This window comes from Sorghum bicolor, chromosome 2, assembly GCF_000003195.3.
Source record: "Sorghum bicolor cultivar BTx623 chromosome 2, Sorghum_bicolor_NCBIv3, whole genome shotgun sequence".
Taxonomy (NCBI): Eukaryota; Viridiplantae; Streptophyta; class Magnoliopsida; order Poales; family Poaceae; genus Sorghum; species Sorghum bicolor.
In genome coordinates this window covers 76,146,230-76,209,452 of record NC_012871.2, presented here as the reverse complement: position 1 = coordinate 76,209,452, position 63,223 = coordinate 76,146,230, and the positions used below count along the sequence as shown (strand labels likewise).

The 63,223-nt window shown below is 43.5% G+C and overlaps 7 protein-coding genes, 1 long non-coding RNA gene and 1 pseudogene across 9 annotated transcripts; 4 read left to right on the top strand and 5 right to left on the bottom strand.

Annotated features, from left to right (window-relative positions):
* Window positions 11,235-13,583, top strand: LOC8078542 (pentatricopeptide repeat-containing protein At3g18020). Its single transcript, XM_002463333.1, has one exon. The coding sequence runs from the start codon at window positions 11,235-11,237 to the stop codon at window positions 13,581-13,583; it is 2,349 nt and encodes a 782-aa protein (XP_002463378.1).
* On the bottom strand, window positions 18,057-19,632 carry LOC8078541 (60S ribosomal protein L22-2). The gene is made up of 2 exons (XM_002461152.2): window positions 19,298-19,632; window positions 18,057-18,456 (listed from the first exon to the last, which is right to left on the bottom strand). Exons 1-2 carry the CDS (start codon window positions 19,543-19,545, stop codon window positions 18,312-18,314), a joined length of 393 nt encoding a protein of 130 aa, XP_002461197.1. The 5' UTR covers window positions 19,546-19,632; the 3' UTR covers window positions 18,057-18,311.
* LOC8078540 lies at window positions 20,278-23,547 on the bottom strand. Its single transcript, XM_002461151.2, has 3 exons — window positions 23,197-23,547; window positions 22,987-23,077; window positions 20,278-20,648 (listed from the first exon to the last, which is right to left on the bottom strand). The coding sequence occupies exons 1-3, from the start codon at window positions 23,264-23,266 to the stop codon at window positions 20,492-20,494; spliced, it is 318 nt and encodes a 105-aa protein (XP_002461196.1). The 5' UTR covers window positions 23,267-23,547; the 3' UTR covers window positions 20,278-20,491.
* Window positions 24,647-25,544, top strand: LOC110433153. Its single transcript, XR_002450550.1, has 2 exons — window positions 24,647-25,130; window positions 25,243-25,544. It is a non-coding gene; the product is annotated as an uncharacterized LOC110433153 (long non-coding RNA).
* LOC110432200 lies at window positions 27,995-29,426 on the bottom strand. Its single transcript, XM_021452171.1, has 3 exons — window positions 29,051-29,426; window positions 28,314-28,475; window positions 27,995-28,232 (listed from the first exon to the last, which is right to left on the bottom strand). Exons 1-3 carry the CDS (start codon window positions 29,331-29,333, stop codon window positions 28,141-28,143), a joined length of 537 nt encoding a protein of 178 aa, XP_021307846.1. The 5' UTR covers window positions 29,334-29,426; the 3' UTR covers window positions 27,995-28,140.
* Window positions 29,773-33,451, bottom strand: LOC8074436 (F-box/kelch-repeat protein SKIP6). Of its 2 annotated transcripts, XM_021452170.1 has the most exons (3): window positions 32,080-33,451; window positions 31,207-31,761; window positions 29,773-30,168 (listed from the first exon to the last, which is right to left on the bottom strand). In XM_021452170.1, exon 1 carries the CDS (start codon window positions 33,280-33,282, stop codon window positions 32,146-32,148), a length of 1,137 nt encoding a protein of 378 aa, XP_021307845.1. In that variant the 5' UTR covers window positions 33,283-33,451; the 3' UTR covers window positions 29,773-30,168; window positions 31,207-31,761; window positions 32,080-32,145. The 2 variants fall into 2 exon arrangements, with proteins under 2 accessions (XP_021307845.1, XP_002461195.1); XM_002461150.2 differs by lacking the exon at window positions 29,773-30,168 and having other exon boundaries at window positions 30,992-31,761.
* Window positions 39,824-40,411, top strand: LOC8078539. Its single transcript, XM_002463332.2, has one exon. The coding sequence runs from the start codon at window positions 39,918-39,920 to the stop codon at window positions 40,260-40,262; it is 345 nt and encodes a 114-aa protein (XP_002463377.1). The 5' UTR covers window positions 39,824-39,917; the 3' UTR covers window positions 40,263-40,411.
* LOC8074435 lies at window positions 42,351-45,921 on the bottom strand (annotated as a pseudogene).
* Window positions 46,035-47,875, top strand: LOC8078537 (protein FAR1-RELATED SEQUENCE 5). Its single transcript, XM_021454927.1, has 2 exons — window positions 46,035-46,323; window positions 46,622-47,875. The coding sequence occupies exon 2, from the start codon at window positions 46,697-46,699 to the stop codon at window positions 47,660-47,662; it is 966 nt and encodes a 321-aa protein (XP_021310602.1). The 5' UTR covers window positions 46,035-46,323; window positions 46,622-46,696; the 3' UTR covers window positions 47,663-47,875.

The window sequence follows — 63,223 nt, the reverse complement described above, 5'->3', positions numbered from 1 at the left end:
TTTTAATCCTAGTTAGTCCATAATTAGATAATATTTGTCACAAACAAACGAAAGTGCTACAGTACCGAAAAGTTTTCACTTTTCGAAACTAAACAAGGCCTTACATAGTAGTACGTACGCAGAGGCCATCCGTGTTACGGAGTATTTGCGTGTCGGATCAGGTATGTACGTATGTAGGCCTTGTTTAGTTCCGAAAAGATTTCAGATTTCGGTACTGTAGCACTTTCGTTTGTTTGTAACAAATATTATCCAATTATAAACTAACTAGGATCAAAAGATTCGTCTCGTGATTTACATGTAAACTGTATAATTAGTTTTTATTTTCGTCTATATTTAATGCTTTATACATGTGCTGCAAGATTTGATGTGACGGTGAATTTTGAAAACATTTTGGTTTTTAGGGTGAACTGAACAACAACTCTGTGTTATGGAGTTTCGAAAGAGAAATAGGGTGTACTTACGTCGCCTTCCCTTCATTCTACTAATCGATCACATAGAGTTTATCAACGGAATCTATTAATCATTTTTTTTCTCTCAACAATATTTTTTGTCATATTTTATTAGCCAGCTTGCTTGGCATAAGTGGCCCGACAGATGTTGCAGGGAAGCAACCAACCAAACCCACCAAATTAGTTCTTCATTACAGGCTATGCCGCCGACGACAGTGTCGATCGTCCATCACTTCACGAGTCCATACCCATGGCCTCTGATCTACTCCTCCCAATAATCTGATGATTTCCGTCCCAGCCGGCCCTTCACACACACACACACATGTACACCACCCTGCACCTCGCAGCATCACCTCATCGATCTCTCACTGCACGGCCCGTCATATCGTCTCCTCTCTCTCAATCTCTCTCTCTTCCTCTCTCTTCCTGTGTTGGTGCATAATAAAAGGAGGGGCTCCAACCTTCTTCCTCCTCGCTCGCTCCTCCATCCGTCCACTACGTACTAACACGCCGCCGTTCCGATCGAGTTAGCTAGTTCCCGACGACGGCCGGCCGGGCTAGGATGAGATCGATGCACATGCATGGGAGCTCGATCGAGAGAGATATCAGTGAGAAGGACCACGCTGGAGAAGCAGGGCACGTGCATGCTCCTAACTTCTCGCGCGCTCCTCTCCGCCGAGATCCATCGTTCATCTATATCTCCATGGATATGGAGCTATATATGGACTGGATCGCGGAGAGAAAGCTAGCTAGTATACTGCACGCACGTGTTCTCCTTCTCCATCACGGTCTTTCTCACTTCGCGGCATGCATGGCCCATGGAAGACTCCATCCTTGCAAGCACCGTTCGTCGTCGATCGGTGACCCCTGGCCACCATTCGACATCCAAATTCATTAAGGTAATATGTCGTTCGTGATCACACCGGCGACCACTGGTTATTATTATTCATATGCTCATGTAATGCATATGTTCTTCTGACCCCAATGAAGAGACGCACTATGCAGTCTGCACCGTGCAATTGTGCATGAATATATAATGCTCTTATTGTCAAATTGCCAATTCCATCTCCTTGATGATGAACCTTGATGGCCGACCGGCTTATTATGTTTGTGTATACATGCTGTTTAGTTGTTGCCAAGAATTCCTGCCATTTGTCTCCTCCTCGTGTTTGTTGCTTCCTCCCTCCCTGAATTAGCAAACTACTACTAGTTAATTCAGAAGGTTACTATTATATACGCACAGTGAGGCCGCCTAAGTTTGCTAGCTCCAGCTGAGTGCTTATATTATTGTTTGACACAACAACTATTATATATAATATATATATAATGCAGCTACAAAATCAGATGTGTCCCTTTCCCCTTTTCCGTTTCCACACTTTGTTTATTGCACGGGCATGACGCATGCAGTTGGTACAAAAAAAAAATCTGAAACCCAGCAGCAGGGGCCCTATTAATTGCTGCCGATTGTTGAAATCCTTGTCCTTGCTGATTCTGTCAAACGACTCATCAGGTTAGTTTCGTTAACTGTGGCTCAACCTTCAAGTCGTAAATGGTTTAGTAAGTTGGTAACCGGTAAGAACAATGTTGCTATCACAGCCAAAGAAACCAACTTCTCCTTCTATCCTAATCCTAACTTAAAAATGCGAGCGCGTATTAGGCCTTGTTTAGTTCCCAAAAAATTTTGTAAAATTTTTCAGACTCTCCGTCACATTAAATCTTTAAACGCATGCATGAAGTATTAAATATAAACAAAAATAAAAACTAATTGCATGAAGTATTAAATTTATGAAACAAATTTTTTGAGTCTAGTTAGTATATGATTGGATAATATTTATCAAATACAAACGAAAGTAGTATTATTTCTATTTTGCAAAATTTTTTGAACTAAACAAGGCTATGATGACGCACACAAAGTGCACGCGCCGCCGAAAATGAGGAGTACACTGTACACATCGTCAGCTATAGGTAAAAAAGAGGGGTGCCTGTTTTTTTCTTAAATAATAGTATAGGCCTTGTTTAGTTCTCAGAAAATTTTGTAAAATTTTTCATATTCCCCGTCATATCAAATCTTTAGATGTATGCATTAAGTATTAAATATAGACGAAAATAAAAACTAATTGCACAGTTTGGCCGGAATTGACGAGACGAATCTTTTGAGTCTAGTTAGTACATGTTTGGATAATATTTGTCAAATACAAATAAAAGTGGTACTATTCTTATTTTACAAAAAAAATTTGAACTAAACAAGGCATAGTTCAAATGCAAACTAACCTACACATAAACATATGCGCACACATCCTATCATTATAAAATACCCCTAAAAAGCTGAGCCAACAGATTGCAATGGTGATAAAGTTAACCACATGTCCACATACGTCTCTGTTATTGACAAAGCACGCCATTTATTACAAGAATAAAAATTTGTCTAAGAAAATATGAGCATCAATGCCAAGCCAAATCACCAAGCTTCTATTCACCAACTAGACGATTGTTAACGGCAAGGTGGATGGACGCGTCAGCTACAAGCATTTAGTGACGGTCATTATCCACCGGATTTCTGTGATTTCTTGTGTCAATTACTTCGGATTTCCAATTATTTGCGTACCACGTAAATCCATTGTCATATTACCAGCTACCAAATATTCACGTAGGTTCATTCCGACCCTCTATTTTTTTTTATTATCCATTTCTTATTGTTATCAGTAATTTTTTTTCCGGACCGCAGCTGGGTTGCAATCAAATAAAGTGTGTATGTGGCACAAGCTAACAAACACGTCCACGAAGCCAATTAGCGGTCGACGTTTTACTCTTGTGGGTAACTAATTGCTTTAATTTGTCGTTGATTTTATTCCTACTGGCAGAAATAAATTTGGTCTTATGTAACAACAAAGCTTAGAGTTCATGTCCTACTCTTCTGACCACTTAGAGCGCCTAAGGCCGCTAAGGCGTATTGTAAATATTTTTTTACAAATCTTTTGCGTGATCGGAAAAAGAAATAAATTTGATCTTTGCCTCTTTGGTTCAAGTGATGCATGTTCATAAATGGTCTTCGAGGACATAGGGTCTTTGACTCGATTACCACCCAAGTCTAGGGAGAAATTGGAAACCTGCTAGACCAGCCAAGTGACGCCCAAAGTAATCTTTTTTGAGAAATATTGTAATACATATAGATATGCCCATTCGCAAGTTTGTTTTGAGTATCTAGTGATGGCCCATCAATTAAGGCCCCACTTGATCTATTGTGAATATAATAATCAGTTAAAATAATCTATCCGTGATCCAAAAATTCTAGATTATAGGGTGGATTGTTATAACCAAAACCTCAAATTACAATAATCCTATAATCCAGGTGATACTTGCTTTTTGGTGATCCATTATAGGAATTTCTTCTCATTTTAAAATAATCTAGAGATCCAAACACTGTAATTATTAAAATACATAATCTAGATTATAATAATTTGGTTGTAATCAAACAGGCTCTGCTATTCAATATTCAACCCATTATTTCTACTAGTTGGCAATGACGATGATCCTTTTGCCAAGGATTGTTGGATCTTGCTGGGCATATATCTCCAGAACAATTTGAACATCCCTGATGCAGTACTGTAAATAAGATTGCAAGGTGATCAAAGATTCTTTATGATTGCAACAATACTAATGTGCTGGGCAATAATTTGGACAGTGAGGAATGACTTCAGCTTCAATAATATTCAACCTCAAGTACAAAGAGCAAAAGAAATTTTTAGGAAGGAAGTCAATTTGCTGACCTTGAGAGCCAAAGCAAAAGACTCTTTAATTATGGATCCAAAATCTGTTGTAATTTTGAGAGTTAGTTTTATTTTCTTCCTCTCTTTTTTTGTTTCTTAAGCCTCTGGCTGCCAACCTGTTCTGAAACCTGTTCTGTTTCCTTTCAATAAATTTCTGTAGGGGCTACGGCCCCTCCAGTTTTATCAAAAAAAAATGACAATGATCCATGGGGCTTTTGGGACGAGGCTTGGGGCGTTGTTGTGTGCAGGAACTCGAGTGATGACCTCTATTTGTTTTAGTATTTGGTCTGGATAAAATGGATGCAAAACTGATACGTGCACCAGCAGCTAGAGAAAGCTTCTATATTTTTGTAGAAAATGGATTTGTTTCCATTCGCTGGAAGAAATGCTTCTATACATACGCATAAGGGAGGAGCTTGAAGAGGCCCCTGCGTCGCCCCGCACTGCTGCACAGGCGGCTCAGCGACGGCCAACCCTAGCCGTTTGCCCCCTCTCATTCCCCTCGCCACTACCGGAGGGGGTCTATCGGGAATCCCGTGCGGCTCCCTAGAATGGCGGTGGCGAGCCTTTCCTCTCCTAGGCGTGCTGCGAGCCCTCTGTGTGGGGATGGCTCTCGACAGTCAGAATGGCGCCGTGACGATGACAAGCTGGCGAGCCAGATATGGCTCTCCTGGGCCTTGAATCTGTCTATGGTGCCACCGAATCTGCTCATTGCAGCGCCCCTGTCCTGGTTCAACGATAACTCAGGTGGCTGCTCCATGTCTTCCCTAGCTCCGGTTGGTTCAGGTGTTCGGGGTTGGATCTGGATCCTATGGTTCCACCTTCGGCGAGACGACGATGACATCAACAACGATATGCCTCCTCTTTCGTCTCCAACGTCTCCCGACAGTCGGTGGCCAGATCCGGCTGTCCCAACATGGACCTGCTGCACCTGCCTTCGAATTTGCCCCCTCTACGTCTCCCCACATCGACTGGGCGCCGGTGGCCATGGCTGGTCTAGCACACAGTCCTAGCCTAGGGTCGGCGACCATGGCTAGCTGGGCGTGCGATCTTGGCATGCAACCAGGGAGGGCTAGGGCTAGGCACGTGGCTGGCGAGACCAGGGTTGGCCATGGTGGTCGGGACGTCCATGACCGTGCAGTCGATGAGGGCATGCAATTTGTCCATGAGCGAGCCGGCAGATGAACAACATGCCCACTTTCTTCTTCACTCTCATTTTGCAGGGTCCAGCTGTGGCACAGTGTGCGTATTTTGGCCACGGGTTTGTCAGTGGCGAGGCTTCATGCCCGCGACCATCTTGCTGGTGTGTGTCTTCCATTGTTGCGGGCGAGTCCAATAATGGCTCTGCACGGCGTGTCGGCAGGTGGCACATGCTGGCCGATGGGTGCCTCCCGCTGTCACGGGAGAGTCCAGGAACGGTTTCATGTGGTATGGCGGCGGCCGACAACCCTCCTCTGTCTTAGCGTGATTGCTTGCCGGTGCGCGCCTCTCACTATCGTGGACGAGTCTAGTTTCGGCTCCGTGCAGTGTGCAGGCAACTGGCAAGCCCCTCTTGTCTAGTTGTGGACGACAGCCGGTGCGTGCCTCCCATTATCGCGCGGTGAGTTCAGGTTTGGCTTCGTACGGTGTGGAGGCGAACGGTTCCTGCCTCCCTCTACGCCCAAGTGTGGATGCTTGCCGGTGTGCGTCTCACTACCATTTTGGGCTAGTCAATGGGAGCACCAGCAAAGGTTCTGGGTGGAAGCCTAGCTCATATTAGTTTGGGTCAGTGACGAGATCTCCTTCTTGAAGGTGTCACTGCTGAAGAACCTCAGCTCTTACTACAGTCTCCTAGTTCGACCCACTCAGTACCTCGACACATGCATGGCTAGGGCGAAAGCCCTGCCAAGCCCCTGCAGATCTCCTCTTCATGCTTGGCTGACGATGATTATGTTGCGAATTCATTCACCTGCTCGAGGGACGCTTCATTGAAGAGCTCATGTGTCTTGATGTTGTTGTTATTGCTGCTGCTACCGCTACTCTCTCTTGTCCCATGTACCTTTGTTACTACGAAAAAAGCAACCTACATATAGTTCTTAATTACCACCTCATTTTGCCATTGCTAACATACAAAAACAAAATCAACATTTGCATATATGATGTGTGCCACCATGCAGACCTCGCATACATTTATGTAGGATATTATGCGTAATATTTGATTTACAGGTCAAATACATAGCTCAAAATAACTGACTGAAGTCATATAAAATATTAAATGGAGGTGCCATGTAAAGAGGAGAGACTTGAATAGGGATGAAAACACAACTAAAGTTTGTCACGATTGTCTAACTATCCACGAATATTGTGTTAACTAAATTATCTATGAGTTTTATTTAAAATTAGGGATAAGTGAGAGAGGGAACAAAGATAAACAATTTTGGGTATCCATGGGACCTAACATATCTATGCAATTTTCGCCTTGTACGTTTGGCGGCTGGCCTTCACATATTAATAAGGAGGAGAGAGAACTACACATGCGCAGGCAACGCAACTAGTACTACTAGTTCCCTACATTCGACAGGTTTACCGCCATAAAAAGAACCAAACAAACTAATCACATCCTAGGGGTGGTACAACGAGGGGGCATGGTTGTTATTGATAGTTTAATAGAGAGAAAGAAGAATATATATAATATATTATCATTTGTATTCATGTTTGCAAAAGAATTTATAACCATGTTCATCTTATATACAATACTTATATGCTTAATCTGTTTTCTAACAACCAGCAACACAATATTATATAAAATAGTATTCATGATTGATCCTAATATATTAAATAAGTTATAGACCGACAAATAGACAATTCATTGTATGACCTGTCTATTTAGCTGTCTGCGTTTAGAATTTAAGAACTTGCAGACAACTCCCTTGTTTATGGGTTGTATATACCCTTAGCTCCCAAAGACAGTGGATTTGCATCTTCAATTCTAACTCACCAAACAAACCTCTGCCTAAAACTTGCATGCAAGAAGCTCAATTTGATTTCCAAGACAACTTTCCTAACCACCGGCTTGCACTCCCCAACACTAACAAACTGGAGGTGGCAACTCATTGACCACCAGGGCACCAGCTCTTATATGTACACACACCTAATTAAGCATTGTTTATAATTATACTTACTCTGTCTTGAAATATAATATATATAAGAATTCAAAATTTTACAAAGGATTCTAGATGAACTAACTCTCTAACTCGGTAAGGTATCATTCACATACATATCTACAATTAGTATTTATCACTAATCTAAATATGATAATCAGAGAGGATTACGTGCATGTTCCTGAAATATATATAAGAATTCAAAATTTTACAAAGGATTCTAGATGAACTAAGGGCACTCACAATGCAGACTCTATCATAGAGTCTAAAGTTATTTATTACCTCGAACAATGTGGACTTAGAGTCTAAATAAGACTTGGAGTCTTATTTTTTCTACCTCTTTCTTCAATAAATAAGCTGCCACATCAGCAAAATACTATAAATAATATGTAATTAATTGTCTTGGACTTTGTGATAGAGTCTTTCATTGTGAGTGCCCTAACTCGGTTTAAAAAGGTATCATTCTCATACATATCTATTATTAATATTTATCACTAATCTAAATATGATAACCAGAGAGGATTACGTGCATGTTCCTGAAATATATATAACCTATACCCTACAAACATTCTCTCTTAGTTGGGTCACCTAATTATTTTTCTCTTAGGCTACGTGGAAATTTTTGGATTTTACTACTGTAGTATTTTCGTTTGTATTTGATAATTATTGTCCAACCATGTACTAAGTAGGCTCAAAAAATTCTTCTCGCAAATTATGTATAAACTATGCAATTAGTTATTTTTTAATCTATATTTAATACTTCATGTATGCGTTCAAAGATTTAATGTGATATGGAATTTCATTTTTTTTTTGAAAACTAGTTAATTTTTTTTTTGCAAAATAGACATTGTAGCACTTTCGTTTATATTTGACAAATATTGTCTAATCATGGACTAACAAGACTCAAAAGTTTCGTCTCATAAATTACAGATAAACTATACAATTAATTATTTCTTTAATCTATAATTAATGCTCCATGTATGTGCCACAAGATTTGATGTGACGGAGAATCTAAAAAATTTTGCAAAATTTTCTGAGGACTAAACAAAGCCTTAGTAAAACACATTACAGTTCTATGAACACACTCTCATGGAGAAAACATGTACCGCAGGCCACGGCTCTGTGAACGTTCTCTCAACAGCATGTACAGTATATTTTGGTGAAACTTGGGGTCTGGTTTAATTGTCGAAAATTGTTGATGTTGGCTGTTGTAGTATTTTTATTTGTATTTAATAATTATTGTTAAATCATAGACTAAACAAACTCAAAAGATTCGTCTCATATATTATAGACGAAAATATATAATTAATTTTTTTATTTATATTTAATACTTCGTACAAATGCCGACGGTAAGATTCGATATCTTTGAAAACTTTGGCTTTGTTTAGTTCCGAAAAAATCCAGATTTCGCTACTGTAGTACTTTCGTTTTTATTTGACAAATATTGTCCAATCATAAATTAACTAGGATCAAAAGATTCGTCTCGCGATTTACAGACAAACTGTGTAATTAGTTTTTGTTGTCGTCTACATTTAATGCTTTATGCATATACCGCAAGATTTGATGTGATGAGGAATCTTGAAAACTTTTTGGATTTCGGGTGAACTAAACAATGCTTTTGTAAAATTTTTAAATTTTTAAGAGCATTGCGCCTGGTGGTAGTTGAGCTATCTTCTCCTTGCTCAAAAATCGATGCAACACGACGACTACTGACATACTAGCAACAAATGATGATAGACCATGCAGCACGCAACGTTTCCGCTGTGGCAACGTACGTCGTCGTCGCAAACTCGCAAAGCATGCATGGAAAGGAACAACGAACAAGAGAAGCATGGCCGATTCGTCGTCCTCTCGCTCCGCTGTCGGAGCAGACCATCGCACAGTCCAATTCAGGCCTTGTTTAGTTCACCCTGAAAACCAAAAAGTTTTCAAGATTCCCCGTCACATCGAATCTTGTGGCACATGCATGAAACATTAAATATAGACGAAAATAAAAACTAATTACACAGTTTAGCTGTAAATCACGAGACGAATCTTTTGATCCTAGTTAGTCCATAATTGGATAATATTTGTCACAAACAAACGAAAATGCTACAGTATCGAAAACTTTTCACTTTTCGCAACTAAACAAGGCCTCATTCAGTTTCCCAAGCAACGTGGAGGCCGAGGCCCTAGCGGAGCATGGAGGTGGAGGCCGTCGTCTACTCGTCCTCGTCCATAGCCTGCCACTGCCACCATGAAGAAAAGCATTCATGCAGTGCAAAACGCACACGCAAAGGCAGAGGCACGTCAGTCAGGCACTGCATGCGTGCACCGATCGCCATGCGTGTTTTCCGGGGGACGATGGAGGGAAGAAACCGGCCGGGATTCGCGGGGGCACCATGCATGATCTGACAGGGTTTACTACTGCTCTCCATTTCCATGCAAACGATCTCTGGCAGCGTCGAGTCTGTCGGTCTACTCCATGCCAGTCCGGCGTCGGATTCTGTGAAAGCTGAAAGCGAGCGCCGAGCTGATCGAGCTGACACACACGCAGCAGGCTCCTGAATGACATGTACAGTAGCTTGCCGCTGTACAACGGTGGTCACTGCTAGCGGGGCAGACGCAAGCGCCACTGTCACTCGGCGTCACCTTTGTTTAGTTCGCAAAATTTTTTGTTTTTTTGGTACTGTAGCATTTCGTTTTTATTTGACAAACATTATCCAATCACGGAGTGACTAGGCTCAAAAGATTCATCTCACAAATTACAGGTAAACTGTGCAGTTAGTTTTTATTTTCGTCTATATTTAATGCTCCATGCATGCGACTAAAGATTTGATGTGATGAGGAATTTTGAAAATTTTTGCGAACTAAACAAGGCCTTAAGTGTGTCAGCCTATCAGTCTTTTCCTGGTTCTTTTTTTTGTTTGAGGAAAGTCTGTTCCTGGTTCCTGGTTCTAGGGCAGTTAACGGATTGGATCAGTGCGGATATTGCTTTGTCCATATCCTAATTCATTTTTCTTTGTTAAATTCGATGGAGAACGAATAATATACAGATGCGGATATGGATATATTTTTTTTGGTAGTCGGAAATGGTATGAATATGGAGAGAAAACCGGATCGGAGACAGATTTTAATAGTCGAGTAACTTGTGCATATAAGAGAATTTGATTTAGTAGAGAATAAGAATAATAATCTTGCATTGCATTCTATGTTGTGACACTCACACTAATAATTTACACTTTACATGATATCTTTACTAAAACCAATAAGTTATTGGCCAATAAATAATAGCATCTATCAAAAATTCTTAATTTAAAATTAGAGCATCAAACAAACCACATCACAAAATAAAAGTTCTCAACTAACAAACTTTTTAAAATCCTGAATTCTTTAGTCTAGGAAGTGAAACTTTAAGATATCCTATTTTGACTATCATATAATCTACATAGAATTTATGGATAATCTATGTCTATCAGATTTTACCAATTCCATATCCTACGCCGTATTGGTAGACAATCGCATTTAGATTAATTCCAATCCATATCCTCTTCGGATTCAGACCATACCACATTCACCCCTATGCGTAGTGGTCGCTCAACCTGGGCCTGCGCAGTGGTCGCTCAACCTGGGCCTTGATCTCCGCCCAGCCCAGCAGCCCCTGTGGTTCTCAGCACTCCAGGCCGCTCCAATCCATCGGGCCCTGCCTTGTCCCTTTCGGCCCAATGCTGAGGCACCATAGTTGGGCCTCCAGTTCTTTCGGCCTCTCAACTGGGACTGCTCACTCATGGTGATGGCCCGCCAACCAACCCACCCACTGCCCACTGCTCGCCGCTTCCTCCCTCGTCGACGGACTCCACTGATCGGAGACCGAGGTCGGCCCTGGCCCGGCGTCAGCGATGACCGCCGTGAGCCCTCCGCTGCCGTCCCCGCACCTGCACCACCAGGGCCCGGACCCGGACCACCTGCTCCGCCTGGTGGACGCGCTCTGCGCGTCCGGCCGTTCCGCGGAGGCGCACCGCCGCGCGTCGCTGCTCCTCCTCTCCCCGGCGTGCCGCCTCGACGCGCATGCCGCCGACGCGATCCTGCGCCGCCTCCTGCGCGCCGACACGCCGCTCCTCACGCTCCGCCTCCTCCAGTTGCTCCCCACCACCGCGCCCTCGCTCCCCAACCGCAACCGCCTGCTCGCGCACCTCTGCCGCGCGGGGCACGTCCTCCTCGCGCACCGCCTCCTCCTCCGCATGGGCGCGGCTCCCGACGCCGTGTCCTACGCCGCGCTCCTCGACGGGTACGCACGCGTGCCCGACCCTCGCGCCGCGCGGAGGCTGCTCGACGAAATGCCCGCCCGCGGGGTCGTGCCTACCTCCCTCGCGCGCTCGTTCCTCGCCAAGGCGCTCCTCCGCGCCCGCGACGTCGACGCCGCGATGAGGCTCGTTGACACCGCCCTCTGGCCGCCTAACGGCGTGGCGGGCGGCGATCGGCTGGGGGGCGGCGGGGAGGAGGATCAGGAGGTCACCAACGCCGCGTTCGCCAACCTCGTGCAGTGCCTCTGCGCCGAGGGGTTCTTCCACGTCGTGTTCAGAGTCGCCGAGGAGATGCCGCAGCGGCGGTGCGGCGTGGGCGACGACTTCGCTTACTCGCAGATGATCGACTCGTTGTGCCGGGCTGGGCAGCACCACGGCGCGTCCAGGATCGTCTACATCATGAGGAAGAGAGGGATGCGCCCGAGCGACGTCTCCTACAACTGCATTGTTCACGGGCTGTGCACCAGTCCCAAGCCCGGTGCCTGCCTAAGAGCGCACCAGCTGGTGATGGAAGGCACGAGTTTCGGGTACCGCCTGAGGGAGGTGACGTACAAGGTGCTCGTGGACGAGCTGTGCCGGGAGAATGAGCTCGCCAAGGCCAAGGATGTCCTGGAACTGATGCTGCAGCCCACCGTTCAGTGTGGCCAGGACAGTAGTGGAGATGCGGGTGAGGAGACCAGGACAAGGCTATACAATGTGTTTCTTGGGGCACTGGGTGAGGAGACCAGGACAAGGATATATAATGTGTTTCTTGGGGCACTGCGTGTTGTGGACAACCCGAGCGAGCAGCTTGGCGTGCTTGTGTCCATGCTGCAGGCTGGATGCAAGCCGGATGTGATCACCATGAACACTGTCATCCATGGCTTCTGCAAGTCCGGGAGGACCCAGGAGGCAAGGAGGATCATGGACGACATGCTCAGCGGGAAGTTTTGTGCTCCTGATGTTGTCACCTTCACCACACTCATATCTGGATACCTGGGTGCAGGTGATCATGCAGAGGCCCTTGATGTGCTGCACAATTTGATGCCTAGGCGTCGGTGCTCCCCAACTGTTGTTACTTACAATTGTGTCCTCAAGGGATTGTTTGGTATTGGGCAAGTCGATACAGCAATGCAGGTACTTGAGGAAATGAGTGCCAATAAGATAGTTGCTGATTCTGTGACTTATACTGTGGTGATCAAAGGGCTCTGCGATGCGGGGCTGCTCGAGAAGGCAAAGGAATTCTGGGACAATGTCGTCTGGCCATCAGGGATACATGATGATTATGTCTACAGTGCAATCTTCAAAGGTCTCTGCAAACAGAAGAAACTGGAACAGGCGTGTGATTTCTTGTACGAGTTGGTGGATTGTGGGGTTGCTCCCAGTGTAGTGTGCTACAACATACTCATAGACGCTGCCTGCAAGCAGGGATCGAATAAGTTAGCATATCAGTTAGTTAAGGAGATGAAAAGAAATGGACTAGCACCGGATGCTGTTACGTGGAGGATTCTTAGCAAACTGCATCACTATGACAAGGAAGAACAAGAGGGGAATCAGCATCAAACGTTTGATGTGGATCGAATTTCTACAGAAGACAGAGTGGAGCCTCCCGTCTTGACTGAAGATATGGTGCCTTTGCTGCCATCATCTGAAAATTTTCATGAAGTTAATGAGGATAATAACGCTGCTGAGACTGAGGAAGAGATTGACTATTTAACGGATATTGCTAGTAAATCTGAAGCCGTGGAGGTTGAATGCTCAACAAAAATGACAGTGGAGGAAGCACTAGATAATACTAACGCAACCAAAGAACAGGGCAATTGTCTGATGGATAATCCAACAAGGGGGACAACAATTGACAAGGGTGATATAACTTGGGGAGATGGCCTTAAGAACTCAGATAACCAACATTCAGTAAGAGAGCCACTCTCTACAGTGGCAAAAAAGGTTTTTGGGCTATTGTAGACAGGTGTTCCTTCTATCCTTCCTGAAATATATCAGCTAACTGAAACTCTTTCTGCTCATGAAATATTTTCGCCATCTGGAGTTAACATTTCCAGAAACAGGGTTCCTTAAATACTGCCCAGTTTCTCTTTCTGGTCGTCAGATTTAATGTTATGTCTATTGTATATATCTTGTATTGAACTATTGATGCAAGGTTTCTGATGATCTAATAAGTACAAAAAGCAATAGCATAGCAACACATTTTTCCAGGCCATGTTATGTTCCATTTGCTTCAGAGGGGAAGGCCACTTTGTTTTTGAATAAGCTGTAGTTTGCGAGGCAGGAGTTTACATAAGCATTCACAATGAAAACAACAAAATATGTTCCATTCATGTCATATTTCCATCGATTTTCAATACATTTATGTTTGAGTAAAGTTCACCCAGGGTCTTTAAACTTTTCTAGGATTCTCGCCTACCTAGCTCCACAAACTCTCAATTGACGGTCTAGGTTCTTAAACTTTTTTTGAGTGATTCACTCCAGTTGAGAATCCAGGTCCATAATTGGACCTAGAGTGAACCAATTTAAACTTTAAGGACCTAAATCCTCACTCTGAGAGTTTGTGGACATAGATGAGAATCAGAGAAAGGAACCTGGGTGCATTTTACTCTCTATCTTTATAACTTAACGTCTTAGCTGGAAGTTTTGGGAACAGCCTGCGTGCTGTGGTTGCCTCTTTGGGCATGTAATTTTGCTTGTGAAGTGGTTTGCTTTTGCGTTTTGGCACAGTAGTTCTGTCAATGGACAACAGTTTAACACAGTTGCACATATTGACGTTACCTTTTTCCCGGTTGGCCGAACCCTCTGTGTTGTACAATTGGGCACCTTTTAGCTTGGTCGCTTTTCTGTTTTTGTTTGTTGAACTATTGTAATTTCGTTACTCATGAGTAATGAAATTTGGAAAAAAAAACATTCTCCTCTATTTTTTTTATTGAACTTTATTCTCTATATACAGTTAGATGATCCATCGTTGGTCATTTTCATCAATTTGTTTCGAGGATCGCGTAATTTTTACCTAGTTTATAGTGTCCCATTTTGCCGAATCAAGAACTTTGAACAGTACTTTAATGTGGTTGTTAAGAGCCTAGAACATTGGAACACCCAAATAGTTTGGATGACATGTTTTCTCCAGGTTGCTCCAAGTGTCGTCTGCAACCTATATAGCTTGGAGTACTAGGCACTGTCTGCAAGCAAGGATAGAAGAAGCTGCGCTACCAGTTGATGTGAAGAGAACACTAAGGCCTTGTTAGATCTAAAAACTTTTTAGATTTTGACACTGTAGCACTTTCGTTTTTATTTGACAAACATTATTCAATCATGGAGATTCGTCTCGTGATTTACAGATAAACTGTGCAATTAGTTATCTTTTTTTATCTATATTTAATGTTCCATGCATGTGCCTCAAGATTCGATGTGATGGGGAATCTTGTAAAGTTTTGGGTTTTTGGGTGTATCTAAACAAGATTTTGACACTATAGCATTTTCGTTTTTATTTGACAAACATTGTCTAATTATGAAGTAACTAGGATTAAAAGATTCGTCTCGTAATTTACAGGTAAACTGTGCAATTAGTTATTCTTTTTATCTATATTTAATACTTCATGCATGTACCACAAGATTTGATGTGACAGAGAATCTTTAAAGTTTTAGGTTTTTGGGTGTATCTAAACCTTGGCCTTGTTTAGTTCCCAAAAAAATTTGCAAAATTTTTTAGATTCTCCGTCACATCGAATCTTTAGACACATGCATGAAGTATTAAATATAGACAAAAATAAAAACTAATTGCACAGTTTGGTCGAAATTGACGAGACGAATCTTTTGAGCCTAGTTAGTCTATGATTGGACAATATTTGTCAAATACAAATAAAAAAGCTACAGTGTCGATTTTGCAAAATATTTTGGAACTAAACAAGGCCAAGGCCTAAGCCCATGTTGATGTGACTGGGAGGATTCTTGGCACACAGAGGGTTCGGCCAAGAAGGGAGCAATCATTTCCGCAATTTTTATCTGGCTCGTGCTTCAAAAAAATCAATGTGGCTCAATCAAAGCTATACAGATGATAGAGGAGCCTCTCTCAAGCAAGCAATTGGACGAAGTTAGTGAGAAAAATAACAAAGCTGAGATTATAAGGGAGATTGGCTACTCAACAAAAATGACTACCGAGGAACCACCCTCTGAGCCAGACAAAGAACAGGATTACAGGACGATTATCTGGTATGCTCAACAGGTGAAACAACAACCAAAAATGGTGCTACATCTTGGGAGGATGTCCATCCAGATAAGCAACCTCTTATGGTAGTGGAACCACTGTCTAGAATGTTAGGTCGTCGTATCTCTACTCATTTATAAGTTCATATCTTTAATAAGAAATAAATATTTGGTTGATGTAGAATAGAACCCTCAAGTATTTGGTTGAGGTTGGTAAAGTCTGACAATTACTATAGCATTTTCGTCTTATTTAAAAATTATTGTCCAATCATAGACTAATTAGGCGTAAAAGATTCGTCTCGCAAATTACTCTCTAGTTGTGTTTTTAGGTTCATAGATAGTCTATATTTAGTACTTTATGCATGTGTCCAAACATTCGATATGACGGGCGGTAAAGTTTAGGAGTAAACCAAACACCCTCTTAGGGTTAGCCTCTGCAGACTTCAGGTGACTCCTTTTATTTTGTTTTCCTAAGAGTTACGAGTATTACTTGGATGGAGATCTTGTTTTTTCACCTTGAAGAGCCGTGTAAAAGATTTTGCAGGCCATCAAATTCTCTAGGCCATCAAACTACTATGGATTTGATTGGTACCTGGTGATGATGCTTAGGCCTTGGACCCTTGGTAGTCAAAATATGAGACTACGGATTATAGATAGGCTTACTGCATCCAGCTTAAAACACAATACAGAGGGTTGTTGCACCAAGGTGCACCTATGACTATTGGATTCATTTACACTACAATGGCAAGCATGTAAAATAAAATTCTGCGCATCGGAAGCGAAGGCAGAAGGACCAAGCTCTCTGTGCCACCAATAGTATCATGGTATGTAAAGCATTAATTCTGTGTTAATTCTCATAATTCGCTTCACAGGTACACGGCAAATGCTTCACAGATATAACTTACTCCCTCTATATCCATAAAGAAAAGTCGTTTAGGACAACGACACGGTCTCCAAAGCCTAACTTTGACTTTTTGTTTTTATAAAAATATTTATCAAAAAGTGGTATATGTATACTTTTATGAAAGTATTTTTCAAAACAAATCTATTCATAGGGTTTTTACATTTTCAAATTCAACATCTTAAAAGTTATTTATGGTTTATATTTTCAATGTTTGACTTAAACTTTGTTCAAAACGACTTACTTTATGGGTATGGAGATAGTACTTTTAACGTATGCATCCTAGAGGCTAGAGCATCTGTGTTGCATCAAGTTTTGTATGTACTTGGATGCTATTAATTTTGAAGTGGTATTAACAATAACATTATAATATCTATCAATCACGCAACAGCAGTAATTTACATGACTATATTCATATTCACACAACTGACTTTTGAGCGCAAATCGCATACCTTCTAATATGTACGATAAAATTACTAGTACAATTTACAATAGCATGTACTTTGTGTCTTCAGGTTATACAGAATCAATTTGATAAAACCGTCCGTGGATCAACCACCTTGTTGAGATATGCTTAAGTAGAGTTGCTCCATTCAGAATCTTATAGATGTGTTTGCTTCGTTTTTACACAACAATCCTTAGATCTCTAGAGCAAAGGAGCCTTCAAAGCAAGAACCACAGTCCACACGTATAGTCTTAGCCATCATGATATCCATATTTTAGAAATTGTATAAAAGAATTTCATCCCTATGAAACTCTCTCTACTCTCATAAAACTCTTAAGGTCAGTCTCAATGCATAGTTTCATGACCTGTCTCAATGCATAGTTTCATGGCACAGTTATCAAGACTATAACCGAGTCATATGAGTTTCATGGGGATAAAACTCCTCTCTTATCTGATAAAACTCCTTTATTTAATGACTCTGCCAAGTCAGCAATTTTGCTTATATGGCACTCTATTTAATATACATGACACTCTCATGAAACATGCATCGAGACTAGCCTTATCATCATCTCTCTTCATTAATACAGTGTCACATCCTGCATATTTAATGTACATAAAACTTCTCTATTGAAACCCCATTAAGATTAGCCTGCTTGCTCAGCATGGACACACGAAGCAAAGGATCCCAGGAGAAAAGCGGGGGGATCATGGGTGAATCAGACTAGTCTAATCATAACTATAATCCATGGCTTTGACACCATGTTACTAACCTTAGGAGTCTCTAAAGACAATCACTCCGCAGGTGGAGAGGCTATATGGGCCTACAGATATAAGGGCCTTTAGAATTCATGTACTGTCAAAAGTTTCAAACCAGCAGCAATGAAAATAACCTTTGGCACCAACCAGAGTATAAAAATATTAAGAAATGCAAGAAATCCTGCACATTACATTTCGCTGTTCACACATAACTTGTACAGAGACTAGGGCACTCTGATGTTGAGGCAGCCAAATGTAAGGATTCTTCAAATTAACCATCCAAAATTCACCACCGCATAACATAAGGACAGTTGCAGAACTACGGGTACAAGTATCAAAATTCAATGAGTTCAAAACTAAGATATAAGTGTGATGCACTCTAATCTTCCTCCTCGCCCTCATTCTCGGCGATGTTGAAGTACCGGAGCTCATAGACACTGTGGTCCTTGTTGGCTGCAATCACGCGTAGCCAATCCCGTACGTTGTGCTTCTTCAAGTACTTCTTGGTCAAGTACTTCAGGTACCTGGTGACAACAGATAATGATACAATCAGATTAAACTGAGCAAATTAAGTATGAGAATAAAGAGCAATTAACTTTTTATTGTTCCATCATGTGTATGCTTCAGTCAAAGGGTGTAACAGAAAAAGATACAAGTTCATACATTTGCTAACCATAATGTCTCGATCATTCTAGCTAAATAATGGTGTCAATTGTCATATAATGGTATCAAACATCTGCTAATCCCTCAGTCCCAAAAGAGTGCAACTGTCACTTCACAAGAAGTGAATCAATTTCAAGTTTGACCAAATCTATAAAAATACATTAACATCTATGAAACCAAATAAGTATTGACAGATGGATTATGGAATGTATTTTCATACAAAACCTATTTGGAGACATAAAAATTGATGTCATTTTTATAAACTTCGCCCAACTTGAAATTGATTGACTTCTTAGGAAGTGAGAATTGCACTCTTTTTTAGAATGAGGGAGTAACCCAAAAAATTTGAATAGCAGTTTTCAATCAACAAGTGTATAAAAGAACCACAAATATATGCTGAACTTAGCAAAAGAACAACCATTTCCATTTGCAATCACACAGGATTAAGATATGCTGCTACACCAAACCTTTGGGCGTCCGCATTGATTGACAGAACTATATGTACAGAAGCTTACTGCTAATTAGTAATATGCGAAATTACTACTCACCACGAAAATCAATGAATTGGAAAATAGGCCAACCCAAGTTTCTACAACCTAGCAATATCATGAACCTACACAGATCTACACAAGTATATTGACGACCTTTAGGGGTAGACAGTAACAATACGCAAGCACAGTGAAGCAGTTCAGGGTGGTATACCTCTTGGAGAAGGGCCCGTCAGAGGTGACGGTGACCTTGGTCTTCTCGCGGGAGATGGTGACGGAGTCGCCGAGGCTGCCGGCCTTGCCTCCGGCGACCTTGATGCGCTCCTGGAGGAACTTCTCGAGCGAGGCGATCTCCATGATCTTGTCCTCCACGGGCTTGGTGCAGTCGATCGTGAAGGCGACCGACCCCTTCTTCTTGCCCGCGGCCGCGCCGCCCTTCGCCGCCACCACGCCGCGCGCCATCGCCCGTTCCCTCCTTCCCTCGGCTCGGTGCTCGAGTGGGTCGTGGGGTGTGGCGGCTAGGGTTTTCCGGGACGAGAGGGAGCGAGGATGCGGCTGGCAAGATATATATAGGGTACGTGGGCTGCCATTCGAGCGCCCGCCAGTTGGCGGGCCGGTTTGTTGGAGCGGAGTGATTTGGTTGGGCTAGTTTTGGGCCGTTGCGTTCTGATGACGATTCGCTCGGGCCCAGTAGAGAATGGATCACTCGTAGTTTTGGAGCGGAGTATTTGGTTGGGCTTTCTAGTTGCGTTCTTTTGTGCTCGGTTGAAATGGCCCACTCGAATAACATTCTTCTTTCGGGATTTCTGCTATGTTTGGTTTTATGAAAGTTGTTTACTCTTGACGGTCAAAAGAATCATACTAAACAATAGCTAAACGGAGAGCATCTGTTGAACTCAGCTGTTAGTTAAGGCCTTGTTTACTTCCTGATTTTTTTTTCAAAATACTACCGTATCACTTTAGTTTGTATTTAACATTTATTATACAATCATGAACTAATTAGACTCAAAAAATCCGTCTCACAAATTACATACGAACTATATAATTAGTTATTTTTTAATCTATATTTAATACTCAATGCATGTGCCGCAAGATTCATTGTGACAAAAAATCTTGAATATTTTACAATTTTTTTGGGGAAGTAAAGAAGGCCTAAATCGGCGTGACGGCTCATGATGCATACCTAGCAGCCGATAAAAAAAAAACCATTTATTTCATTTCAAGACATTCAGGAAAACATATGCATGGTACCATCTTCATACACGGTAATTCAGGTTTCAGCAGCTTACATTACATAGAAAATCAGGCGAAGCTCCGCCTAAGTTGCCACAGAATGCCATAGGCAAAATTATTTGATCAGAGAATAACACCCACTGACCCACTCCACAGATGGTACTTCGTAAGGCTGCTACTCTTTTTGTGGGCTGCTACTGCTATCAGCATCAGATGATAGGAACTGCTTTGCGTATTGGTGGACTTTGGATCCTGACCCTTGTTGGTGATCGTAGTACTCCACCAGCCCAGACCCAGCCAAGGCAGCCAGTGTGAGAGCCTGAGCATGCAGCCTGTCAAAGAAATTGAGGTTTAGGTTGCCTTATATTCATTCAATCGCCTAGAAATTCTTTAGCTTTCAGTAAATGCATACATCAATTTCATTCGTCAGAATAAATTCAAGCCCAAAGTAGGGGATTCTCGTTTCAACTTTCTGTACATGAACTATTATACTGTGCACAAATGAGCAAAGACGGCCATGATTAGTGCATATAAGAGTGGACATCTATGGTAAATGCTACTAGTTTTTATTTAAAAATTTGCTAGCATAAGAGCAGTGCACATCACCAGTTGACGGCAATAATATGTCAAGCTGGTCTAGATCAGTTACATTAGTGGGTGGGGAAATATCCAAAAGATTAAAAAATTGATACTTCCTAATGCAATTAAGGTAATTTATTTAAATGCAACTGAAATAGTAAGCAATTTATCGGTTCAGTGAATAACCAGTGGGGAAATATCCAAAAGGTTAACATATCCATGGCATTATTCATGGAAACCCCTAAAAATAGCCACTAGAATAGGTTCAGTGAATATGTATCCAAAATCTAACTAGCCTGTACCACCCTCCACCGGCCTTGTTCTGCATTCTCCACTGATTATCTATGCCTAATGCTGATACCAGTTAATCCTCAATGATGGAAAAGAGCAAAGCTTTCTGTGCAACACAATCTGCTATCATTAACTGTTGATTTCTGAGAAGCTACAGTTTCTTGAAGCAGAGAGGCACAAAGTTTATTCAACACATGTTGTACCACCTGCTTGGTTGATTCAACCGAGAAAACACATATGAATTCTATACCATCACATCCACAATCCTACAATGTTAAGTACATGTTTAGAGAGGCATCATTCTGGCAAAGTTTAGAATGGCATACACAGGGGAAGAAGTATTCATGAACCGTCAAATATCAGAAATGCAAAGAGCAATTATTCCCCCAGAGTTTGCTCCAAGAAATACTAAGACTACACATACTCCTATTTGTTTTGGAAAGTTCCTACATTCTGAAGTAATAGCAGATAAATTGGACATGGATAGCAGCACAATCAGGAAAGTTGTTTCGACACCCTGCTGGCCTTCTGATCTACTAGTTCCTTGCCAATGCCCTCAAATGCATACCAGATAAAAGCAGGACAGTGTAATTCTCTACCTCTTTTATCGAAGTCAAAAATCATACAACTACCAACTTAATGGATATGCTTGGTATGTAGTAGTTTGCATATGAACCAACTTAGGGCATTTGGTAGGAATCTAGATTCTCAGACGAATATTTTGAATCTATCAGGAAACGTTTCAAATGGTGAATAAGAATCAATTCGTAGAATCATTTGGTTAGTACGCTGGATTTGGTTCAGAAAAAAAAGTTTTTAATAAAAAATCATATAAATGCAAATATGCTTCAAAACTAACAGCTGCAGCAGCCACTGCACATTGTTTCACTGCGTGGCTTGCATCTGGAGCCACCGCAGCAGCTGCCGCTTTAGCTCAAGCGAACGGTGCAGAACTTTGTGTGGATAAAGAACAACTTAAATACAATCCATTTCGGCTTGTTGCACTTAAAATGGATAAACTAAAAAAAATACGATTGCTAGTGCGCAGGAGAAGCAAGAAGCAGAATCGGGCAAAAACACTCCCCGATCGTTTCACGTGCATAGGCAAAAAAAAAGTGAGAATCATTTCAGCTGTTTCTGGAGATTCTGGCGTTTCTGGATAGAATCGAAACGTTTGGATCAGCCAAACGGTCCGTTAATTGACGCAAGATGCGTGGCCTAATGTGATTTAAACACCGCATTCACTTGCTGGGATGCTTGGTAGGGCATCTGAGTACAAATCAAAGGTGGTTGGAATATACCAAATGTGTAGCACATGTAGTATCACAGTAACGACTAACGAGACAGTTTTATGAGATGCAAACAAACCAAGTAGTAGAGCAAGTATGATATAGTAGGGCTAGGGCAAGAGGAACCACCGCATCATTATTAGGGTGACCTTTGTCCTTTTGGATCAAGGAGGCGAGGTGTTCAGCTACAGATATCGAACCAATCGATGTTTTTCGCAGCTACATTTTACCTGGCCCAAACCTAAACAATAATCGGAATATCGAATGTTCTTTTCATTAAGGAAATTAGGCCATCCACCAACATATATAACATGAGAACATGTTTGAACCAATCCAAATCGATGTTAGCCTGAATATATGTCAATCTGGCTACAAACTAATCAGCAGACGGCTGTGTAATTCAGGCAGGCTCCAGTACGCTCCCCCATCCCCAGCGAACTAACGAACAGCTTGCAGTACTGTAGCAGACAGAGAAGGCAAGTGCAGGTGGTGAGGAGAAGAGCAAAGGTACCTGGCGTGGATGAGCTTGACGCTGGTCTTCATGCCCGGCCTGGACCAGTTGTAGGCGATGGAGCCGACGATCCCGCTGAGCCACAGCGTCCCTGCAAGCGCAAGCGAACCAACAGAGCCATCAAATCCACCGCGAGAACGTGCACGTCGGCGTAGAAGAGAGGGAAGTGGGGGAAGGAGAAGAGGATGTGGAAGGACGACGTAGTAGTACCGACGGCCCGGAGCTTGTGCTCCACGACCCACTCCCTCGCCGACTGCAGAGCGCTCTTCTCCTCCGCCATGTCGCCGGCCGACCGGAAAAAGCTTCCCTCCTGAGTGAGTCCTCCTGAACCTCCCAAATCTAGCCCCGAGCCTTTGCTTCTCCACGCGTGTCTTTGTCTTCCTCCGCGACGGGGGAAGGAAGAGGAGGAGTAGGGGGGAAAGGAAATAGCGAGCGGTCTGGGTGGGCGGATGAGAGCCGTACTACGCTGGGTCACGCCGCGGCGGCGAGCTCGTCGTGGTCGTGAAAGCGGACACGCCCACGCGGCACGCAGCAGCCGCGGTCGGTGTGGTGGGGGCGCGGGCCCGGAGGCTAATTGGCGGGCGTGGCCTGGATCCGGAAAACGAAGGAAACAGCGTGCGGCTTCGGTTTGAGTTTCCTGTGTGCCACTGCCAAGTGCCACCACCACCACCACAGCGGTGGAACAGCTACGACCACATAGTTGCGGCGCGCAGAAGATCAAAGGCCGTAACGCAATCTCCACCAGGCGGCTTGGCTACTCACTCACATGCAGGAAAAAAAAAAAAAAAGGACGCGGCACGCGAAAAACTGTGGTCCAAACTGCGGCGGCAGCGAAGCAGCGCTGGCGGTTTTGCGCTGGTGGGTGGGCACCGGGTAGATCCGTACCTCCAGCTCCGGAGAGCTTTTCTCTACAGTACTTGTAGTACATTTTCATAGGGTAAGTTTATTTTTGGATTCGTTTTGCAAACACATATCTCAATACGAAACTGCTTTGCGATGTGTGTTTGCACACTTCTCAAAGCGAATCCAATGGACGGGAGAGTGAGGACATACGTAACATTGTCGTTTTATAGGTGAGAAGGAGCACAAGAACATAATGATCTATTTTTTTTTTTCTTGACAAAACATAATGATCTGTTTGGTTTATTACCTCAATTTGCCGAGCCGCAGCTACGGTCACGCTACAAGTCTGGCACTAGATTTGCTCGTCACAAGTTAGGCACGAAAAGCACATGCAAAGCATTAACGAGAGGCCTAGGTAGTTGCGGCATGCCAAAAGCGTGGACGTGAATGAAGCAGGAGCCTAAGCGACTCAATGCATCGAACTTTAGGCTTGATGAGTTTTGGATACAAGCCAAACACGCCTTAGAGACAAAAACTGCTACTTTCGCACGGGGGACAATGTGACCAGGAGCGAATGGTTCTCCAATAATGTAACATATACCCAAAATATGTCTTACATAGTGTTTTTACGTACTAAAAATAGCTCAACAGATGACCCAATCACATGACCTAACATGATCTATTTTGCCTACCTGTCGAGATGAAACCTAAAAATGTCTCCTCTCTAGATGAGGACGCAAATGTTTTCATGGCTCGTGTGAGCACGACGACGGCGCGCTCCTTCGCTTCCGCCACCTCCGCCTCCACCCACCCTTCCCCCTTCTCCACCTCTGATTAGAGCGGCGCGGCCGCAGTTGCTTGGAGTCGTGATGGAGACAAGGAAGCGCGCGAGGTGCGCGGCGGCGCTTGGCCTGGAGGCGCGACGGTGGCGTGGCACTCGGCCAGGAGGTGTGCGGGGGCGGCACGGCCTGGAGGCGTGCGGTGGCGCTCGGCTTGGAGCGTGTTTCTTTCTTTTTTTGACAAATGCTTGGACCTTGCTTTGGTTTGGGTCTCGGTCCTCTGTTGGAGAAGTTTTGGGGTTTGGTCTATTTACTGTACGTGACCTTTATTGTGTAATGGGTCTCTAGTGTGGGTTTCAATTGTTGGAGTCAGTCTAAGGATAAAAAGTGACTTCTTGTCTTATGTTTGAGCCTAGGTTTTGGATTGGTGTCTCCATACTTCCTCTAATAATTTGACGATGCCTCGAATAACTGTCCAATGCCAACTTCCTTTGCGACGAAGAACTCACATACACACAAGAGGTATGGTGGCAATACAACACTTATCATAATTTTCTCTTGTGTGACCGTATGAAATGGTGAATATCAGCAAGGGGTTTCATATGTTCTTTTTGCCCTAATTGCCTGGAGATAGAAATGATAGGGTTTTTAGGGAGGTGACCTCTACAGGCAACAACTCATGTCGTTGATTCGAGCCGGAGAGGAATTCTGAATTGAGACTAGGGCTCGTGGGATGGATAACCTGTTCGTCGCACTTAAGCTAAGGGGTATTTGGTTAAGGTTGTTAAAGTTTGATAGGTAATGTAACATTTTTGTTTTATTTGGCAAATAGTGTCCAATCATAGACTAATTAGGCTCAAAAGATTTGTCTCGTAAATTATTCTCTAACTGTATTTTTAGATTCGTAAATAGTATATATTTAGTATTCCATTCATATATTCAAACAAACCCTGAGTGTGTCTAGCTCTTGCTAGGTCGTCAATTTTTATGTAATACTAGGTGGTACGTCTCGTGTTGCTGCAGGCGCATAATTGTATTGTATGTATTAGGATAATTAATGGACTCGATCACATAATATCAAGGTAGGGATGGGCTTGGGTGGAGAGTGAGTAGAGAATGGATTAATTCTAGAAAAGATATACCAAATGGATGAATAGTTGCACAATTTTAAATGCTCAGTAAAGGTTACAACAGAAAGGAACTGTGCTAAAAAGGTGAAGTTGATACCAAAAAATGGCTATGTGTCCATGTCATGGACAAAAGAGTAGAAACAAAAAAAAACATGTGTACATACATAAAAATTGAAGTGATATGGTTATTATCGAAAACAACTCATGCAATTATGCATCTGCATGCGTGATATGCTTGAGTGGAGAAAATGGCCATGCATGCCACTACCTACTAATCACTAGTATAATGCCCGTGCTAACGCTACGGCTTAATCTTGAAGATGTTTTTAAAAACAACCAATATTCTTTCATAGTTTAACTTTTACACATAATTGTATCTGAGCATGTATACATTTCGGGAACACTTCTGCATATAATAAGGCATAATAAAGTTATTTCTGGTATGAACCATGTAAGTTACATTTTGCCTAACTCCTTAATCATGTATTGGAGATCTTTAGGGAGGCTGTTGAAACATTCGTTTGCTCGGCTTGTTAAAATGTCGGCCAAGAATTCAATCCTTAGTGAACTTGATAGTTGTGCATGGTAGATAATTATAGTTTATTAATTCCCTATCATGTAGTGTATGGAATATAGGTAGAGAATATATGTATGCTTACTGTGTTGATTGGTGACAATGTTTTGCCGTCCCACAACTTCATGAAATGGTATACAAGAAAGCCTCGTAAATTTCTAGAGAAGAACATTTGTTTATTTATTATACATAAATCAAATAACTATTTTTGTGATAACAAAGACGAAACATAATATAAGCGATTATCAATAATTAAGATTACCAATAATTAAATTCCGGAACCTTTGTTACACATCTAGGGTATTCTCGCTTCTAGTAATAAATATTGTCATTCCACTTATAATTTATCTTTCCCATGGTGAGTTTGAACCTTTTAGCAATAATATTGCAGAACGTAGGTATATATGTCATGCTTTGATCATAACCCCTGGAACATACAACATCGAGAAGTGGATCCATAATCGTGGATCTCGTCCAAACTGAGTTATTTCTTGATGAATTTGCAAATTTGAGGTCCATAAAGTGGTAATTTTGTTTCGTCAAGATACAGTAACTATTTGATGAATTATACAATGTAAGAGTCATAAATATGAACTTAAGGTCCATTAAGTGGTACATTTTTTGTTCAACATGATGGCTTGGTTCCACACAGCCATCCAAATAGACATATTAAAGCAAACATGGTCCATCTCTATATTCTCATCTAAAATATTTCTAATTTTTGTAGAAGTTAAAGAAATTGGGTACGTTCGTGTACTTTGGACCCACACTTTGCTAAAAACAAGAACAGGAAACAAATTCATTCTAGAACGGGCAATGAAAATATATATACTATAATAAAACAATTTACATTAGAATGACTTACTCTAAAGATTCAACATTCGAGATCAATTGGATGTTTAGGTAAATCGCCGACAATAGGTCTTTTCTGTTGCTCCACTTTATTGTACATGTGCACTCTATTGAACCCGACATTAAAATATCCAGATCATCTAACATTGTGGCATCATCATCCATTTTTTGGGGAGTCTCATTTTGTTGCCCATTATCTAGTAATCCTCTTGCTTCATTTAACGGGGAGTTATATAAAATCACAGGTAGCTTGAACCTAAAGTTACTTATATCTTCATGGAAATATAAGCAAATCTTGTTATACTAACGAGTTAAAAAATTTTCTTTAGAAATAATTTACTATGGAATTACCTAGGTGACATGGTCAGATAAAACAGTTCCCAGTTCCGGTCCAGTACTCTATATAGTTAATTATCCATAAACCACAACTAACACCGTGCAGATTCCGAAAAATAAAATATGAGTGATACATATACTTTTGGTCTTTAGGCAATGGCATATACACGAGATGGGAGGATGTTTTACCCATCCGTTTGCATTTGGTTGGTGATCTTATGTGTTATTTCCTAAGATGTCACTTCGAAGCCATTTACCTATTTATTTTGGTCCAGTTCTGTACGATGCATGTTTTATTAGTCTTTCCATTCCTTTTAATTGGTATGACCGAAACAACAAGGTTAAGAAAGAGAAATTGAAAAACTATAAAAAAGTATGTATATATGAGTAGAAATATATGCAGGGTCTCGTTTGTGCGGTAAGTCATACATAGATAGAGATTAAAATCTATATTTTTGTTTGAAATAAATAAAAATAAAGTTACGTATCTGATATTTACCACTTTGCTGGATATTTTCATTGCCCAATAAAAATGGCGAGTTCTGGTCCATCTCGATCGGAGTGATTAGTATCTTTTGGTCATCCGTACAAAAGTTGGATTGACTATATAAAAGGCTGCTGATTAATATACTAAAAAGTTTTAGTTATGTGTCTGATAATTACCATTTGGCCAGGTATTTTCATTGCCCAATAAAAATGGCGAGTTCTGGTCCATCTCGGAGTGATTAGTGCCTGTTTATTTTTGGTCAGCCATACAAAAGTTGGATTGACTATATAAAAGGGTGACTATACTAAAAAGTTTTTGAATTATACCGAGGTCAGCGCTACTGCTTTGGGACATTGCCTTCTTCCTTTCTCGATACTGTTGGTACTCACGTTGTTTCCTCCTGACCTCCTCCATTTGTTCGTAGGACATCTCAGCTAAACGAATCCATTGCTGGTGGTTCCTTTCTTCCCTCATCCGCCGGGCCTCATCTATATATTGCGCAGTTTGAACATGTATACGAAATCAATAAGACACCCAGAAGCGTTATATATTATTTAAACAGTGCGAAATCATACATGCGGTGTTGGTGATATCACTTAGTGCATCACGTGTATGTTTCGGCGTAGACATGGAGTCACTGTATCAAGGAAAGGCTGCTGATAATTTTTTATTTTTAGTGTGCAAGAAGACAATCGTAAGTAGTTGATAATTTTTTATTTTCAGTGTGCAAGAAATCGCGTCTGGTGCCACTCGCCAGTTGCTAATGCTAATTATTGATCCATTGAATGAACTGACAAACTGAAATAAAAACAAATCACTCTAATGAAATAAATAAAAGTATGTATATACACAAGTAACAAGCTTATTTAGAATTTAGAATAAAATAAGAAGATCAACCTAAACCTGCAAGTGCAAAGTAGAACACGTAGATACACTAGTAACGAGTTTATTTAAATTAAAATAAGAAGATGAATCTAATCTGCAACTGCAAGTACATATATACACAAGTAACAAGCAAAGAAGATCAATCTAACCTGCAACTACAAGTACGTATGAATCTAACCTGCAAGGCTACAACTGCGTTGATGCCCCTTCACGGATTGACGACGAAGGATCCGGTCATTGCCTTCTTGGCCTGCGCTGATGTCGCGTGCGACATGAGGACGGAGAGCAGCCGAGTTTTTTCTTTTCTTCGATTTGATTATTCTGATCCGCAAGAAGAAGCCTGCGCTGATGCCGCGTGCGAGGCGAGGACGGAGAGCAGCCGAACTGCGGCGCTGATCCGCAAGAAGGGGAGGGCTTGGGAGGGGGTGGGGGCAAGGTGTGAGGGGTGAGAAGTCTCGCATCAAACTTCGTCTCTCGTCATTTAGATCTGACGTAGTTCTTTTATGAGCTCTTGATTTTGATAGAGAAAAAATTTCTGTGTGTAATTTTAGAGGTACACAATGATTAGACTACTCAGTGGGGGACGTTTTTGTTGGTGGATCTAAATTAATTTGAAGTGGTCAATTATAGTATAGATTGTGCATGCGTTTGGGAGGTGAAGGTGATAAGGTAGGAGAGGTAATAAAGGTCTTTCATGCATTGATAATACTCTCTTCATCAGGTTGGTAAAGGAAGTTATTTGGATAAGATTTGAGTCAAACTTTGAGAATATAAATCATGAATAACTTTTAAGTTGTTGAGTTGAAAATATAAAAACCATATGATTAGCTTTGTCTTAAAAAAATGCTTTCATAAAAATAGACATATCAATTTTCATTATAGAAATAAGGGTCAAAGTTATGCTTTCTAAGACCGTGTTATTGTTCAAAAAGACTTACAAGAGAGAGCCTGTTTTGGTACAGTGAGTTTTTTTTTGGCCACACACTTATTCCTAGAAAAGTTTTATGGGTAAAGCTGTTTTTCTTTCCCTCTCACAAATACACAACATGGTCAATGTTACCTTGTGTTATGGGGTGTGCTAGGAGACTAGGACAACGAGACCTGGGACAGAAAAAAAAACTGTCCTATTGCCTTAAACGAGCTAACAAGGAAAGCAAAATCCTGTATAGCCAACATGTGTTACTGTATTTTTTTTTTAGTATTAATCAATATACTGGATTCCGAGCAATCCCGATGGTCTTCAGGTTCCCAATGGTGGCTAACCTGGCCAGTCTCAGGATTCCGTTCGTCACAAATCTGCAGAAACTGAAACCACATCAGTAACAGGAACCACATTGCTTGTTGCAAGTTGCAACAGATGATAAAGAGGGCAATGAAGGATAAAGAGAAAAAAAAGAGAGAGTGAATAAAATGAATACAAATAACTTGGTACTTTATGCTTCAACTAATTGCATTACTTTTAAGGCAGTTCGCATATTTTATACGTACTCCAGCAGTTTGCCAAAAATTACTTGGCAAATCTTATGATTTGGTAAGTGGCTAAAACATATGGCAAGTAAAAAAAGATTGTATCACTTGCGCCTGCTGGCCTAGCTTTTGCGAGATATCAAACCGGATGGCAAGTTGAGATCAACGCACATATATGTGCGGGTGGAGGTAGGAAATGACAAGTTGTCAAATTTTAGCAAGTCATTTGCCAAACTGTTGGAGGGGTGGTTTCTTTAGTTTTGCTAAAAAATAAAGGATAGCAAGTGGGTTTGGGGAGATGCTCCACTGGCAAGAAATGCTCAATCACTTATCCTTTTTTCAGTTTTTATACAATAAGGTGAGCTTATTTACTCAGTGTCAAAGAAAGGAATATGTTCCTGACAAAGATAAATGCCAAAACAGTGCCTTACACTTTAAAACGGACGGAGTATAATAAGCATATAAATGTATATATGGTAAACCAAAACAGAACATGCTCCTTTCCTACTGTTTTGTGTCTGATGAAGCTAATCCTGAACTATAGGCCTAGCTGTGGAAGGAACTGTGACTGCTCAATGCTTTGGTTTAGCAAATAGCATCATTTATCTGCTTACCAAAATAAATGGAATGAAAACCCACACACACTGGCAAATGACCAAACAATAACAGAAATATGATCCAGAAAGTCTTCAGTTTTTTGCAAATTCCTAGTATGACTGACATCAACCTGATCAGTATTAGTGGACATCAGATGCATAGTTTTCCCTTTGCCTTCAGAGACAGGCAACTAGGCACAGAAATTCAACAACAAAATAAAATTACATATGTATGCTGTGTAAAAAAGAGAACTGGATGAGGTAAGCATACGTCAATTAGTACGGTCCACATTGAGGACTTTTCCAGTTCTGTTGTGATTCCATCTGACAGTCCTGCATTAAAAGGGCCTTGTCCCTCTTAAGTGTCCCAACTCTCAACCTCTTCTTCAAGGCCTCCATATTTTCCTATCTCAGTATTCTCAGGCCTTGTTTAGTTCCAAAATATTTTGCAAAATCGACACTGTAGCTCTTTCGTTTGTATTTGACAAATATTGTCCAATCATGGCCTAACTACGTTCAAAAGATTCGTCTCGTCAATTTCGACCAAACTGTGGAATTAGTTTTTATTTTTATCTATATTTAATACTTCATGCATGTGTCTAAAGATTCGATGTGACGGGGAATCTGAAAAATTTTGCAAAATTTTTTGGAAACTAAACAAGGCCTCAGTGCCAGGTGCAGTTTTGCCAGAGGCCGGCTGCAGATCACTATGTGCATCCTGAGAGGATTTCTTCTTTCTCTTGATGATCTTCAGAAGATGTTTTTAGCCCTTAACAGAACCTTCATTGGCCCATTCCATTCTATCTGGATCAACTTTATGAAATCCCTGAATTTGTAAAAGAAAAGAACACTAGTGAATTCACAAAACAACAGAAGTTAAGATTCAACATTACTTGCAGCATAAAACAAGCGGACAGAATAATAATATAAACAATGCTGATCTAGAGCAGAGGAAGACAAATCGTTCATGAATGACTGATCCAGCCATTCAAGAACCCAAACTGAATAATGGTACTAGATTAGTTCTAAACAATAAATATGATCAGTCCAATATATAGATTTAACACAGCAACTTATCCTTTAGCAACCTGGTCACCTGGTGAGCCTATAATCTGATCCATATAAAAACATGAATAGTTCATACCTCTAGTAGAAGCATTAATCACAGGTGACACCACCACGGCAATATCCCTGCAACTGCACTACTGCATCACAACTCCAATGCAATGCAATGTGTGATCGTTGAACCTCTTGGCACATCTGGGAACAGAACAGTGTCCCTAGAGACCAGCTTTCCTCTTAGCCGTCCCTCATCAACCCTTGTAATCTGAATGCTAGCCCATTCGATCACCACCATGCTCCTCACTTCCCCCTTACCTTTTCCTTTCCCTTTCCACTTTCCTTCCCAAACCAAGTAGAGCAATCCTCCAACATTGGCAAGGGTGGCGCCGCACAAGAACTTCGGTAGCTCCCTCTCCAACCCCTCCACCGTGCTCCACGAATCAGTGTCCGGATCATAGCCCTTGACCTGCCCCAGGTAATCGTAAGAGTAGAGGATTCCTTCAACCACCGCAGCTCGGCCCTTCCATCCCATGTCAAGCACCGGCGACACCGGCGCCCACGCCTCCGCAGGTGGCGCCGCAGGATCGTATGCCAACCCACCACGGTCCGCCACCGCAAGGACCTTCCCGGCGAGTGACGCGCAGCCGTGCATCCACTTCTCGCGGAGGTGGGCCGGGCTGGCGACAGGTCTCCACTTCGCGTTCGGGGTGGAGAGGTCGAGAGCCTCCGCCCAGAAGGGGGACGAGGGGACGCAGCCGCCGGCGACGAACAGCGCCCCGGAGTGCGCGACGGCCGCGGCGAACTCCCGCGTAGAGGACAGGCGCGGGCCGACGGACCAGGATCTGGCCCGGGGATCCAGTATCTGCACGGACGCAGCGGGGACTGCGGACACGGATCCACCGACGAGGAAGAGCCGGGTGCCGTCGGTGGCGGCGGACGCGGAGGACGAGACGGGGACTGGAGGGGAGGGGAGCGGGAGAGGGGGCCACCCGGGGTGCGGGAGCAGGAGGAAGAAGAGAGGGGACGCGGAGGAGGGTGGGCGGAGGGAGAGGAGGACGTGGGGTTCGGAGCGGCGGAGTGCGCGGCGCGCGGCGAGGAGGGGCTCCGGGTGGCGGCACAGGAGGGCGTGGAACGCGCGGGAGACGAGGGCCAGGGATGGGTGCGCAGCGCGCGGGAGGAGCGCGATGCAGTGAACGGCCAAGTCGTCTGGAAGCGCCGGGATGAGGCTCCCGCGGACCTGCGCCGTCGGTTGAGGCGGAGAGGTGGGCTCGGCGGAGGCGGACATGGCTAGCCGTCGGTGGTGACTCGCCGGCAGAGGAGGAAAGGCGTGTGGAAGTAGTGCGCTCCTGACCGCCCGAATGGGTGGGCCACTGTGCAAGATGGACCCGAATGTAACGTGGTCTTGTAAAAGGCCTTGCTTAGGCCTTGTTTAGTTCACTCTAAAAACTAAATTTTTTTCAAAATTTCCTGTCACGTTGAATCTTGTGACACATATATGGAGTATTAAATATAGATAAAAACAAAAACTTGCACAGTTTGTCTGTAAATCGCAAGACGAATCTTTTAAGCCTAACTATTCTATGATTGGACAATGTTTGTTAAATAAAAATAAAAATACTACAGTGTCAAAATCCAAAAAAAATTCAGATCTAAACAAGGTCTTAGAATTTTTTTTATTTCGCCACAGCACGCACATTCGTTTCTATCTCCGTCCAAAAAAAATTGACGTTTTTGACTTTTACAAATCGTGTTTGACGGTTTGTCTTATTCAAAAAATTTATGTAAATTATAAAATAAAAAAAATCATTAGTAAAGTATCTCTAATGATAAAATAGGTCTTAACAAAATATATAATATTTATGTAAAAATTTAGAATAAGACGGATGATCAAATAAGATATCTGAAATTCTAAAACGACACTTTTTTTGAACGGAGGGAGTATGTCCAACAAACCGTGTCATGTCGATCCAATGTCGTGTCGTGTCGTGTCATGCCGTAGATCGTCAAGTCGTTATGGACCGTCGTGCCTAGTGGGTCGTGACTCTACGGGCTTCGTGTCTGGCCTTTAGCCCAAGGCACGGCCCGCGGGTCCGTTTCCGTGCCGTGCAAGCCCACGACCCATCAAACTGACAATATCTCATTTCCATCAATATTTTTACCAAATGCTGAAATATTTCATCATTTTCACCAATATAATAATTAACATCACATATATACAAGTTATAACTACACCTACAATTCATTTTCACTGTGTCGGCCGTTGGAACGAGCCATGTCACGTGCCTGGGTGGCGGCCTAGACACGGTCTGGTCCCTCAAGCCAGGTCCGCTCGGGCCCAGTGGCCACCGTGCCGTGCCCGTGCTCGGGTCGGGCCACCGAGCCATGGGCCGGCCCATCGAGCCGCGACTGCATGGCCATGTATAGCAATTAGTGTCTAATCATAGACTAACTAGGCTTAAAAGATTCGCCTCATAATTTATAGACAAATTATGTAATTAGTTATTTTTATCTATATTTAATGTTCTATATATATGCTGCAAGATTCAATGTGATGGGTGTTTAGTTCACCCCAAAATCCAAAAACTTTTTAAGTCCTCGTCACATCGAATCTTGCATCACATGTGGAGTATTAAATATAAATAAAAAAGAACAATTAAGTGTATGGTTTGGTTGTAATTTGCAAGACAAATTTTTTGAATCTATTTATAGTTGAACAATAATTGTGAAATACAAATAAAAATACTACAATACCCAAAAGCTTTTCGCCCCAACAACTAAAACAAGGCCTAAGCCAATTTTGATTTTTGAGCCCGTTTCTCAAATCAAGGCCTACACCAAGAATTACACACCCACCTGTCTGTTACGAGCTTATTCGTTTATCTAAAAAGTTATGATTAAACATATTGTTCGGTAATTTATTATAAGAGAAAAATACTATTAATTAATAACAAAATATGACTTATAAAATAAATAAACGGAGGTATAATCACAAGAAGGTTTCCGAGCATATATCATGAGATGAGACTTATTGTTGTAGGACATATCAGCACTGAATAAATAGCGGAATGCATTAATAAAATTGTGAGCACACGTGCAAAATATAGAACTTATTAAATTTAAATAGGTACAATTCCTCCTTGAATATATTCCACGAGAGTTTGTTGCTCATTAGACAATAATTATAAAATACAGTACAAACAAAAATACGAAGTACCCAAAAAAAATTCACCCAAGAAATATGTTTCATACTGCACGGAGCACCAATTGCAAACGGAATTGACTATTCGTTCCTTCTTATCCGGGGTTAGGATCTTTTTATGGAGGAGATTCTAGGTAAAGAATCGACATTTAGACTCTGTTTTTGCTCGCCCGGTTGGGTTGATATTGATCTTGTTTGTATCGAGGCGAATTGGATTAGATAAGCACTCATGGTTTCTTTTCTTGGTTGTGTCATTGTGTGTATGTCCCGTCGGAGATCCATCGCCAAATGATTTTATCTTCCTATCAAAACACATCGTTAATTTATCGTATGTTGTCGTTTCGATTGATGCCAGTCTGGTATCATCGACGAGAACAACAGCCACTAATATCTCTTTTTTTTCGAGAACATGCAACAACATATGTTTTATTAAACATAAAATCCAGAGAGTTACACAAAGTAATCCACGGATTACTTAACATATACGCACACCAGCACAAGGAACAGCAAAGAAGCCAACCAAAAGGAGGAGGGCAACAGAAAAGACGAGCGTGCTAAAGGTAGCACGACACAAGTCAACCAGAGCGCCGAGCATCGAGAGCTCCCAACCGTCTGTACCTCGCTGCGATCTAGAGAGCAGCCTCCTCCAAGATGAGTTGCGCAAGTTGTAGCGGCTGGCGTCTGGCACAGTCAAAAGTCCGACTATTTCTCTCCTTCCATAGGTTCCAGCCAACCAAGAAGAATAAGGAGTCGAAGCCGCACCTCAGCTTCTTTGGAAGAAGCTTGCGCGATGCTGTCCACCAAACCATAATTCGTCCCTCCTGCATTGTGACAAGCCCAAGAAGGTGATACGTCCTGAGGCAAGTAGACCAAACTTCTCTGCTGAAAACACATCCCAGGATGATGTGATCTAGAGTCACGGCTGATTGGTCACAGATGATGCATGAGTTTTCTTCTTGTAGTCTGTAGTCGTCCAACATTTGCCGTGGAGGGCAAGCCAGAAGAAGAACTTTACGCGAGGAGGCGCCGAAGTCTTCCAGATCAACGCTGCCCCCAGCGGCTTGGAGCAACCAAAAAACATCGCACCATAAACGGATGCCGTTGTGTACTGCTGGCTGGTTTAGGATTACAGGAGAAGGTGGCTGGAACTCCCGGCATCAGATGAACATGTTCAATTGCCCTGCACAGTTGCACAAATTCTGCAACCAATCTCAACGAGTACGGCCCAGTGATATGGCACACCCAAACAAAGCCTTGCAGCGCCTCCGCCACTGTCGTCCCCCAACGATGCTTTGGAATAGTCGTGAACACCGTAGGTGCAAGTTGACACACCCCATAGCCTTGCTAGCTATCAACCCAGAAGAAGGTTGATTCACCACTTGCAACGATCGACGTCGTTGCGGCCTTGAACAAGTCCAGCGCTGTCTTCTCCTCTTGTAAAGCTTAATTTGCAAGTAAGAGAAAGGTACACTCGGGAATAGAAAATCTTCTATGAATAACTAAATGGGTTATCTAAATAATATCTTTATGGATTTTTCATCCTGGAAAAAAATCATGGATTCAATTTGAGTTCCTAAAAGAGCCTAAAGCTTCATTGACTTCCTCATTGGTCTTGCTTAGCGAAATCAACAGTGTAGGAGACAGTTGATTTCTATAATGTGGGCTTGGTTTGTTGACCTGTTACTCATTACTAAGAACTAGGAGGATTCTCCGCGCGTTGCCGCGGGTATGAAGGAGGAATATAATCAATATATAACTCTTTTATTAGCATAATCATTGGAAATTGTATCCATAGTGGATGATGTGTCTCGCTGATGTGGATGTCATAATTCTTGTGCTAGTTAACTTTAATGCAAAGATAGTAGATTGCTGAGGTGGACACCTTGTATGTCAGGAGAAATTGATAGAGGCAAATGATAGTGGACTGCTGAGGTGGACGCTTTGCATTTTAAAAGAAATAGATAGTGGAGTTGATAATGGACTGCTGAGGTGGACACATTGCATGTCAAGAGAAATAGATAGTGGGGTTTTGCTTTATAAGAGTTATAGATAAGAAACATCTCTATGTACAAATAGTCCAAGGCCTTGTTTAGTTTAATTTTTTTTTACAAAATAGACATTGCGGCATTTTTGTTTGTATTTGACAAATATTTTTCAATCATGAATTAACTAGGTTCAAAAGGTTCGTCTCGCAAATTATAGGTACAATCAGTTAATTTTTATCTATTTAATGTTTGTCGCAAAATTTGATGTGACGGGGAATCTTAAAAATTTTGCAATTTTTTTTAAACTAAACAAGGACATGGGGAACTTTAGCCTTGTTCAGTTAGCAATTTTTTTAGATTTTGGGTACTGTAGCACTTTTGTTTGTATTTGATAACTATTGTTCAATCATAGACTAATTAGGCTCAAAATATTTGTCTCGTAAATTACAAGTAAAGTGTGTAATTAGTTTTTGTTTTTGTCTATATTTAATAACTTTATGTATGTGTCGTAAGATTCGATGTGACGGACATGTATGTATTGTAAGATTTGATGTGATGAAAAATTTTGAAATTTTTTTGAACTAAACAAAGCCTCAGAGCACTTGTAGTTGCCCGGACCCGGATGATGGGTTGCGTCTCTTTAACGTGGTAGCCAGTGGGGCTGCTCGGTGCTTATGCCCACCGGGTCTTTTAGCTTGGACATCAGTTGCATGGGAAGCGTCGCATTGGCCGGCCCCCTCTGCATGGTCCCTTGCCGGCCTTTTCTATTCGCGGTTGAAGTGCTCAGTAACGTGCCATTGACATCTGTTCCGTTAAGTTGTGCAAATCGTTTCGATCACTTTGCGGCTAGAGATAATTAACCACACGCTACGTGCAGGCTCAATCTGTAGGTCAATTCTAGAGCTTTTATTTGTACCTTTTTTATGGGCACACACTTTTAAGACTATAACTCCAACACAGTAGCATCCAGCATTATTAGTGTTTCTTTCATAAGGACTTGGCTTTCCTAGGGCATGTTTAGATGCAGCCAAAAACTAAAATATTTTGGAGAAATGTACATTTTTTAGAAGAATTGATCTAAACAGGGGTATGTAAACTATGGGCTACAGAGATTTGGAATTTGGGACCCTTGAGTCTTAAAACTGTCAAAAAAGTGCCTAAGGACCTGAGTTGGACGGGGTATACCCCCAGCAATCATGTGTGTGTATTTCAATTAATGAACCAAATCAAGCATTAAATGAGGGTAAACCTAAGAGAGTGTTGTCTTTTAGGTCTTATTGTTGGAGAAAAGTAAAAATAGATATGGAACTTTTTACCTGTAGCGCTACTCAAAGGACAAATAGGTCTTGTATTTTGGGTGATGATTGTTGGAGATAGTCTAATAGGCAGTAGCTAGCACTTAGGGTCTGTTTGGTTCCTCTTGCTAAATTTTAGCTAGCCAAAATTATTTTAGTTACTTTTAGGTGACTAATGAAACTAAACTATTTTAGTTTATTTTAGTCAATATGTTTAGAACTTTAGCTACTAAAGTGATCAAAGTTTAGCTAGCTAAAATTTAGTAAGGGGAACCAAACAAGACCTTAATTAGTAGGTATCTGGATAGATGCCTCCCTTAAAGAAAAGTACTGTCTTGAGTTGTAACCGCTATCAGTATCACTATGGTCTTCCCCTCAACTGCGACGATGTTGCTTCTAAGGTCAGCAGAAATAAAAAAACAATAATCTTCCCCTACTGGATCTCCTCTTCTCCATCTCCAAGTCCAACCTCCCCCTAGCGTCACCGAGATATGCTTCCATACGATCCACAACCTTCGTCGCCTGCTTTCTTCGTGATACAATAGGCTCCAATCTTGGGTGCTCCCTTCTAGGCTTCTACAACAGTGGCTCCTCTTCTAGCGTTGGCCTAACAACTCCGCCTACCCTGGTACCTTGGTTTGACCTTATTCTTCAACCTCCATTGACGACATAAATAGCATAATTCGGTCACTAGTGTGCTTGCTATTTCCTAGTGTCCACAGTACAGAAAACCCATTTTAGGTATCAGTAGACATATGTTACTTTGAACATTTAATAGCAGTGCACACAATATTACTACCTTCGTCTTAAAAAGAGGTTTCACTGCATGCTTGGTTCCTATTTATTAAACTTTCTTAAGCTTAACTAGATCAGTAGAAAATACTAATAATAGTATCTTCAAATAAGTCTATTATAAAAATATATTTGACGTTGCATCTAATGATAATATATTATACTATTTTGTGCACCATAGATATTAATATTTTGTTATATATAATTAAATTAAAAAAAATAACTTTTCAAAAAGTGAGATTGACACTCTTGGTGAGGTAGCCTGCTTACCGAACTTGTAGTTGGCTAACGAATAGTAGGAAAGAAACCATCGAAATGCTTGTCCCTGGCCTACCTTTCCAAAGTTAACGTACGCATGAAAATCAGAAAAAAGAAAAAAAAAAGCAGCAAAATCTAAACCTCGCACACGAGCACACCACAGCCACGGAGCCTCCTCCTCAAGATAAGCCTTATCCTGCAATGGCGCGACCACAGCTTCCCACGTCGGACTCCCACGCTGACATGGCTCGTCCAACAAGCTCCTCCCTAGCTATCCACCCAACCTACTTTAGCCTTTCTCCGCGCCAACCATCCCCACTCGATCCTACCCGATCTCCCCGCGCCAAAACTCCAGCTAGCTAGCGCGATCGAGACTACCGTACGTGTCGCCATGGCCGCAACAGCGTCTCTGTCCGCCGTCGCGGCGCCGCTGTCCGTGGCCGGGCTCAGGAAGCCGCTCGGCGCGTCGTCGTTCCGGCCCCTGCAGCCGAGGGCGGCGGCGAGGATGACGGCCGTGCGCGCGTCGTCGTCCGTGAAGGAGAAGGCGGCGGCCGGGCTGACCGCGGCGGCCCTGGCGGCGGCGCTGGTGGTGCCGGACGTCGCCGAGGCCGCGCAGTCGCTCACGCCGTCGCTCAAGAACTTCCTGCTCAGCATCGTGTCCGGCGGGGTCGTGCTCGTCGCCATTGTCGGCGCCGTCGTCGCCGTCTCCAACTTCGACCCCGTCAAGAGGGCCTGATCCGATCCATCGTTAGGAGGCACGTCTCCCCTGTGCCCTGTCCTGTCTGTATCCACTGCTGGTGCTGTATCTTCCTTTGTTGTGTTAATTAATTTTGGAGAATGTCCAAACATATATATCTCTATGATACGGAGTTCGAGTTATTCTATCGTTGCCTCTCTTTTTTTACTTGTTTAATTTCTTTCTTTTCCTGAAAAACGCTCTAATTTGATGTCATGCGTATTTTAAAGTTTAAAGTTTGTTGAGACTTTTGTCTCTGCTTATCTATATACTACTAGGAACCAATCTTCAATCTGATTTATACAGATGTTATTAGATGAGGAGCAATTATATTTGTTGCATCATACATGAGCACATGAGTGGGTGACTCTACATGTATTTGAAATTGCAAGTAAATTTCAAACTATGGTATATTATCTTCATTCCAAATTTTAGTTCTATTTTTTTAATACATAGTTTTTAATATTTATTTAGGCATAGCATATATTTAGGTACGTAACAAAAGTTATACTCTTAAGAAACCAAAATGATATATAATCTAGGACGGAAGAAGTATATGGTTAAAACAGTATATAAATTGCATGATGGATATCTTTGGAGCTAGCGTTTGTATCATATACTACTAGCACATAGGAGTGGTCCATTGGACATGGACCCAGTCACAACACGTACGGGGGGAAATCATTAACCCAAGTCAGTCATTTTATATGTTGTCTCATTCAAATAAGTGTTGTTGTTTTGAATCAATTTTTATATAAGCTAAAATTTAGTACTCCCTACATCTTATAGGAGTAAAATGTAGTTACACTTAACTTGAAAGAAAAAAAAATGTATAGTTACACTTAGGAGTCAAGGGTGCCCACACGATTTTTTTTTGTTTGAAAGATCCGGATGAGCCGACTTTTATCTATACCTCTATACCCCTAATACTAAAGAGGCAAAATTTCAGCCTCAAATTTGGTCTGGACCAATTTTCGTCTGGCCTTTGTAGAGACTGGATTCGGTACGATATACCAGATAATAACGCTAGGCAGGATCAGAAACATAGTAGTCCGTCTAATCTCCTGGGAGTCTGAGAGCTCCTGCACAAAATCAAATCCAACACGCACACAAAATAACTTGGTGCCCAATTTCAGATCGAGTCCAAAACGAAATCACAGCTAAAATTTTTGTCTGGCCATAATTTTCGTCTGACATCTCTTCCTCGGCCCTCAGACAAAAATAAGGAAAGAAGAAATCGGCCAAAAAATCCAACTCGAATAAAAAAGAGCTCTAAATCGAACACATACTATGCTAACATACACAAGCCCTACCATAAAAATCCATCACAAAAAACAACATTCTTCAAATCTTGCACAAGGATCCAAAATTCATACCAAAATCGACCATAAATTAAACACATTTAGGCAGTAGATTGAATCGAACTGTATAACCATTCGAAATCGAAAAATGACAGTTCAAAGAAGGGAAGGAAGGAAAAATCCGTAATCATGCCACAACAACATCAGATCGAGAGGGAGGAGGCGCGCTAAAGGATGCGGATGGAGGTGGCGCGCCAACATCAGATCGAGAGAGAGAGGAAGCGCGCTAGAGGATGCGGGTGGAGATGATGCACCGAAGGAAACTCCCCTGTGTTGGGCTCTCGTGCGCCACCGACCGGCCTAATGACGCCACCATCAAACACCGGTAACTCCAAACGGCTCGGCCACAACTCCGGATCTACATGCTCGTGGGCTAGCGAAGGGGGCGCCGAGGTCACCTACTTGCCTGAATCCAAGCGCGTGGCGGAGCGGATGACGGACCAAAGGACATGCGTTTGGATATATATATGCAGCAGAAAGATGTGGAGCAGGAGGTGCCACGTACGTATTCTCTCCCCTTGATTGATCTCCTCTTCGGCTTTATGAAGCTCTTCTCTTGGTTTGGGCCTTATTTAGTTTTAAAATTTCTTAACAAAAATGGATACTGTAACACTTCGTTTGCAATCATATTAACTACACTTAAAAAATTCGTCTCGCAAATTACAGTCAAACTATACAATTAGTTATTTTTTAATCTATATTTAATGCTCTATGCATATGCCGCAAGATTCGATGTGTCAGAAAATCTGAAAAATTTTACAAATTTTTTGGTAACTAAACAAAGACTCAGCTTAGAAGTAATGATTTTTTTTCTATATGGTGTCATTACGTGTGGTGTGTCTAATTTTAGCAACATTCTAATAGTCCATGCCTATAATTCCAAAAAAAAAACACGTTCAATTTTCTCTATTATGGAACCGTCCGTTGCTCAGTGGAAGTTTTCTCTACCTATGCTTTTCTGATTATTGTACCAACATATGTACATTAAGAAAATAAGAAATTAAAATTCTAATATATTTACAACTAAATATTTTATTGGAGAAAATATATCAAAAAATATTTTAAATTTGATATTGGATTAAAAGAACAATATCATATTATTGTCAACATTAACTTATATTGTAGATGTAATACTCATCTTAAAATAAACCGTAGCTTTAAAATTTTGTGCAACATAAATAGATATGTATCATTTTGATCACTGCTTTTTATAAACATTTGATATTTTTTTCTCCCGTTGCAACGCACGGGCATGTTTACTAGTATTAATAAGAAGGAACGTGAGAGACGCAGTACAACTTAAAACCTTATTTGGCAAGGATTACCGGATAAGGTGTGAAGCCTAAGGAATTACTCGCAACTAGAGAGGCAATGGGGGGGGGGGGGGGTTTCTAATGCCTAATACTCTCTTTTATCTAATGTTCAGCTCTAGCTAACATGGCGTGCTGCTAGGGCTGCAGTCACGTGTGGAGGAGGTGTTCCTTTGTACCTCTCCAAGTACAATTTAATAGCCTCATCCCCAGTTGGTTTAACAAGACCTCGCGGAGGTCAAGCATTTCCATGCGGTGTTGTGCCCTTCGTGACACTGCCACTAACATGACCTTCTGGTGACGTCCACCTTTTGCTGGTGTTGTTACATACAGGACAGGCGCGGCAGCAGCTTCCTTGGTGTTGTTATATAAGCATGTGCGTAGTTGGATGAGACTCAAACAGAGGCAGGCTTGTCTCGATGGAGCTGGCTTTGTTTCGATCAACATGGTCTTGGTGGGTTGGAGTCATGGCCGAAAACAGAGGCACGCTTGTTCTCCATATTCGCATCTTACTTCCTATAAGTAACCTTTTTTCTCTAAATTTGATTACCATTGCAGAAAAAATTTCAACATTTTTGTATCTCTAGAGCATCTCAGTACTCAATATTTTTTTCCTAAAAATATGAAGTTTTACAACAAAAATGTATTGGAAGGAATAAAGTCATCTCCAAAAACTTCTAATAATCCACTTCTAAAATATAGAAAAATTTCACATCAAGAATTCTATACTATTTCTAAATTATCCTAACCACTTTTACAAAATTCTCTCTATGTATATTTGCATCTAGAACCTTTCCCTGCTCTTTATTCTTTCCACACCCTTTTCCCTTTAGATTGGCCAACAAATGTGTGGGAAAGAAAAGATACGCACGACTCACAAGCGCATAAAAAAACGTTATGTAGGTAGGGAGTAAAGTGGGTGTTGGATGGTGCTAGACTGCTAGAGTGGTGTTCACCAAATCACTATATGTAAAAACGGGTGAATAACTTGATCAAAAAAAAAAAAAAAACATTCAACATATGCATCTATCAATGACATAAGGCAACAACCACCAACATGACCACTATATATAAGGCTATCGAAGGAGCCTACGAAAAAAATTATTGAATGGCTGATAATTATTAAATGACTGACAGATTATATTATTTTCGGTCGTGAGAGTAACATGACGCATGAATAAAATGGTAAAAAAGGCGAACACACCACATTATTTCCGGCCTCGACATCCAAAACTAGCAAGCCACAAGCTGCAGTAGCTGAGGCATACATGGAGAGACACTGTGACGACGACATTCATGCATGGACCATGGAGACACCTTGACGGCGGCCGCTTAGCTAGCTAGGCCTGCATGCAGCTGGGGGGCTGACCTGGGCACGGCCTTGCACACCAGCGGCGTGGCCATCTCCAGCGACATGTTGAGGCGCTCCGACAGGTCGACGCCGCCGCCGCCGCTGCTGGCGGCGCCCGCAGGGGCCCACTCGAACCGGTGCAGCAGCTGGGCGACCCAGAGGTGGGTGGTGGCGAGGGCGAGCATCTTGTCGGGGCATACGCGGCGGCCGGCACCGAAGGGGGCCAGGCGGAGGTCGCCGCCGAGGACGCTCACGTCCTCCTCCTCCTCCTGGAACCGCTCGGGGCGGAACTCCTCCGGCTCCGCCCAGATGGCGGGGTCGTGCGCGATCGCCCACATGTTCACCATGGCCGTGGTGCCGGCGGGGACCAGGGTGGCCGCCGACGTGCGCGTCGTGGATGGCCAGGCGCGCCCACGACAGCAGCGGGCCCTGGCGGGTGCATGCGCAGCGTCTCCTTCACGACGCTCTGCACGTAGGGGAGGTTCGCCACGTCGGCGTCCGTCACGTTGCGAGTGGCCACGACGGCGTCGAGCTCGGACTGCGCTTTGGCTTGGATGTCCGGGTGCAGCACCATGCATCCTCGACATGATCCACCCATCAGGATCGCCACGGTGTCCGCGCCTCTGAAGATCATCTCCTGATCAACACACAAAAAACAAACCATTTTTTGCATGAACGCAAAGTTTAAGAAGCTAGCATCATGCATGCGAAAGAACATGAATAAAAAAAACTCTATGCCAAACGATTGATCTTACATTCTTACCCAAAGAACAGCGATCATGTCAGAATCAGACAGCTTGTCCTCTCCCTCGAGGTCAACAAGGACGTCGACGAAGTCGGTCATGAACTCATCGTCGTCGACTCCTCCGGTTCGCGCGTCTCGCTCTATGATCCTGAATGATCTTACCGACGAACACCTCAACCTTCTGGACCAACCTGTTGCACCGGCGGCGCACGCCCTGGAGATCGAGGAACTTGATCAATGGCAGGTGCCCAGGAGGTCATAGCCCTCGGTGACCATCTCGTCGAGAAGCGCGCCCTCTGGGCTGGCCAGGTCGTAGCGCTTGCCGAAGACGGTGGCCATGATGTGGTTGAGCAACGCGGCGTGCAGCACGCGCCTCAGGGAGACCTCGCCGTGGCGGCGGCGACGTCGGAGAGCATGGCCTCGCCGATGGAGACGCGGTGGTGCGCGGCGCCAGCGACGCGGCGCGGTCCGAAGTGGTGCGCGGCGGCGAGGCGGCGGAGCCCGCGCCAGCGCCCGCGTCGCCCGACGGGGCGAAGCCCATGGCGCGGTGGAACAGCAGGTGCCGCGCCGCGTCCTTGACGGGGCGGTCGCCGAATGCGGGGCTGGTGAGAGCGCGGTGACCACGCCCGTCGGGCCCGACGGCGGGCGGCGGGAGCGGGAGAGCGCCCACGCGGGACCGCCAGGAGAGAGCCATAGGAGGACGGCGGCTAGGAGGAAGACGGCCAGGAGGGGCGGGAGTGGGGAGGTGGTCGGGAGGAGGAGCGAGTCTTCTTGGCCGGAGGCCATGGTGAGCACCATGGCTGCTGGGTAGTGATGGGTGGTCGTCTGATCGATGGGGTGGGGGAAGTACAGGAGCAGGAGGTATGGAAAATGGTGGAGCCGGATTCAGTAACTTTATCGAGCAAAGTTACAACGTAACGTTCTCTCAATCTCCACCTTTCACCTGCCATCTGACGGCTACAGTAAATTTCCTACCTTTCAGCTCAGGCTAATAAATGAGACGGAACACACGAGACGCGGGAACGACGCCGAACTGACCCACAGCTCCCGCCAACGCGCACAGCGCTGCCCGCGCTTCGGCGAAATCTTCGCTGCTGCACCGCATCGTCTTCCTCGCCGTGCTTCTGTCGCACCGTTCGTCAGGCCTTTGGCCGCGTCGCGTCGCCGCGCGCCGTCCGGTGCCCGGCCGCGCTGCCCTCCGCACCTCCCGGGGCAGGTGGAGGCTGCGCCGGCCGGGAGAACAGGAGACCCGCCCCGGCCATGGAGGAGCTCTCTCGCGTCATGCCATATCTAGGTACGAGATTCACACCCTCTGTAATGGAGATGTCCACGATTGCACTATTTTTTTTATTTTAGTGCCCTAGCATGCATGAATGCTTATTAATCTACCTCAAGTATCTACCAAAATACAAAATAGAATGCAGCCACATGTTTGAATGCCATCTAATTTGATAATCCATGAACCAGAAGGAATTATTTTGCTGAATTTCATGTCAGGAATATTAGCTGCTCTAGCTTGTTTCATATGTACTGTTGTGTCCATTATATTATCTAAAGCTTCAACAGAAATTTTATATGTTCTGGTTTGTCAGTTATTTAGGTTACAGAACTAGTTTATGTGTGGGTCAGAGAACAAATTTGTGCAATTGTGATTACTGTACAAGGCCATGGCAGAATTAAACAAGGAGGATCCTCAAATTGGCTTAAGGTTCAAAAGTGCAGATGAGGCTTGGCAGTTTTGGTTGGCATATGGGGGTCGCACAGGCTTTGATGTGAGAAAAAGATACACAAATGTAAGCACCTTTGATGGTAAGGTGACCTCATGCAGATTTGTCTGTTCCAACGAGGGCCTTAGAAGAAAAGGGCAAACAAATCATACGACCAAATGCTTTAGAGCTGAAACAAGGACTGATTGCAAAGCTCGAATGAGCCTTATATTGGACCGAGTTGCAGGAAATTATGAAGTCACTGATGTTGTGCTTGAACACAATCACCTTCTTCACTTGCCAGAAACTCGGCACTTGATGGCATCACAAAGGAAAATTTCAGAGCTGCAAGCTTTTGAAATAGAGACTGCAGATGATTCTGGAATTAGACCAAAAGCTGCACATGAGTTGGCTAGTCGTCAAGTTGGTGGACCACTTAACCTTAGCTACACTTGCCGTGATCGTAAAAATTATTTACAAAGCAAACGGCAGCGGGATTTGGCTTTTGGACAGGCTGGAAGTATGTTGAAGTATTTTCATGACAAAATTGTTGAAAATCCATCATTCCAATATGCTTTGCAGTTAGATTGTGAGGGGCATATAACCAACATATTCTGGGCTGATGCTAAGATGATTCTTGACTATGCACACTTTGGTGATGTGGTTACGTTTGACACTACTTTTGGCACCAACAAAGAGTATAGGCCTTTTGGTGTTTTTCTTGGCCTGAATCAGTTTAGAGAAACCACTGTTTTTGGTGCTGCACTTCTATTTGATGAAACAGAGGACTCATTTATATGGCTCTTTCAGACTTTCTTAGCTGCACATAATAGAAAGCAACCTAGAACTATCTATACAGATCAAGATGTGGCAATGGGAAAGGCTATATATAAAGTCTTTACTGAAGCATATCATGGCTATATATAAAGTCTTTACTGAAGCATATCTGATCTTAGTCTTTTGTGGCCAAATTGTAGAAGTGAAATGGCCCAACTATAGTCTTTTGTGGTCTCGTTATAGTCTTATGTGACCTACTGTATTACTGAATGTGGCATGTATTTGTGTTTTGAACCTAGAACTCCCAAACTGGAAAATTCTAATTTCTACTGATAATTATAATATAGTTGTCCCTTGTATTTATTTGTTTTGCACTCTTGAGGGTACCGGCTGCTGTGTATTTTGCTTCAATCTGCAAAGTGTTGGAAGCCTTTGCTGGAAACACTAAGGTTCATTGGATCTTGTGAGCTGCTTATAACAAGGGAGGGAGCAGGGACCTGTAGGAATTAGTATTTGGTTTAAAAAACAGAGAGAGGCTGGCCTGTCTGCTTGCAATTTTGGCGGGGAATGGAGGTGAGTTGAAGCGCCTGTGCTTCTGGCTTGGGCTGAAAAGCAAAGTCCTAGCTATACTCGTTGGATGTTATCTGGACGATTGAGATTGAGGCAAAGTTACAACGTAACTTTACTCTATAAAGTCACCCAATCTGAGTCCGAAAATGGTGAGAGGGAGGGAGCCATTAAATAGGGGAGAGTGCACTGACAATGAAATGCATGCCTGCTGATTTGGCAACTGTCACGGCAAATAATCTACTGATTTCCATTCAAATTGCAGTGTGTATTTGGTAAAAAGCTAATAACGGCATTATAGGAGTATCATCGAGAGCCTGACAGCCTGCCCTCTTTAAACAATAATACTAATAACGCATTTATACTTTAAATTAGCGTGATATAAATCCTTGAATTTTCCACCTAGTTCGTTAGTTAGTACTCCAGTAGTATTTTTTTGAAGGGTATTTTTTAGCTACTCCCTCCTTATTGAAATAGAGTACATCGTGACTTCTAAAATTTATATTAAAATATAATATATTTTACATAATAACTTTGTTTTGATTTTACAAGGTTCGTTAAAAAAGAAGTCATGATTTGAAAAGAAACTTTATTATTATAATAATCTATGGGTACATGCGTTATTTGAGTGTTTTCTTAAATTGTATTAAATTTTTTTTAATGCCTATTTTAAGAAACTACAAAGGGTATGGAACAAATTAAGACCAGCTAGGGCGAAAGGCAAGCGCAATAATATGGAAAGATACCAGAAGATATGTCGTACTTCATATAGAAGGTACATCATATGGAAATACAAACTTCCATGATTACCTCGGAGTATATATATGAGTGACTGACATGCATATAAGAGCTTTTGCTATTACATCTATGTCTTCTTAATTAATTAAAATCAACACAAATCAAGCTAGAAATCTAAAAACTATCAATAAAAATACTGAAATGTGCATCAACATACATACCAAGCTGAAAATCATGAAAATGCTTACATTTATTTATTAATATATCAGTACAAATAGTACAAAATTATTGTAGATTTAACCAGAAGCGATATCTAAGCCAAGTGTTGTACGAATAGGAGTGCGAGGAGGAGCCCCTAGTTGATGGGAGGAAAACGAGGAGACGACACTGGTGCCCCGAACCGCCGTGGTGGACGAAGTGGAGGACTAGAAGGTGCAGCGCCCTTTCGAGGGGGTGGGAGAATAGGAGTACGAGGAAGTGGAGGAATGGAGGGTGGAGTGCCCTTCTTAGGGGGACGGATAATAGGGGACGGGAGGGGTGCCCCTAATCGTGGTGTAGGAAGTGGAGGAGTGGAGGGTGGGATGCCCTTCTTAGGGGGAGGGATAATAGGAGATGGAATGGGTGCCCTAAATCGTGGTGCAGTAGGTGGAGTGCCCTTGCGACGGGGAGGAGGTATACGAGCACGAGCTGGAGGAGGAAGAATAGGAGATGGGAGTGGTGCCCCTAATCTTGGTGCAGGTCGTGGAGGAGTGGAAGGTGGAGCACCCTTCTGACGGGGAGGAAGTAGAGGAGCTCGAGCTGGAGGCTGAGGACGGGATGGGAGGGGTGCCCCTAATCTTGGTGTAGGTTGTGGAGCTATGGAAGGTGGAGCACCCTTCCAACGGGGAGGAAGTACAGGAGCACGAGCTTGAGGTTGAGGAGGGGACGGGAGGGGTGCCCCTAATTTTGGTGTAGGAAGTGGAGGAGTGGAAGGTGGAGCACCCTTTCGACGGGGAGGAAGTACAGGAGCATGAGTTGGAGGAAGAGGAGAGGATGGGAGGGGTGCCCCTAATCTTGGTGCAGGACGTGGAGGAGTGGCTGGTGGAGCACCCTTCCGACGGGGAGGAAGCACTGGAGCACGAGTTGGAGGAAGAGGAGAGGACGGGAGGGGTGCCCCTAATCTTGGTGCAGGACGTGGAGGAGTGGCTGGTGGAGCACCCTTCCGACGGGGAGGAAGCCCCGGAGCACGAGTTGGAGGAACTGGAGAGGACGGGAAGGGTGCCCCTAATCGTGGTGCTGGCTTTGGAGTAGTAGAAGGTGGAGCACCCTTTCGACGGGGAGGAAGTACAGGAGCACGAGTTGGAGGAAGAGGAGAGGACGGGAGGGGTGCCCCTAATCTTGGTGCAGGACGTGGAGGAGTGGAAGGTGGCGTACCCTTTCGACGAGGAGGAAGTACAGGAGCACGAGTTGGAGGGAGAGGAGAGGATGGGAGGGGTACCCCTAACCTTGGTGCAGGACGTGGAGGAGTAGAGGGTGGAGGACCCTTTCGACGGGGAGGAAGTAGAGGAGCACGAGCTGGAGGTTGTGGAGGGGACGGCAGGGGTGCACCTAATTTTGGTGTAGGAAGTGGAGGAGTGGAAGGTGGAGCGCCCTTACGACGAGGAGGAAGTATAGGAGCTCGAGTTGGAGGAAGAGGAGAGGATGGGAGGGGTGCCCCTAATCGTGGTGCGGGAAGTGGAGGAGCATAAGGTGGAACACCTTTCCGAGCGGGAGGAAGAATAGGACCCCGGGCGGGAGCCCCCAATTGAGGACGAGGAAGAGGAGTACGAGTAGGAGGAGGTCCTGGAGTCAGAGAGGGTGCACGTTGTCGTGGAGGAGGTAGAGGAGTGGGAGGTGGAGCTACGACAACACTAGCTATGATAATGCTGCGAGCGAGAATGAGCAATACAGTGATCAAGAGGTGGTCTAGCAATGAAAGGGTAGTGCACGCCATGCTTTTGGAAAGAGAAGCTAGGCATGTGGTGTTTGATGTCGGGAACACACTACGGTAAATATATAGTGTTGGTCACCTTATGTCCACCAAGTGACTTTGTCGTCTAAATGGGAGTAAGATCCGTGCATGCAAGAGCAAACAAGAGACCCACATCCATGTCCATGAGAACCTCACAACTGAGTGATGCGAAACAACATCTTGTCCTCACAATAGGTACTAGTACTACTATAAATATATAGCGTTGGTCACCTCATAGCCACCAAGTGACTTCATCGTCTAAATGGCAGTCAAATCCGTGCATGCAAGGTCATAAAGGAGACCTAGATCCATGTCCATAGAGACCTCACAACCGGGCAATGATGCTAAACATTCGGTCCTCACCATAGGGTGAGGTCATTGCTAAGTGCCGATATACACTCCAATTGTCTTAAAATAAAAAGTTTTATATTCTATATATCGGATTAGATAATGAATCTAACTTAGGAATAAAAAAATTACATATGTAGAAGTAAAAAAAATCAAGTTATAATTTTTGGCCCATGTTTGAATCCAACTTGAAAATCCCATATAGAAGTAAAAACATCCAAAAAAATATCGCGACGTGACCCACTAGTAAGTCAGATCAATCTCGCACCAAGGATATTGTCCCAACAGTTTTCCTCGACTTGACCTTAATCCAACCCAACCCAGCGTGTGACCAGATCTATGCGCAAGCAATGCCTACACCCAGGTAAAAGTTAAGAAGCACTAAATTACACAAAATAAAAATGTCATCGTGACATCGTATCATGCTTTAGCGGTCCATTATGTCGGTGAATCGACGTGACGTAAAATAACACGAAAGCAATGACTCCAACCCACCAAATTGATTGTTTTTTTAACAAACCAACACTAGTGTTTCAATATGTGTGCCATGTGTCCTCGACTTGACCTTAATCCATCCCAGCCCAGTGTTTGACCAGAACTATGTGCAAGTAATGCCTAAACCCAGTTAAAAGTTGAGAAGCACTAAATTATGCAAAATAAAAAATGTCATCGTGGCATAGTATCATGCTTTAGTGGTCCGTTATGTCGGTGAAATGAGTTGACGTAAAATAACACGAAAGCAATAACTCCAACCCACCAAATTGATTGTTTTTAACAAACCAACTCTAGTGTTTTAAGAAGTGTGCCACGTGAGCTAAGGCCTGTCCCACCAGAGAAGAAAGAAATGGTTTTCATAGCATTTATTAAGCCACCACATAAGCAAATTGTTCATGTGAGAGTTAACAAAGAGATAGAGAGGGAATCCGGGTCCTTCTTGACAAATGATTTCGGCTCCTCATCCAAAGCAATGAAGAAACTAATAAGGTGTTTTCACCCAAAAACTTTTTGCCCCATCATACAAATATTTGGATACATGCATAGAGCATTAAATATAGATTTAAAAAATAACTAATTGCACATTTTGCATGTATTTTACGTGATGAATATTTTAAGCTTAATTAATCTATGATTGGGCATTAATTGCTATAGTTACAAATGTGCTATAGAACCTAAAATTTTTTCTTTTCACGAACTAAACAAGACCTAACGAGAATGCTTTGCGGTAATGATCTTGTTTCCATCCAAGGCCCAACTGTGTACATGTGAATCCCTATGTCTTTGCGCTCACCATCTAAAGTTGAGCAACAGGCCGGCCCAGCCCGACATGGCATGGGCCCATGGTAGGCACGGCCCGTATGGCCCGCGTGCCACCGAGTCGTGCCTTCACAGGTCATCTTGCCTGTCTGACGGCCTAGGCATGACACGTGAGCCGATTTTTGGGCCAGACGGGCCCAAAAGCACGAGGCCCAATAGTCCATCGAGCCGGCCCATGTATATGAAAAACATCAAATTTAATACAGAATTCAACAATGAATAAGTAAATCGCATTCAAGTCACAGATCTTGATACTTCACAATTTAGATAACATAATACTCATAGATCATATTTCACATGCCAAAAATCACAAGTTTCACAAGTCACAAAACTTGATACTTCAAGTTTCACAAGTTCCTTGATACTGGGCCGACGCCATGCCTACTGCTAAAAGTGGGCCGGCCCATGCTGCTCGGTGGGCCAAGGGGTCGGCCCAAGCATGGCTCGATACGTGCTTTGGGCCGACACGAACACAGTTGGGATCGGGTCGTGCCGTGCTCGGGCCGGGCCAAATCACCGTGCTTTGAGTCGTGCCTTTAGCCTGCGGACTGCATGCTCAACTTTATCGCCATCATGCCACCCGCAATGCACCTCCGCTTGTTGTGTTGCCTGGTCGTGCCCTACAGTGTGGCCACATCCACCTCACTACTGCAGCTGTCTTCAAAGTTTGTGAGAGGAGCATGATGCAAGGAGGGTGCGGCACCCGAAAGCCACAAGGGCATTCTGCACTAGGCATAGGCACACCCTGGTTTCGCAACCTCGCTAGACGACCATGCTGCTGGCCACTCTTATCAGATATCACTCAGTGTTCGCCTCTAGCGCACACCTTCCACTTTCAAGCTACACGCCGCACTCGCTTAGCTCGCTACCTTACGTACCACGTGGGCCTTGCCTGTACCCATGTGCTCCCAATCGAGCACCTAGCTGCACTCGCAGGGGTGGAGCTACATGTTGTTGTTGTGGTCAGTCAAAACCCCAATAAATTTTACTAATCCTTCTATAATTATACAATCATAATAGTAAATGTTCTCTTACAAATACATAAGATTACAAAAAAGACCTTGATAACCTCGTGATATAAATTTGTAGCTACGCCCTTGCCCTCGTCACACTGCAAGGCCGCCATGCATGCCACCGTGAGAGGCCTGGTACCAGAAGAGGAGTTGAGGGAAGAGAGGAAGAATGGATTGGTGAGAGAGAAATGCGTGGAGAGTGGAGACTAGAGAGAAGGCATATAAAAAAATAATGTGGGTCCACTCGAAGAAACTAGCTAGACGTTGACCGGGTGATATATAGACCTTGTTTGTTGCACACTTTCACTTTTCACGACCATTGCATGCGATAGCTGCAGTTGTAGCCATAGTTACTACCACTGTATGAAACACAAATCTTCATAAAACTTGTTCTAACGCGTAGAAAAAATCACAATAACTTACAATTTAGCCATTTAAGACAGAGGGAGTACTACATGCATGCATTGGTACTGTGCTGGGCTTGCAACTGCAACCGACAACCGTCAAATGGCTTAATTTGCAGCCGTTGGATTATCTGTATCACCTTGCATGCATCGAAGAAGGTATGAGAATCATTTGGAAGTAGCACATATGTTTGTGCGTTGCTACGCAAGTCTCAAAATTTTGACACAAAGAGTCAGGACTCAAGAGCCAAAAAAAGTTTAACCCCCTCACCCCCGAGAAAAAAGACTACGGAGGGACATCATTTGTCGTCAAACATTTCGTATTAAGGTACATGACTCCTCTCTTAATAAAAAACCTAAAACCTCATACTCTACCCGTACACAGGAGCCCATTACCTTATAAGTGAGCCGGTACCACAAACATGTGCGTTGGGTACAAGGCGGGACATACAAGGTTTTCTTTTTCTTTTTACCCTGCATCACTGCAATTCATCCTCATGAGGGATCAAACTCAGGCCGTGAGAGTGCCACCTAGAGTGTTTGACCAAACAGTCTAAGCATCAATTGGCAATTTTAAACAAAAAAGAGTCAGACTGACAAATAAATTAGTACAATCTCCATCTTTTTGCTTGATTGCAATGTATATATGGACAACAAAAAATTGTAGAAACATGGCCAGAATCGACTCAAATATTAGGCACCAGCCTATGATTTAGAAAACTAATTAACAAGTAACTCAGTACAATATTTCATCACCAAAAAATCCAAATAAACAACTATTTCAAGTTACACAAAATAATTTTGGTATAGAGAAACCGACATATATATGTGATGAATGCTAGCGGAGTAGGCCAATCTCCTATTTGCTTCTCTTAAATAGCTCACAAAATCAGTCTCCTCTGCCTCTCGGACAAAGAGCTTCATCTTGCTGGTCCAGAACCTGAAGGTAGAAAGAGCCCAGAAAGCAAAAACATTATTTCCAAGAGCTGCACTCACTCCCCCAGTCCAAAAGTAACGCCATACATGAGCCTGTAGAGTTTCCAAATTAGCTGCCTATTGTACAGTTGTACGTACTATTATTGGAGCTAGAGGCAGAAGCCACAACAAGGCTTGGTTTAGTTTCCAAAAAAATTTAGAATTTTCTATCACATCGGATTTTTGGACACATGCATAGAATATTAAATATAGAGAAAAATAAAAATTAATTGTATAGTTTGCCTGTAATTTGTGAGACAAATTTTTTGAACCTAGTTAGTCCGTGATTAGACAATAATTACCAAATATAAATGAAAGTGCTACAGTAGCCAAAGGCAAAAAATTTCATGAACTAAACAAAAAGCTCCGGACTCGATTTCATGAAGCCCAATTACAAGATTCATTATATTGAAGAATTTGAACACATTAAAAGTATGCTGCCCAATCGATCAATCAGGTCAAGATCCAACAATCCATATAAAATTCGATGGTTCCAACAAGGTTCCGGCCGGCTGATTGGCGATAGGAAGATGCTAGAATAGAATTACAGATTTGTTTTAATCTTTCTTGATGGAAGGACGAACCTTTGTGCTGATAGAAAACGAGTGAATACAAAAGCAGTTAGGCAAAGAAAATGATTGCGATCCCTTTATAACATGTGTTGTTAATTTGAGAGGATGACCATGGTCTATAGTTGACAAATGTTTCTCGCATATCATAAACATGCATTGTCTCATGTCTCGAAACAAATTTCAAAAGAACAAATACAACAAGGAAACCATTGCAAACCATAGAATTGACCGAAGCATGAATGAGTGCTAATTTAGGTTACATATAATTATTGAAAGGATAGATGAGTGCTAGTTAAAGAACGTTGAATCAGATAATTGAGCTGACCATTTTTAAACAATAGCACTCACAAGGTCAACACATAGATCTCATCCCATAACCTATCACTGCACTCGTCTTGGCAAAACACTCGTCTGGTTATAAAAAGGACATCTACACCCCTTTGGGCAATAGAGATTTTAACTCGATCAATTAAGTGTTTATCATGCTGTTAAAACAAATGATGACGACGGAGCAGTGCGCGTGGTGCGCGCAGCAGCCTCCGGATGATGGCGCCGTAGCCATGGCTGCCCACTAGCTACCAGCAGGTCGGCGCGGCGCTTCTCCGTGGCGCTGTACAGTACAGCACGTATATGTACCTGGACTCGCGTGCTTCCACCGCCCGCGTCGATCAGGGCGAGGCAGACGCGTACGTCGCGCCGGTCTTGGCAAATCTTGCGCAGGCCGGCCGGCGTCCACGTACCTGATCGCCTCGCCGGCTCCGATCCTGTTCGATCGAGCACGTACACATGCAATGTAACAGAGAGGAGGAAGATGACGATGACGACCGGTCATCAACTAGCATATATAGACCCATGCATAAGACACCGTGAGCGCGAGGTACGTACTCGATCGGAGAGCAACTGCATGCCATGCTTGACGCTTCTTCCACTCGTACCTACAGAACTTGCCCCCCGCCCCACGATTCACAACCTCTCTCTCAGAGCACTCGCTATTACATATGTGTTTTCTTAGTTAACTAAAATCAACAAAAATCAAGTTGGAAACCTTAAAACTCAATCCAAGCACGGAAATGTGCATCAACATATATACCAAGCTGTATCGCAAAAAAAATATATACCAAGCTGATAATAATGAAAATGCTTACATTTAATTGTTAATATCGGTACAAATAGTAAAAAAAAATTGACGTACATTATTTAACTAGAAGCAATATCTAAGCCATGTGTTGTACGAATACGAGTGCGAGGAGGAGTCCCTAGTCGAGGGGAGGAAAACGAGGAGATGGAACTGGTGCCCCGAACCGCCGTGGTGGACGAAGTGGAGGACTAGAAGGTACAACACCTTTTCGAGGGGGTGGGAGAATAGGAATACGAGGAAGTGGAGGAGTGGAGGGTGGAGTGCCCTTCTTAGGGGGAGGGATAACAGAGGACGGGAGGGGTGCCCCTAATCGTGGTTTAGGAAGTGGAGGAGTAGAGGGTGGGGTGCCCTTCTTAGGGGGAGGGATAATAGGAGATGGAAGAGGTACCCCCAATCGTGGTGCAGGAGGTGGAGTGCCCTTCCGACGGGGAGGAGCTATAGGAGCACGAGCTGGAGGAGGAAGAATAGGAGATGGGAGTGGTGCCCCTAATCTTGGTGCAGGTCGTGGAGGAGTAGAAGGTGGAGCACCCTTCTGACGAGGAGGAAGTAGAGGAGCACGAGCTGGAGGTTGGGGACGGGACGGGAGGGGTGCCCCTAATCTTGGTGCAGGTCGTGGAGGTGTGGAAGGTGGAGCACCCTTCTGACGAGGAGGAAGTAGAGGAGCACGAGCTGGAGGTTGGGGACGGGACGGGAGGGGTGCCCCTAATCTTGGTGCAGGTCGTGGAGGTGTGGAAGGTGGAGCACCCTTCCGACGGGGAGGAAGTACAGGAGCACGAGCTTGAGGTTGAGGAGGGGACGGGAGGGGTGCCCCTAATTTTGGTGTAGGAAGTGGAGGAGTGGAAGGTGGAGCACCCTTTTGACGGGGAGGAAGTACAGGAGCACGGGTTGGAGGAAGAGGAGAGGATGGGAGGGGTGCCCCTAATCTTGGTGCAGGACGTGGAGGAGTGGCTGGTGGAGCACCCTTCCGACGAGGAGGAAGCACCGGAGCACGAGTTGGAGGAAGAGGAGAGGACGGGAGGGGTGCCCCTAATCTTGGTGCAGGACGTGGAGGAGTGGCTGGTGGAGCACCCTTACGACGGGGAGGAAGTACTGGAGCACGAGTTGGAGGAAGAGGAGAGGATGGGAGGGGTGCCCCTAATCTTGGTGCAGGACGTGGAGGAGTGGCTGGTGGAGCACCCTTCCGACGGGGAGGAAGCACCGGAGCACGAGTTGGAGGAATAGGAGAGGACGGGAGGGGTGCCCCTAATCTTGGTGCGGGACGTGGAGGAGTGGCTGGTGGAGCACCCTTCCGTCGGGGAGGAAGTATAGGAGCACGAGTTGGAGGAAGAGGAGAGGATGGGAGGGGTGCCCCTAATCGTGGTGCTGGCCGCGGAGGAGTATAAGGGGGTGCGCCCTTCTGTCGAGGAGGAAGTATAGGAGCGCGAGTTGGAGGAAGAATAGGTCCACGAGCGGGAGCCCCTAACCGAGGAGTAGGAGGAACAGGGGTAGGAAGGGGTGTTCCAGACTTTGGAGGACGAAGAGGAGGTGTGGGAGGTGGAGCACCTACCCGAGGAGAAGGAAGAATAGTACTAGGAGGGGGTGCTCCAAGCCGTGGAGGAACACGAGCTGGAGAAGGTGGTCTTAACCGTGGACGAGGAAGAGGAGTGCGAGCAGGAGCCCCAAGATTCGGAGGACGAGGAGTCGGAGAGGGTGCACGTAGCCGTGGAAGAGGTAGAGGAGTGGGAGGTGGAGCTATCACAACACTAGTTGTGATAATGCCATGAGCGACGACCAGCAATATAGTGATCAAGAGGTGGTTTAGCAATGAAAGGTTAGTGCACGCCATGCTTTTGAAAATAGAAGCTAGGCATGCAGTGTGCGATGGTTGGGAACACACTGCTAGAAATATATATTGTGTTTGTCACCTTGTATCCACCAAGTGACTTTGTCGTCTAAATAGGAGTCAGATCCGTGCATGTATGACAAACAGGAGGCCCACAACCAAGTCCATAAAAATCTCACAACCGAGGAGTGATGCGAAACAACATCCAGTCCTCACAATATGTACTACTATAAATATATAGCGCTGGTCACCTCATATCCGTCAAGTGACTTCATCGTCTAAATGTCAGCCGGATCCGTGCATGCAAGGCCATACTGGAGACCCAGATCCATGTCCATGGAAACCTCACAACTGGGCAATGATGCTAAACATCCCCACCATATGTTGAGGCCAATGCTAAGTGCCGATATATACTCTAATTGTCTTAAAATAAACAAGTTCCATATTCTATATATTGGATTAGATAATGAATCTAACTTAGGAATAAAAAATTACATATGCATTATTATGGACCATTCGATTCAACCTGACCCAAGTGCGTCAGATCAAATTCAGGTTATAATTTTTTTATCCATGATTCAATCCAACTTGAAAAATCCAATGTAGAAGTAGAAAAAAATCCAAAAAATATCCTGACTTGACCCGCTAGTAAGTCAGGTCAAGCTCACAGCATGGATTTGACCTGATAGTTTTCCTCAAGTTGACCTTAATCCAACCCGGTGTAAAATGAGACGAAAGCAATAACTCCAACCCACCAAATTGATTTTGTTTCTTGACAAACCAACACCAGTGTATCAATATGTGCGTGTCACATGAGCTAAGGCCAATGCTAGTCGAGAGTTTCATTGCGTTCTTTTGTAGACTACCATATCACATAGAATAAAATGCAACTTGGACCTTGGAAAGGTCCTGATATAGCTAGAGGGGTGAATAGACTATTTAAAATTCTACAAAACACTAGAGCACAAGTTAGAAGATAATAAAGTGAAGCTTTTTGCTCTAGCTCTACAAGAGGGTTGCAAGCCACCTATCCAACAATTCTAGTTGCTATGAGCAAAGGCTATATCGCTATGAGCTCTCACAACTAGCTGCACTAAAGAGCACAACTAGGTGGAAGATTTAAGCTAGCACAAGCAAGACAAGCTCTCAATCTAAGTTACACTAGAGCTTGTCACAACTAGTTTGTGAGAATGTAAAAGAGGAGGTTGTGATATTTATACCAATATGTAGAAGGGATGAACCAATCAATATGAATACCAATCAATCACCGGGAGAATACCAAGGAGGCAAGAGACAATTGATTTTTTGTCTTGAGGTTCATGTACTTGTCGACACGCTAGTCTCTGTTGTGTCAACCAACACTTGGTGGTTTGGCGGCTAAGAGGTGTAGCACGAACCTCATCCATATAATTAGACACTGCAAGAACCTACCCACACATGTAATCCACTAGAGTTGCCTTTGGCGCTCCACTAGGAAAGGCATAAGAACTCCTCACAAACACCAGGAGATGGCCATGAATAATCACCAACTCGTGCCAATGCTACCCGCCGCTCCAAGCCATCTAGGTGGTGGCAACCACCAAGAGTAACAAGAAATCCATAGCTCAAACGATTCCCAAGTGCCACTAAATGCAATTACTCATGTAAATGCACTTGGAATCACTCTCAATCTCATAAAGATGGTGAATCTATGAAGGAGATGAGTGGGAGGTGTTTGCTTAGGCTCACAAGCTTGTCAAGTGTATCAAAACGCTAAGAGAGTGAGCCCTAAGTCGGCCAAACACTATTTATAAGCCCCCGAAGAAATAGAGCTATTGGCCCTCTCTTCTCATAAAACTTGAGGCCACTGACATTCCAGTCGAAACGATCAGACACATACCCTAGCGTTCGGTGCTCGGATGCCTGCCAGGTGTCCTATGCCTTTGAACATTGCGTGTTAGATCTCAATGGTCAAGCTCACATGGACGCTCTTCACAAGATGACTGGATTGAGGACCCCAGTGTCTGATCGCAACTCAGAGAGGTTCTAGAACACGACTCCACGACCGGGCGTGTCCGATGCTCGGTGACCGAACGTAGCCTTCGATCCTCCCTTAGTGCTGCACGCGTGAAGCCATGTAACCACGACCGGACGCTGAATAGTATTTAGCCGGCATCTAGTCACCTACATCTGCTTAACTCCAAAAGGTGACCTGACGCCCTGGTCAGGCCGCGCCAGCATTCAGTGCTCAACCCTAGCAAAATAGAAAGCGAGCGCATGCACCACCAACACTGACCGGATGCTGCCCTAGTGTCTGGTGCGCCCGACGCTAGTGTCCGGTGAGTGTTTCTCACAGAAACACTTCCACAACTTTGTCACCTTTTCAAATCTGCCTCCAGCGCTATGGAAAAATAGGCATTTCATTTTCACAAAAACACGAAATCTCGCCGAGCTTGCGAGGCAAGAGAAAGGGAGAGGATCCTAAACCCCTCTCGACCCCTCAAACTCCACCTCCTTTGCAAATGTGCCAACACCACCATGTTTATATCACGTGTGAATATGTGTTAGTATTTTCACAATCATTTTCTTCAAATGAGTTAAGTTAGCTCACTAGGTTCTAAATATATGTACATGAACAATGTCACCTACTACCACTTAATAGACCGCAAAGAATTCTCCTCTTTATAGTATGGCTATCTATTCTAAGTATGATCACACCCTCTATGATATCTTAATCACCAAAACCAAAAACCCTATCTTATATCTTTGCCTTGCTTCATAGGATTTGTTTTTCTCTTTCTTCTTTCTAAGTTGAGCACTTGATCATCTTGTAGTCATCACCACCATCACCATGATCCTCTAGCTTCACCACTTGGTATAGGACTTATCATTTCATGTTTACACACTTAGCATAATAATTAGTCCTTAGGTTTCATCAATTATCAAAACCAAACTAGGGGCTTTCACTGCCTTCGAAATTGGTGAAGGGAGCATGATGCAAGGAGGGTGTAGCACTCAATAGCCACAAGGGCATTCCATGCTCAGCGTAGGCACTCCCTAGTTTCGTGACCTTGCTGGCCGATCGTGCAGCCGGCCACTTTTATCACTCAGTGTATGGCTCAAGCTAGTGCACACTGTCTGCTTTCTCGCTATGCGCCATGCTCGCCTAGCTTGCTGTCTTATTACATACGATGTGGGCCTTGCATGTACCCACCACGCGCTCTCGATCGCGCATCTAGCTGCGCTCGCAGGGGCAGAGCTACAAGCAGCTGTAGGGTCAGCCGACCCCAATAAAAATATGCTAATCCTTCTATAGTTATACCATCACAATGCTAAATCTCCTCTTCAAAATACATAATTAAGATTGCAAAAAAGGCTTTGATAACTTTGGTGATATAAATTTCTAGCTTTGCCCTTGCGCTTGTCACACTGCGAGGCCGAGATCCATGCCACCGTGAGGGGTCTAGTATACGTGGAGAGGAGTTGGGGGAAGAGAGAAAGAATGGATTGGTGAGAGATACATGCGTGAAGATTGGAGATTATAGCAAGAAAGGATACGAAAAAAAATTAATGTTGGTCCATTCAAAGAAACTAGCGAGACGTTGGGTGATATGGTAGCTTGTAGCAGTGACCTTGTTTGCAGCATATATATTTTCACTTTTCACAACTACTGCATGGTACTGTTGCGTGTGATGATAACTGCAGCTGTAGCCATAGCGGCTGCCGCTGTATTAAACACGCCTAATGTCTTTTGTAGATGAAGTGAATTTGAAAACTATACCATCATGGTGACTCGTCGCTATATAGATCTACATAAAACTTATTCTAACTTCTAGAGATATCACAATAACTTACAATTTAGCCATTTAAGATGGAGGGAGTACTAGATGCGTACATGGTACCGCACTGGGCGCTTGCGACTGCAACCGGCAACCGCCAAATGGCTTATTAATTTGCAGCCGCTGGATCATCTATATCACCTCACATGCATGCAAAACAGGTCTGAAAATCATCTGGAACTAGCTCATGCCCATGCGTTGCTTCGGCAATGTCAAAATTTCGACCCAATGAGTCAGAACTCAAGAGCCAAAATATTTTTTTTACCACCCCCCAAAACGAACTGTAGGGGGATAACATGTGCCCCCGAGCATTTCGCACTACGGTAGATGACTCCTTACCTAGTCTGAAAAAACCTCCAAACTAAGAATCCCGCCCGCACACAGGGGCCTGTTACCATGTGAGTGGGCCGGTGCCACAAACCTGTGCTCTGGTATAACGCGGAGCAGGTGAGGCGGGTTTTTTACCTCTAACATTGCAATTAGCCCCGTGGGAGATCGAACCCAGGCCGCGAGGGTGCCACCCAAAGTGCTTGACCAGCCAATCCAGCATCCATCGGCAATTTTAACTCAAAAAGAGTATGAAAAATAATAAATCAAAATCAATAGAGAAATAAAATTAGTGCAACCTCCATCTTTTTGCTTGATTGCAATGTATATATGGACAATAAACACTTGCAGAAACATGGCCAGTCATTCATGACTACAATCATATGTAAGGGATTATCTTTTCCGGTGATTCTATCAGGGCACTCACAATGCAAGACTCTATCACAGAGTCCAAGACACTTAATTACATATTATTTATAGTATTTTGCTGATGTGGTAGCATATTTATTGAAGAAAGAGGTAAAAAAAATAAGACTTCAAGTCTTATTTAGACTCCAAGTCCACATTGTTCGAGGTAATAAATAACTTTAGACTCTATGATAGAGTCTGCATTGTGAGTGCCCTCAAAGAATCAACTCAACCATTAAGCAGCAGCACATGATTTAGAAGACTAATTAATTAACAA

Bases quoted from the DNA above. Each gene is read 5' to 3' on its own strand.
- LOC8078542 (XM_002463333.1), top strand. From the start codon at position 11,235: ATGACCGCCGTGAGCCCTCCGCTGCCGTCCCCGCACCTGCACCACCAG.
- LOC8078541 (XM_002461152.2), bottom strand. From the start codon at position 19,545: ATGGCGCGCGGCGTGGTGGCGGCGAAGGGCGGCGCGGCCGCGGGCAAG. The intron at 18,457-19,297 runs GTATACCACCCT...TGTTGTCACCAG, and splicing joins GACGGGCCCTTCTCCAAGAG to GTACCTGAAGTACTTGACCA.
- LOC8078540 (XM_002461151.2), bottom strand. From the start codon at position 23,266: ATGGCGGAGGAGAAGAGCGCTCTGCAGTCGGCGAGGGAGTGGGTCGTG. The intron at 23,078-23,196 runs GTACTACTACGT...TTGCGCTTGCAG, and splicing joins GCACAAGCTCCGGGCCGTCG to GGACGCTGTGGCTCAGCGGG. The intron at 20,649-22,986 runs GTACCTTTGCTC...TTTCTTTGACAG, and splicing joins GTCAAGCTCATCCACGCCAG to GCTGCATGCTCAGGCTCTCA.
- LOC110432200 (XM_021452171.1), bottom strand. From the start codon at position 29,333: ATGCGAGACTTCTCACCCCTCACACCTTGCCCCCACCCCCTCCCAAGC. The intron at 28,476-29,050 runs GTTAGATTCATA...CGCAATATATAG, and splicing joins ACGCAGTTGTAGCCTTGCAG to ATGAGGCCCGGCGGATGAGG. The intron at 28,233-28,313 runs GTATAATTCAAA...AAAAATAAACAG, and splicing joins AAGCAGTAGCGCTGACCTCG to GCACTAATCACTCCGAGATG.
- LOC8074436 (XM_021452170.1), bottom strand. From the start codon at position 33,282: ATGTCCGCCTCCGCCGAGCCCACCTCTCCGCCTCAACCGACGGCGCAG.
- LOC8078539 (XM_002463332.2), top strand. From the start codon at position 39,918: ATGGCCGCAACAGCGTCTCTGTCCGCCGTCGCGGCGCCGCTGTCCGTG.
- LOC8078537 (XM_021454927.1), top strand. From the start codon at position 46,697: ATGGCAGAATTAAACAAGGAGGATCCTCAAATTGGCTTAAGGTTCAAA.